The 72,089-nt window shown below is 39.6% G+C and overlaps 1 protein-coding gene across 3 annotated transcripts; it reads left to right on the top strand.

Moving 5' to 3' along the window:
• Positions 12,128-67,695, top strand: GPCPD1 (glycerophosphocholine phosphodiesterase 1). Of its 3 annotated transcripts, none has more exons than XM_021078049.1 (20): positions 12,128-12,327; positions 18,112-18,188; positions 21,545-21,641; positions 24,730-24,814; positions 30,975-31,050; positions 32,817-32,858; positions 34,352-34,475; positions 38,441-38,672; positions 41,575-41,737; positions 42,007-42,139; positions 42,735-42,789; positions 47,233-47,325; positions 48,427-48,504; positions 49,183-49,222; positions 51,754-51,815; positions 54,304-54,369; positions 55,981-56,117; positions 56,768-56,903; positions 57,312-57,472; positions 64,300-67,695. In XM_021078049.1, the coding sequence occupies exons 2-20, from the start codon at positions 18,140-18,142 to the stop codon at positions 64,487-64,489; spliced, it is 2,019 nt and encodes a 672-aa protein (XP_020933708.1). In that variant the 5' UTR covers positions 12,128-12,327; positions 18,112-18,139; the 3' UTR covers positions 64,490-67,695. The 3 variants fall into 3 exon arrangements, 2 of the variants coding, with proteins under 2 accessions (XP_020933708.1, XP_020933709.1); XM_021078050.1 differs by having other exon boundaries at positions 12,144-12,327; positions 18,115-18,188; positions 64,300-67,677; XR_002340071.1 differs by lacking the exon at positions 30,975-31,050 and having other exon boundaries at positions 12,143-12,327; positions 18,115-18,188; positions 48,427-49,222.

The raw sequence follows: 72,089 nt of genomic DNA, 5'->3' as shown, positions 1-72,089 counted from the left end.
AAATCCAACTAGGAACCATGAGGTTGTGGGTGCGATCCCTGGCCTTGCTCAGTGGGTTAAGGCCTTGCTCAGTGGCCTTGCCGTGAGCTGTGGTGCAGGTTGCAGACTCGGCTCGGATCCCGTGTTTCTGTGGCTCTGGTGTAGGCCAGCGGCTACAGCTCCGATTCGACCCCTAGCCTGGGAACCTCCATATGCTGCGGGAACGGCCCTAGAAAAGGCAAAAAGACAAAAATAAATAAATAAATAAATAAAATTAAAAAAAAAAAAAACAAAAAACCTCTGGTACCAAAGTAGACATACCAATCAGTGGAACAGAATAGAGAACCTAGAAATAAACCCAGACACCTATGGTCAATTAATCTTTGCCAAAGGAGGCAAGAATATAAAATGGAGGAGTTCCCGTCATGGCGCAGTGGTTAACGAATCTGACTAGGAACCATGAGGTTGTGGGTTCGGTCCCTGCCCTTGCTCAGTGGGTTAACGATCCGGCGTTGCCATGAGCTGTGGTGTAGGTTGCAGATGCGGCTCGGATCGCGAGTTGCTGTGGCTGTGGCGTAGGCTGGTGGCTACAGCTCCGATTCGACCCCTAGCCTGGGAACCTCCATATGCCGCAGAAGCGGCCCAAAGAAATAGCAAAAAAATAAATAAATAAAATAAAATAAAAAAATAAATAAATAAATAAAAGAATATAAAATGGGAAAAAGACAGTCTTTCCCGTAAGTATTCCTGGGAAACCTGGACAGCTGCATGCAAGTCAATGAAACTAGAACACACCCTCACACCATGCATGAAAATAAACTCAAAATGGCTTAAATAGAAGACAAGACAACTTCAAACTCCTGGAAGAGAACATAGGCAAAACGTTCTCTGACATCAACCTTACAAATGTTTTCTCAGGTCAGTCTCCCAAAGCAACAGAAATAAAAGCAAAAATAAACCAATGGGACCTAATCAAACTGACAACTTTTGCACAGCAAAGGCAACCAAAAAGACAACTTACAGAAAGGGAGAAAATAATTTCAAATGATACAACTGACAAGGGTCTAATCTCTAAAATATACAAACAACTTATACCACTCAACAGCAAAAAAAGCCAACAATCCAATTGAAAAAATGGGCAAAAGACCTGAATAGACATTTCTCCAAAGGAGAAATGAAGCACATGAAAAAAAAATGCTAAATATCACCAATTATTAGAGAAATGCAAATCAAAACTACCATGAGATACCACCTCACACCAGTCAGAATGGCCATCATTAATAAGTCCACAAATAACAAATGCTGGAGGGGGTGTGGAGAAAAGGGAACCCTTTTGCATGTTGGTGTGAATTTAAGTTGGTACAACCACTATGGAAAACAGTATGGAGGTACCTTAGGAAATTAAATATAGAACTACCATATGACCCAGCAATCCCCCTCTTGGGCATATATCTGGACAAAACTTTCCTTTAAAAAAACACATGTACCCACATGTTCATTGCAACACTATCCACAATAGCCAAGACATGGAAACAACCTAAATGTCCATTGACAGATGATTGGATTAGGAAGATGTGGTATATATACACAATGGAATACTACTCAGCCATAAAAAAGAACAAAATAATGCCATTTACAGCAACATGGATGGAACTAGAGACTCATACTAAGTGAAGTTAGTCAGAAAGAGAAAGAAAAATACCATATGATATTGCTTATATCTGCAACCTAATATATAGCACAAGTGAACCTTTCTTCCACAGAAAAGAAAACCATGGACTTGGAGAATAGACTCATGGTTGCTTGGTTGCTGCGTGGGGGTATGGAGCTTGGTATTAATAGATGCAGACTATTGTCTTTGGAATGGATAAGCAATGATATCTTGCTGTGCAGCACTGGGAACTATATCTAGTCACTTATGATGGAGCATGATAATGTAAGAAAAAAGAATCTATACATGTATGTGTAACTGGATCACCATGCTGTACAGTAGAAAATTGACAGAACACTGTAAACCAGCTATAGTGGAAAAAAATAAAAATCATTATATTAAAAAAAAAATCACTCTGGGGAGTTCCCCTTGTTGCTCAGCAGGTTAAAAACCCAACATTGGAGTTCCCGCTGTGGCACAACAGGGTTGGCAGCATCTTGGGAACACTGGGATGAGGGTTCAATCCCTGGTCTAGTATGGTGGATTAAGAATCTAGCGGCATTGCTGAAGCTGCATCTTAGGTTGCCACCACAGCCCGGATCTGATCCCTAGGCCAGGAAATCCATATGCCACAGGTCAGCCAAAAAAGAAAAAAAAAAAGACCTGACATTTTTTTTGTGAGGATTTGTATTTGATTCCTGGCTTTCCTCAGTGGGTTAAGAATCAGGTGTTGCCATGGCTATGGAGCAGGCCACAGCTGCAGCTCCAATTCCACCTCTGACCCATGAACTTTCATATACTGCAGATGTGGCCATAAAAAAACCCCTAAAATCCTGGTGGCCTAATGGGTCAAGGATCTGGCATTGTCACCGCAACAGCTCAGTTCACTGTTGTGGCTTGGGGTTGATCCCTGGCCACAGGAACTTCCACATACCAAGGGTGTGGCTACCAAAAAAAAAAAAAATTATTATTATTTTTTTGCTTTTTAGGGCCGCACCCACAGCATATAGAAGTTCCCAGGCTAGGGGTTGGATCAGAGCTACAGCTGCTGGCCATAGCCTCAGCCACAGCAATGTGGGATCTGAGCCGTGTCTGTAACTTACTCCATAGCTCACAGCAATGCCGGATTCCTGACCCCACTGAGTGAGGCCAAGGATTGAACCTGATCCTCATAGATAACAGTCAGATTAGTTTCCACCGCGCCACAACAGGAAGTCCCAATTTTTTTTTAAATAAATAAATGATTTTCACTGTGTAGGCCATATAGTCACAGCTGTGGGTCAGGTATGTCATATGAATGATGTCATTGTTGGTAACCAGCCAGGTGATATTGGTGCAAGGGGAGGCCATGCCATGTCACTCACAGAAATGAGTCCCTGTTTCTCCAATGGGTACATGTGCTATTGCTTATTTAATAATAACAATGACATCTGCAGCAGCAGATTACTTAATTTTTTTTCCTTGAACTTTTCAGTGATTTTTTTTAAGTTGTGTAATGATCATAACAATTCAATTTCACAGGATTTCCATCCCATAACCCAAGCACATCCCCCTGCCACCCTCAGTGATTTTTATAAGCATGTTTGCACCTGCTTTGGGTCAGGCACTATGCTGGGATCAGTAATACATAGTCGTTGCCCTTGAAGGTCTGCTTATAGGAAGGCAAAACAGAGACATGACAGATAAAAGCAATGAAGTGTTCATTCTCACTGTTGTTTAGTTTTATAGGTGAAATAACAAAGGTATGGTGTGAGCCGACAAGCCAAGAGTAGAGCAGAGAGCAGAATCTTTGCCTCTAATCTCCTCATCTAAATCATTCATATAATAAATGCACCAGCAGTGCCAAGAACCTCTGCCTTCCTGACTTCAGTTCCAGCATTCTTTGGCATGGTGCCAGCCTGAGTGAGCAGCTGGGTCTTTGAGCCTGGTGTGTGGTAGCAGTGTTCTTAGTCTTCTTACATTCAGAGTAAGGCTATGCCCTGAAAACAGCAGCTTATTCAGCTGACAGTAATCAATATTTTCACTAAAATGGTAAAATGATAACCAGTCAATTGTGGAACAATTTGAGCAGTAAAGGGAATTCTTTTGTGGAATCCATTTTAATGTAGAATGCACAAGACTGAGAGAAATTTGGAAAGACAAAAAGCAGTAATAAGTGGAAAAGGCTAAAAACAAAATGCTCAGTGTTTTCTAATAGAACTTTTTTGGAATTTAAAAAAAAAAAAAGAGGCACAGAGCGTTAAGGATCTGGCTTTGTCACCAAAGCATCTCAGATCACTGCTGTGGCATGAGTTCAGTCCCTGGCCCATAAATTTTCACATATCAGAAGTGCAGTAGGAAAGAAAGAAAGAAAAGAAAGAAAGAAAGAAAGAAAGAAAGAAAGAAAGAAAGAAAGAAAGAAAGAAAGAAAGAAAGAAAGGAAAAAGGGGAGTTGCCGTCAAGGCGCAGTGGTTAACGAATCCGACTAGGAACCATGAGGTTGCGGGTTCGGTCCCTGCCCTTGCTCAGTGGGTTAAGGATCCGGCGTTGCCATGGGCCGTGATGTCGGTCTCGGACACAGCTTGGATCTGGCATTGCTGTGGCTGTAGTGTAGGCCGGTGGCTACAGCTCCGATTGGACCCCTAGCCGGGGAACCTCCATATGCTGTGGGAGCGGCCCAAGAAATAGCAACAACAACAACAACAAAAGACAAAAGACAAAAAAAAAAAAAAAACTGCAGCCTCATGGTTCTTAGTCAGATTCATTTCCTCTGTGCCATGATGAGAACTCCTTCAAAGCTTTTTCGTTGGATAGAGTCCTGTCTGTTTATTTTGTCTTTCGTTTCCCTTGCCTTGGGAGAGAGACCCAAAAAATATTGCTAAGACATATGTAAAGAGGAACTGCCCAACTTTTCTTCTAGGACTTTTATGGTTACTTAGTTTTACAAGATATATTAACTCTTGAAGAATCATAGGATTGAGGATTTCCAGAGTAGCAATTATGTAAATTATGTTACACATGGTAATATTTCTTAGAGACTGCTTCACCATATCCAGTTTTACCAATATGCTGGTCATTCACCAACAGTATCTCACTACTTAGAAGTTGTGTGTTTTTTTTTTTTTTTTTCTCTCTCTCTCTTTAGGGCTGCACCCTCAGCATGGAGGTTCCCAGGCTAGGGGTCCAATCAGAGCTACAGCTGCAGGACTACACCACAGCCACAGCAACTCCAGATCACAGTCTCCTCTGCAACCTATATCAGAGCTCATGGCAACACCAGATCCTTAACCCACTAAGAAAGGCCAGGGACCGAACCCCCAACCTCATGGTTCTTAGTTGGATTTGTTTCCGTCACACCATGACAGAAACTCCTAGAAGGTTTATTTGTTTGTTTTAGAATGTTACACTAGCTAATCATGAAAAGTCACTTTTTGTTTTATTTGTTTTGTTTTTTGCTTTTTAGGGCTGCACCTGTGGCATATGCAGGTTCCCAGGCTAGGGGTCCAATTGGAGCTACAGCTGCCAGCCTACACCACAGCCACAGCAACAGAGGATCTGAGCCGCATCTGTGCCCTACACCACAGCTCATGAGCAAGGCCAGGGATCGAACCTACAATCTCATGGTTCCTAATTGGATTCACTTCCGCTGTGCCATTATGGGTACTCCTAGATGTGAAAATTTGAACTAATCCTTGAATGGAGCTGGTGTTGCAGAATCCTGGCCTCTGTACCCAAGCACCAAATTGAATCTCAGTGACAGAGTTTGGGGTGAAGCAGAAAAAAAAATAGCTTTATTGCTTTGCCAGTCAGGGCAATGCCCTCAAGACTGTGCGTCCTGCCCTGGAGAGGGTAGTAAGGAGTCTCACAGCGATGGTTCAAGGAGTGGGGTGTAGGACTTTCTTCTGATTGGTTGGTGATGAGGTAATAGAGTGGTGCTCTGCTGGAAGTTACCATCCCCCAGCTTGGTCGGGGTCTTAGTTCATCAGAAGAACTCAAAGATATTGTTTATGTATATTCTTTAAGGAGGAACCAGGACCCTGCCCCAAGCCTACACTATTGTTTCTTCTTCTTCTTCTTTTTTTTTTTTTTTTTGTCTTTTGAGGACCACACCCATGGCATATAGAGGTTCCCAGTCTAGGAGGCAAATAGGAGTTGTAGCCACTGGCCTACACCACAGTCACAGCAACGTGGGATCCAAGCCGTGTCTGAGACCTACACCACAGCTTTCCAAAGGAAGGCCAGATCCTTAACCCACTGAGCAAAGCCAGGGATTGAACACACATCCTCATAGATACTAGTCAGATTTGTTTCCACTGAGCCACAATGGGAACTCCATGCACTATTGTTTCTTGATTATTCTTCCCTGGTCTCTGCATCTCCTCCCTTCCCTAATTAGAAACTGTTTGAAAAGTTCCTGTTGTGGCGCAGCAGAAATGAATCTGACTAGGAACCAAGAGGTTTCGGTTAGATCCCTGGCCTCGCTCAGTGGGTTAAGGATCAGGCGTTGCTGTGAGCTGTGGTGTCGATTGAAGACGAGGCTCCGATCCTGAGTTGCTGTGGCTGTGGCGCAGGCCGGTGGCTGCAGCTCCGATTGAACCCCTAGCCTGGGAATTTCCATATGCCCTGGGTGCGGCCCTGAAAAAACAAAAACCCCAAAAAACCCCCCAAACCTGAAACCCACTGCACCACAATGGCATGACAGTCTTGTCATGCCCTCGACACACTTGAATATAGTTGTTTTTCCTGAAGACAATTTGAAGATGGAATAGGCGTCTAGGCTATTATCTGTAGACCCTGCTTGTTAACTTCTTTTAGGATCAAAAATAGCTATGGCATCAAAATGTGCCCAGTGGGTTTCAGTGGCTGGGATCCTGGGTATAATATTTGAGCATTTAAAAAAAAAATTTTCTGCATCACTAATTTTATTGGATAAAATAGTTAAGAAATGACAGTTTAGAAAATAAGGGCATTACAATATTATTTATGGCTAACTATATATATTTTTTAGTTCTTTTTCTTTTTTTTTCTTTTTTGTTTTTTTAATTTTTTCCTTTTTTTATAGTTAACTATAAATGTGAAGAAATTTGAAAAATACCCACACTATTTATTTCATTTATATTTTCCTTTTCATCTGCATATGCACAAGAACGATATATAATAAAATTTTTGGGAGTTCCCGTCGTGGCGCAGTGGTTAACGAATCTGACTAGGAACCATGAGGTTGCAGGTTCGGTCCCTGCGCTTGCTCAGTGGGTTAACGATCCGGCGTTGCCGTGAGCTGTGGTGTAGGTTGCAGACGCGGCTCGGATCCCGCGTTGCTGTGGCCCTGGCGGAGGCCGGTGGCTACAGCTCCGATTCAACCCCTAGCCTGGGAACCTCCATATGCCACGGGAGCGGCCCAAGAAATAGCAAAAAGACAAAAAAAAAAAAAAAAAAAAATTTTTGGAAATTCTCTGGTGGCCTATTGGATTAAGGAGCCAGCGTTTTTACTGCTGTGGATAGAGTTGCTGTTGTGGTGCAGGTTTGAGCCCTGGCCTAGGAACTTCTGCCTGCTGTGGCTGCAGACAAAACAAATAAACAAAAAAAGCATGTCTAAATATGTGTAAAAGAACACTTTTAGTAAATAAAATGAAAAAAAATCTAAAATATAATAAATTATCATGGCACAGTTTAAAGAGCAGCATTCTTTGATTCTTGGTATTGTCTGAAAATAACTTCTTAAGTTTGATGAAAACTGGTTGTTCCTTCATAGACCTGAGGTAAAAAGGTCTAAAAAGGGCCTGGGCATTAGGGAGCAGAACTGTGTCAGGTGCTGGGTGTCCTCAAAAACTTCATTTGAAATAACCTATGGTTTATTATTTTTTTTATTTTATTTTTTGCTTTTTATGGCTGCCCTTGTGGCATACAGAGGTTCCCAGGCTAGGGGTCGAATCAGAACTGCTGCTGCCAGCCTACACCACAGCCACAGTGATGCTAGATCTGAGTCCCGGCTTTGATTTACACCACAGTTCACGGCAATGCTGGATCCTTAACCGACTGAGCAAGACCAGGGATCAAACCTGCATCCTCACTGACACTAGTAGGATTATTTCCACTGCACCACAGTGGGAACTCCCAACCTATGGTATTCAAATTCTGACTTTACCGAGGAAGAAACAGGTCAAAGAAGACATTTTGAGCTTATCACTTGAATCTTTTCTGCTCCAGACATTTTTTTTTTTTTTTTTTTTTTGGCTTTTTGCCTTTTCTAGGGCCGCTCCTGCGGCATATGGAGGTTCCCAGGCTAGGGGTCCAGTCAGAGCTGTAGCCACCAGCCTACACTAGAGCCAAGCAACGTGGGATCTGAGCTGCGTCTGCAACCTACAACACAGCTCACGGCAATGCGGGATCCTTAACCCACTGAGCAAGACCAGGGATTGAACCCACAACCTCATGGTTCCTAGTCAGATTTGTTAACCACGGTGCTACCACGGGAACTCCTGCTCCGGACATTTTAATCCGATGTTACATTTGAGAGTTTGGAAAGCATACAACACAAAAGCTACAGCCAATTTGAAATTGCTTTAATAGTACACATTTGCTTCACCTAAACTGCTTGGAAATCAGCAATTTCCTTGGTTTCCTCCATACAGGATTGGTCTTCATGGTAAAGAAAAATTAACATCAAAATTAACCATAAAATTATGTCACTTCTATGAGGAATAAGTAGTGCCTCCATAACTTGGGAATTGCTCATGGACTCATGAAGAGGGAGTGAAAAGCATCGACCATAACCCTTTGAGGAACAGGACCACCAATGCGGTGAATGAAACACAAAAAATTGATAGCCTTTTGCATCTGTAAAAGTTGGTTTTTCTGTTTGTTTGTTTTTAGTTTTTTTTTTTTTTGTCTCTTTAGGGCCGCACCCTTGGCATATGGAAGTTCCCAGATTAGGGAATTTACACCGAAGTTTGCAGCAATGCCAGATCTTTTAACCTACTGAGCAAGGCCAGAGATCAAACCTGCATCTTCCTGCATACAGGTCAGGTTCATTACCACTGAGCCACAACAGGAACTTCAAAGCATTTTTAAAAAATTTTTTTTTGTCTTTTTGCTTTTTCTAGGGCCGCTCCCGCAGTATATGGAAGTTCCCAGGCTAGGGGTCTAATCAGAGCTGTAGCCGCCATTCTATGCCAGAGCCACAGCAACTCGGGATCCAAGCCACGTCGGCGACCTACATCACAGCTCACAGCAACGCCGGATCCTTAACCCACTAAGTAAGGCCAGGGATCAAACCCGAAACCTCATGGTTCCTAGTTGGATTCATTAACAACTGTGCCACGATGGGAAGTCCCTTCAAAGCATTTTTAAACAAGGCTATGTAAAGGTGGTAGCTCAGTCTCTTCTTCCACTGTGTGGGTCCGGTTTGCACTGTTCTCATTTTTTCAGTTATTCAACGTTGCTAGCTTGTTTTTTATCTTCTAGAAATTCTTCAACTTCTGGCCTACTGATGACAAATTTCAAATATATGTGATTATTCTGTTATTTCAATAGGTTTTGGGAAGTTGCAAGGATAAGATCCATCAACTTCAACTATAAACATTAGGTAAATAATAACGTGATTAAATGGTGATTACAGGAAAAATAAAGATTTACTCTATAAACATCTAAAAGAAGCAAACGCATAGGAAAGAAATTCATTGCCCAAGTATGACTAACAGCAGAGGAATGAAATCAATTCCAAGCTATTAGAAAATGTACAACAGTAGACTTTAGCAGATAATGATATATAATTAGAAAGAAATTTTGGAGTTCCTGTCAGTGGCTCAGTGGTTAACGAATCCAACTAGGAACCATGAGGATGCAGGTTCGATCCCTGGCCTTCCTCAGTGGGTTAAGTATCCAGCATTGCTGTGGGCTGTAGTGTAGGTCACAGACGCGGCTCTGATCCCGAGTTGCTATAGCTCTGTCGAAGGCCGGCTGCTATAGCTCTGATTAGACCCCTAGCCTGGGAACCTCCATGTGCCGCAGGAAGCAGCCCTAGAAAAGGCAAAAAGACAAAAAGAAAAAAAAGAAATTTTAATTCTTTAAGAAATTTGGGATTAAATGGAGTGGCCATCAAGAAACCACTGTATTCTGTGCACAAAGCAGGCACTTAGAAGTTATTTAGTAACTGAATGTATAATAGTCAGAAATGCCCTGGGATCTAATCCAAGAGTAAATATCAAATTTAGTCATGAAAAAACAAGTTTTAAAGCTAGAAGCTGTCTAAAAGCTAGAGCTCAGAGTTCCTGCTGTGGCCCACTGGATTAAGGGTCAGCATTGGCGCGGCTGTGGAGTAGGTCACAGCTGCAGCTCAGATTCCATCCCTGGCTTGGGAACTTCAATAGTCCTATTCCAACCAAAGCGCAGCTTGAGCTATCTCTTAAGTCCTTTAACATCTCCTAAAAATGTGGTTCCTCTCCACCCCCACACCTGCCCCCTGCAACGTGTAAGTTCTGGGGCCAGGATTGGGCTCTGCTCCACTTCAGCTGCTGCAGTGACAATGCTGGATCCTTTACTTGCTGCACCATAAGGGAACTCCCAAAATGTGGTTCCATTTATAGATACATATACATATATATATATACATGCACACACATATATACACACACACACACACACACATATATATATTTTGTTTTTTTGGTTTTTTTTAGGGCCGCACCTGTGGCACATGGAGGTTCCTAGGCTAGGGGTCTAATTGGAGCTGTAGCTGCCGGCCTACACCAGAGCAACACCAGATCCCAGCCATGTCTGCGACCTGCACCACAGCTTACCACAATGCCAGACCCTTAACCCACTGAGCAAGGCCAGGGATTGAACCTGCAACCTCATGGTTCCTAGTTGGATTAGTTTCTGCTGTGCTATGATGGGAGCTCCTATTTATTTATATTTTTATTAATTTCATTTATTTATTTTTTTTTGGTCTTTTTTGCCTTTTCTGGGGCCGCTCCCGCAGTATATGGAGGTTCCCAGGCTAGGGGTCTAATCGGAGCTGTAGCCACCGGCCTAGGCCAGAGCCACAGCAACTCGGGATCCGAGCCGCGTCTGCAACCTACACCACAGCTCACGGCAACGCCAGATCCTTAACCCACTGAGCAAGGCAAGGGACTGAACCTGCAACCTCATGGTTCCTAGTCGGATTTTTTAACCACTGCACCACAACAGGAACTCCAATTTTATTATTATTGTTTTGTTTTTTGGGTTTTTTTTTTTTTTGCTTCCCTGCAGCACATGGAGTTCCCCAGCCAGGGATCAGATCCGTGCCATAGTTGTGACTTAAGCTGCAGCTCAGCAATGCCGTATCCTTAACCCACTGTGTCCAACTAGGGGTCAAATCCACACCCCAGCACTCCCCAAATCCCTGATCCCCTTATGCCACAGTGGGAACTCCAAGACGGTTCTTTGTAAATTTTCGGTATCACACTTGATTTAAATGATTAAATAAAACCTGATAAAATTTTCTTTCAGGAATTAATCAGTGGTTAACCTTGATGCTGGAAAATGTTAAGTTGGGTGAGTGGCAAATGCTGATTAACTCATTTTTCTGGGACCATCAAAAGAGAAAAAAAAACTTCACTTTTTTTTCTTGTCTTTTTAGGGCCCCACGCCTGGCACATGGAAGTTCCCATGCTAGGGGTCTAATCAGAGCTACAGCTGCTGGCCTTACCAGAGCAATAGCAACCCCCAGATTCCAGCCCCGTCTGCAACCTACACCACAGCTCAGGGCAACCCGGTTCCTTAACCCACTGAGCGAGGCCAGGGTTGGAACCCGAAACCTCATGGTTCCTAGTCGGATTCGTTTCCGCTGTGCCACTATGGGAACTCCTCGCTTTTTTTTTTTTTTTTCTTAATATAGCTCATTTTTTCCCCCAGAAATTAAACTACAATTTTTTGCTACTTTTTCCAGCTTCCATAAAATTTCCTTCAAACTTTAATTTACATACAAATAATCTGGGGATCTTGTTAAACGCAATTCGAATAGGCAGAGGATCCCAATAGAGCAATTCTGATCGCTCCCAGGTGATACTGCTGGCTTGGAATATCAAGCTTTCGCAGCGAATGTTGTAAACGCTCAACCATCTTAGGTCACTTAATTCTCCTTCTTAACCCTAAAGATCTGACCCAAGTGTGCTTGTTAATTTGGAACGGAGGAAAAGTTCCTGAGGTCAGGCCTGCTCATTTCTCTCGCTTTCCGATGAGGAAAAATGCAATTTATAATTGCAGCTCCACGTCCTAGTCTAGGTTGTCTTAATACTTAAGAGTTCCAAGATAGGCATCTATGAACCCAAGCCAGGCCTGCTCGGCGCCGCCACCCGCGGCGGATTCCAGCCAACGGAAAAGGCAGACGCCGGGGACCCCGGGGATGCCCGGCCACCACCGATTGACGATGCGGGCCCTTTCCAGGAACTCGCGCGGCCCGCCCCTCACGCGCGGGCGCCTATTGGTTCGGACGGCGCCGGGCGTGACGTCAGGCCCCGCCCGCCAGCCCTCCAGCCCCGCCCCGCGGGATGGCCTGGCGGTTTGGTCTGGAGCAGCTGAAACCGGTTTGAGCGGAGCCGCTTCCTGCCGCTGGGCGCCGCAGCGGTCCGACTCGGAGAGAGCTGGCGAGGTGCGCACGGCGGGTACCCGGCACCTCGGCCCGCGGCACTGCTGTCTGGCGCTGCGGTGGAGGCGCGGACCAGTGGACGGGGCAGGTGAGGCGGGAGGCCGGGCGCTCGACGCGGGGGCCACGGCTGCTGCTCACGTGGCAGCCGAGCTGTCAGGGCGACCCGGCGAGGGGACGCGGTGGGGCGAGGCGTGGGGAGGGTCCCCCAGCCCGAACGGGATCTGCCCGCCGTGGAGACCGCGGCCTGGACGTTGGCTCTCGTAGGTCTGTGGGTAACGCATATTTACTGTATTTATCGTTTGTTGTCACGATTCCGCGGAGCTGCCGGGTGCTTAGTTACCCTCCAAAAATTTTGTAGTGTTTTCAAAATACCAGAATGCATAGACCATAGGACTACCACAACCACGAGTGTTCCAAAAAGCAAGTTAAGGAACGAAGGAACATAAATGCAGCTGAAGTCGTCTGTGTACCCCTAGCAGCATACCCTTCGCCCACCACCACTCTCAGGTTTTATCGCTAAGTAATTCATAGTGTTTTGACAACTGCTTATTTTCTGAAATTGCTTAGTCTTGGGCATGCTTGTGTAATTCAGTCATTCCAAGAAACCGAAATGCCTTACTCTCTTAGGAAAAGGTTCCAGGAATAGACATCAGTGCCCTTGAAATAATTTTAAGACAGCTGCCCCTTCTCCTAAAGCTCTACTTTTTCCAAAGCTCTTTAAATGACCCTGATGACTTCTGGAAAAAAGCCTCCAACGTTTCGATGCTTCATCAGCCCCCTTTTACCCAACTGTTCGTTTCCAAAGGAAATCGGTCATGAATTTAGTCTCGAATTGTAAAGAAATCTTTCACCTTGAGCCAGCTGTCTAGTCTGATGTAACACTTAGAGGAACTGATAGAACCAAGCAGGATGTTTGGACTTGATGTTTTTTTCATACTCTTTTTCAGCCCTTCCTATTTCTGTGCAGTTCCTATTCATTAACCTTTCACCTTACTCCTTCTTGTTACATTTCTGACAGTTAAGACTTAGCTAAGAAACAAATACAAGCTATCAGTCCTTTTCCAACTGGTAACATTCTAGATACAAATAACACAAGATAAACAGGTAAAACTGCAAATGGCTCAGATGGTTCTGGGCTTAACCAGGGAGAACCAATGTTCTAGACCAGTAAGACTTAGAAAAGTTGGACTCAGAAATGACCACAAAAGAAATCTCAGTAGCAGAGTAAGTAAAATTTGATATGTTCAAAACGTAAGCTGATGAGTCAAAACTTTGTGTATAACTTAACCAGGAAAAGCATGTGAAATACATAAGAAAGTAATATCAAGATAAAATGAAAAGGAAAAAAAATGGGCTAAGTTTTATGGTATTGTTTACGAAAGTGATCAAAGAATTAAACTGGCTTAATGAAATCTCTAGAACTGCTTTCTTAATAAAAATCCATTCTCATGTATGCATGCATTTGACTAAAAGATTAGCCCAACGTATACTGGGGTCAGAATAGTCAGATCATAATGAGCATCCAACCAGGATGCACAGAAACTAACTCAGGAAAATGTAAGCATTTCATGTATTTTTCTATAGCCAGTTATGAGAATCAGAACTGTTGGAGCCTAGGAAAGCACAAGGGGAACTGGAAGCAACTTTTTCCTTTTAAAAAAAATATGAAGGAAAACAAATGTGGGGGATTTTGACCAGAAGAAAAAAAAAAAAAAACACGTTTTAGATCAAAATATCTGTGACTTCAGTTTAACTCTGAACTAACCATGTACCTTTGTTGCTTAAATCTCCTTCTTGTTCCCCAGGCCAGCAAACCAGTGAAGGAATGTGTCAGGATGGTTTATTTGACAAAAAGAATAGAGTGAAACTTATTTTGTCGGGTAGTGTAAACCCTGAAATATTTTAAAAATGTGAATTAACATTGTCATTTTGCCAGTTACTCGAGTCTTTTAGAAAAGTGTTAAAGTAGTATTAAATGCTACTCAAAGTCTCAGGTATGAGTGTTGTTGAAAGATTACCTTGAAAAAGTACAAAATGGAGGTTATGTTTAAAAACAAATCCAGGAGTTGCTGTCAAGGCTCAGCGGTAGTCAGCAGCTAACCAACCTGACTAGCATCCAGGAGGACGCAGGTTTGATCCCTGGCCTTGCTCAGTGGGTTAAGGATCTGTTGTGGCGGGTGCGGCCCTAAATGACAAAAAGAGACCCAAAACCCCCCCCACAAAAACCTGTCTCAGGAAGCATAGTTTACATGTGAGGTTAGAGGTGAATGGTTAAATTACATATGTAGACAGCTTATGTCTGTAAAAATGGCTAGCATTTTTCGTCTTATTTCTTGTTTATGTGTATATAGAAGACTCCCCCCCTCCGCCGCCCCTTCCCCCCCCCCGCCCCCGTCCAAGTTGAGATTTTTTTTTTTTTTTTTTTTTTTTTTTTTTGCTGGTTTGGAAGAAGAAGAAGTGGTGGTGGTGGTTGTGTAAATTTTTCATTCCACACCAGAACAGTATTTTACTTTGATGGTACTAGGGTGCCAAAATTGTACGCTTCAGTCTTGCACCAGAATCTTGGCCTCTGTCCACGATCAAGTAAACTGCTGTAGGAGCAGCTCTACAGGCTCTTTTCTGACAGAGCAATAAGTTTGGGCTGGAGGGGAAGGAATGGAAATTAAACAGATTATATAACTTTTGGCAATCCAAGTGGAAGATGATTCTTTGTTAACTTCTGAGGGTTTTTTTTGGGGGGGGAGTAGTTTAGTGCTTGTGCGTGTAGCTTTGTATAGGACATATAACTACAGCTGTTTCCAGCCAAGTTCCTATACCTACTCTTACAAGCAACGTTAAAAATGAGAGGCTCAAGTTTCCTCTTGTAGTGCAGCAGAATCTGACTGGTATCCATGAGGACAGTGTTCAATCCCCAGCCTCACTCAGTGGGTCAGGGAACCAGCGTTGCTGTGAGCTGTGATGTAGGTTGCAGACCAGCTCGGATCCTGTGTTGCTGTAGCTGTGGTGTAGGCTGGCAGCTGCAGCTCTGATTCAACCCCTAGTCTGGAAACTTCTGTTTCAGGTACAACCTGAATGAGAAAAAGAAAATTAAAAAAGTGAGAGGTTCAAATTTAATCAATTGATTTCCCCTTCAGTAAATGAATGTTTTTCATTTAACACTGTAGATATTTAGAGAAATAATTACATCTGATTTCCTTAAAATTGGTTAAAATAGCTACTTAAAGTTGACTAGTAAGTACCAGCTTTGTAATTATGTAGTTGAGATTGTCCTTAGTTAACTGGCAGTAAACACTAGGTGAAAGTACAAGTTATACATTGAGATTGAGGTTGGTTATTTAGCAGTTTGCTGGATGATGGAGTTTTTTGATATGTCTCAAAATTAATTGAGTAACTTAAGCCAAGCTTTTTTGCTAGCCTTAAAGTTTCTTGATGTGAGATAGATAAATGGAGATTGCAGTGCTTCATTGAATCATCTATTAGAAAAGGAAATATTCCTACTCATAGAGTTACGGTCAGATTTGTATCAGATGTCATGTTAAAAGACAACTATTAAGATATTTAGATCGTGATAGGTTAATGGGGCAGTAATAGTCTAGAGCTAATTTTAGACTTAGAACATTCTTCAGCAGTGCTAGAACTGGATGTATATGCTTTAAATAGATCATGTTTACTCTTAGACACTGAAAGTAAATTAAGGTATCTATTTTGATCGAGGACAGGTTTTTCTGCAGTGTGAAGTCTTGCTTTTTTTTTTCTTTTTTCCTTTTTATAGCCACCCTTGCAGCACATGGAAGTTTCTGGGCCAGGGATTGAATTGGAGCTGCAGCTGCTGGCCTGCCCCACAGCCAATGCAACACTGGATCTGAGCTGCAGTTGCCTGATGTTTAACCCACTGAGTGAGGCCAGGGGTTGAACCCACATCCTCAGAGACAAACCACTGAGCCACAATAGGACCTCCTTGGAGTCTTGGGTTTTCTAACTGAATTGGTAGAGTTGCCAAATAGGGAATTCTTTATCCAAGTGACATGAAACCACATTGGCTGGTGGTCTTGGTTAGTAAATATATTTATAGATCTACATTTCATAATTGGTCTAGGTGGGGTGATACATAGTTTGAACCTAACATTGGTTTTGGACTCTTTTTGCTTTTGCTTTTTAGGGCCGAACCCATGACTTACGGAAGTTCCCAGGTTAGGGGTCGAATTGGAGCTACAGTTGCCAGCCTACACCACAGCCACATCAACACAGGATCCGAAACATGTCTGCCACCGACACCATAGCTCATGGCAATGCTGGATCTTTAACACACTGAGCAAGGCCAGGGATCAAACCCACATCCTCTTGGATACAAGTCCGGTTCGTTACCACTGAGCCACATTGGGAACTCCAGGAATATGAGGAATATTCTAATTGACATAAAATGTATTGTTGGGAGGCAATTGAGAAACCAAAATATAAGCAGGAAACATTTTTACTGAATGTTAAACTTAGACACGTATGTAAGATCTTGGTAATAGATTGCAGAGTTGAGAACTCTAAATTCAACTCTGCAGAACTAGAATAATAATGATCCTATGATTAATGAAAAAAACACTTGAAAAGGTTTTGCTTTTTGTTTTTGTTTCAAGCAGTCAGGTCACTTAGAAGCTGATTCTCAAACTTGTTGTAGAATGTAACTAGTTTGTTATGAAAGTTTTTTTTTTTTTTTTAAACACATACTTTTTTTTTTTTTTTTTCCTTTTTAGGGCTGCACCTGTGGCATACGGAGGTTCCCAGGCTAGGGGGTCCAATCAGAGCTATAGCTCTGGCCTACACCACAGCTACAGCAATGTGGGATCCGAGCCATGTCTGTGACCTACACCACAGCTCATGGCAACACCAGATCCTTAACCCACTGATCCAAGCCAGGGATTGAACCTGCAACCTCATGGTTCCTAGTCGGATTCGTTTCCGCTGTGCCATAACGGGAACTCCTACATACACATTCTTTTTCCTTATCCTCCATCATGCCCCATCGCAAGTGACTAGATAAAGTTCCCAATGCTATACAGCAGGATCTCATTACTTATCCTTTCCAAATGCAAAAGTTTTGCATTTATTAACCCCAGATTCCTAGTCCATCTCACTCTTCCCCCATGTTACTTAAGTTCTTTGATTGTTTCCTTGTTATTAAAATTGGGAACTTCTTAACATAGAAATCATGGAGTTCCCGTTGTGGCACAGCAGAAACAAATCCGACTAGTAACCATGAGGTTGAGTGTTCGATCCCTGGCCTTGTTCAATGGCGTAAGGGTCCTGCATTGCAGTGAGCTGTGGTGTAGGTAGCAAACAAGGCTGGGATCCTGTGTTGCTGTGGCTGTGCCATAGGGCTGGCAGCTGCAGCTCCAATCTGACCCCTAGCCTGGAAACCTCCATATGCCACGGGTGCAGCCCTAAAAAGCAAAATAAATACATAAATAAATAATAAAATAGAAATTCTTTCTTGAGGCAAGCTTTCTGTCTGTAGTTGTTTTTTAGTTTTGTTTTCTCTTTACTATAAACATGAGCCTGGTCAGGAATGATAATAAGCAGAACAGCTGCTTATTAGAAAATAAAGTATGTGACAAGATAATACTGAGTACTTAAATAAGTTAGGACACATCTGTTTTGCAGTTTTTCTGGTCTGTACACTCTGTAGGTTTGTAACACTAGGCCCTAAAACTTTCTAGGTACTTCCTAAATAATTTAGTCTGTGTAAGTTAGGCTCTGAAGTTTTTCGGTCACACTTGAGATTCAGTTTTGTTTTTGTGCTTTTTAACTTGTTTCTTGGTGGTAGCCATCTAGAGCTGATATTCTCAGATACTAATAAATGACATCTTCTTTTTCTTCCTAGCAGGACATCCTAAAATAAAACCATCAGAATGACACCTTCTCAGGTTACCTTTGAAATAAGAGGAACTCTTTTACCAGGTATTGTAAAGCTTTACTTTAAATCTTTTTTAAAATTAAATGAGCATTTTAATTATCTGGAGTATCTTAAATATGGAGTTGTTACCAGAGTGGGCATAATTTTTAGTTGAAACGTCTTTAGGGCATACCTGTTTTTGGAGCATAATAAACTCAAGAAAAAAAACTACCTTCCCAATAGTAATTGTCTTATTCTTACATTTTCCAGCTGTTCATTTAATTTTGCACAGGACAAAGATAATTCAGCTATGATTTTTAAGTAGCATGAAAATGAGGAGAATTTTTCTAGTGTGAGATATTGATGAAATATTTGGCTAAATTTGTTCCCTATTTGTAAATATATATATTTTACACTTCATTGTATTTGTTGCTGTTTACTAAAGCATGTGAAATAATTTTAGTGTAAGATAGCATGTCAAAACAATGTCATACCTGGGTTGTATACTTCCTTGTTTCATATACTTGGCTATATTGGCCAGTTCCTCAAATCTGTTGCATTCGTCTCTTCCTTTGGGACTCTCAAATCATTTCCGTTGCCTAGGTGTGTGTCCTGCCCCCTTACTCCTTACCCCAGCGGCCCACATTCAACTAGGTTAAGGCCCTTGTGAAATTAAAGGTTCCAGGAATTTTTTTACGGTACCTCTTACTGATTTTATGAAATTACTTGAGTAATTTTGCTTGTGGACAGATTGTAAGCTCTATGACTTTGTCTTCTTCAGTGCCTAGCTCAAAGCAGGGGTAAAAATGTGTTCAGAGAATGAATGAGTGATGCATTCTATATATCTAGCATCTTTGATCAAACAGCCATCACATCACTTTGTTGGTGTGTGTTTGTCCAAGTTGAGATTCTTAGCCAAGATGATCTCGTATAGCTCTACCTCTGGATAAGATTCTACAAGTTGAAGATTGTTGGTCATTTGCTGGAGTAGGCTCTCTTGGGTCAAGTACGGACTTCTTATCCAGTGTGTAGCCATCTCTGTGGAGAGAAAACTGCAGACCTATATTGTACTTTTTGTACGGAGGCAATTTGTTTTTTGTTTTTTATTTTTGGCTATACCCGTAGCATGTGGAGGTTCTTGGGCCAGGGATTAAAACTGAACCACAACAGTGACAATGCCAGATCCTTTATCTACTGAGCCACCAGGGAACTCCTATGTATAGGTACTTTAAGCTAGAAGGAGCTGGCCATGTCAGGCAAATGAACTGACCATAGAATTAGTCACAGAAGGGTCAGCTTGACAAAGTGAATGAAACCCCTCAAAGAATAGAATGAAGGTAGTGATGGAGGTAAATGTAACTGAAACTATAGGTGGGAAGGAAAGGAGATGGGGGTGAATGTGAAGTGGGGTGTTGGGGGTAGACTCCCCTCCCCCAAATCTCATCACCTTAATTTCCTCATCGAAGTAAGAAGGAAGTGTTCCCTACTGAAAGTGGAGAGTGCAGAGATGAGTGGAGTTAGAGGAAACAAGTAAAATGAGTATATGAGTGTGTTGTTTGCAAATTCTTTTAGTTAGCATTCAAGTCTTTGTAATCTTTATAAATGAAAGTCAGTTGGGAGTCACTGGTTGGCCTTGTCACTGCTATGGCAAAGGTTCAGTCCCTGGCCTGTGGACATGGCCAAAAAAGAGAAGCCAGTTAAAGAGGTATGTTTGTTCTAGTAAAAAAGTTTCCTTTTTTTTTTCTCTCACAGAGAGACATTAACATTGCAGAAGGAAATTGGTAAAATGCAGGAGCACTTACAGGAGGAAAGTAACCATTGATTGTCCAGGTTTCACTTTTTCCATGTAGGTAGGATATGTATATATATATTCTTTCCAGAGCAGAGAGTAGCTGTTGTTTTGTGGGGGATAAGAAGTAACTGACTCCATAAAAAGTTTAATGAGACTCTCCTTCATAGAGGAAGTACAACAGTGATTTTATAATAATCTGTACTTTGAGCTAGGAGCCATTGCATATGCAGTACATGTGCACAGCAGCATATATGATCTTGGTAATAAATATTTGTGCCCTGTATTTACCAACAGTGCTTATCTTTTCTTTTTTCTTTTTTAATCAGAAAAGGTAGCAACAACCTAAGTTAATTGCGGGAAACATCTAGTTACTTTAAAGGATTGGTGAAAATGAAATCTTCGTACATAACCGCCATTAGCTTTTACAGACATGCATTTAACTCCTTGCAAGTTCCTGAGTAACTACCACACTTGTGATTGTAGTTAAGTGTTAGACAGTCTGGGCATAGAAAATGCTCATGCAGGTGGCTAAAACCAACTGTAAGTCTCCTTTTACTAGAATAGTGCCTAAAGCTTTGAAGTCGAGCTACTCTTAGAGTGTGGAGGAGTGCTTGTCTTGAATTCTGTTCATTTGGGTTCAATTCAGTGTCTTTTTCTTTATCAATTTTAATTGTAGCAATTCGGGATGTGTTTATATATAAATTAAAAACTACATACTTATATTCAAGAAGTTATAGACTGCTAAATATATGAAATTTATTTTTATTTTTTTGTCTATTTAAGGCAACATCCTGCAGCATATGGAGCTTCCCAAGCTCGGGGTCCAGTCAGCTGTAGCTGTCGGCCTACACCAGAGCCACAGAAATGTGGGATTCAGGCCATGTCTGTGACCTACACCACAGCTCACGGCAGCACCAGATCTTTAACCCACTGAGCAAGGCCAGGGATCGAACCTGCGTCCTCATGGATGCCAGTCAGGTTCGTTAACTGCTGAGCCACGATGGGGACTCCTAATATATGAAATTTAGTCAATATAAGTGATAGCTGTATGTTGGTTTTCTGTTGAATAGAAGTCATAAGTGAAGTATGGATAGTCTTTAGTAAGGAATATTATGTTTTTCACTGCATAAATCTTTGTTTTGAAGATTTTTGTTGTCATTACATTGCTCCTGTTCCATAGATAATTTTCTTCATCTTTAGTTTGTTAATACTTACTATTTAGGGCTTCCTAGAAAATATCAATTACTGTTTCTCTAGTATACTTAACATGCATTTACTGTTTATCCCTTTATATTGGAAGCTGTCTCAGTGGCAGGACTGTGTTTTGATCACTTTGTCTTCTTGGTGCTCTTTGTTGGCTCACTAGGTAGTTGTACAATAAGAAGAGTCTGTCCCTGTTCATCCTTCCTTTCCTCTGCCTTTGGTTCTATACAGGTGGGTCAAGTAAATTACATAAGTGCTCATGTGGTAGCTGAGTCCACATGCATTTCTAGAATGAGGCTCTTCCATCTCTGCTACCCTGGGACTCTGCATCTGGTTGAACTAGTGCAACCGAGTGCTCTTTCATTCCTGAAACTAAAATTTGAGACATTCTTATTTAGTGCACTTTAACTGGTTGTGTTTCATTAGGAGAGGTTTTTGCAATATGCGGAAGCTGTGATGCTTTGGGAAATTGGAATCCTCAAAATGCTGTGGCTCTTCTTCCAGAGAATGAGACAGGTGAAAGGTAAGCATGGACATGTAAGATTACAGAATGATTGTGACATTCAGATTATAAACCTGGGGGTTTCTGAGATACTTGGGTATTTTTCTTTAATTTTTATTAGAGTTATCACACATGCATAATTGAAGAGTGAAATCGTTTTACAAAGTTTGCTGTGAAAAAAAAAAAATTCCTGTTTTTCAATTTCCAACTTTCAAATAGTCATTTTCACCTCTTGGCTATCAGCTGGTTATTTTGGTACTTACTACCATATTTCTAAATGTTGGTGTTTCTTATTTTAAAAAACTTTTTAAGGCATCTTTTGACTTCTCATTGCTTATCCCATTGAGCAGGGCCAGGGATCAAACCTGCCTGCTCCTGGAAACTAATTGGGTTTGTTATCACTGAACCATAATGGGAACTCCTCAGTGCATGTTCTTGATAAAAGATCTAATTTTTGCTTTAGCTTATGAAATAGTATTCTAGAGACATATATAATATTAAAAGTAGCAGAGAGTGGAACCCATACTTAGATATCTTAGCTAATATATTGAAATGAGCTCACTGACATTAAATACAGCACTGAAACTAGCTTGGATGTCTTAGTGCCTTGAAGTGGGGAAAGGATCATCTGAATCCCAGTTTCAGTTCTGCATTTAACTGATCTTTGACCTATCCCTAGCCACTAGGTAAAGGGGTTAGGATTTAATCAGTGATGTCAAGGAAGCGGTGGTTCTTACAACCTTTTTGAAGTCTTATGGTCTAGATGATAAAGGAGAGATGAGATTCTAAATAGTATACAAATACATTCCATGCTGCCAGGGAGAAATAGGAGATTAGGTGATTTTAGATAGTTTAATCCATGAGTTCCTATTTGGTTCAGGGGTAACAAACCCAACAAATATCCCTGAGGGTGCAGATTCCACTGATCAGTGGGTTAAAGTTCCGGCATAGCTGTGAGCTGTGGTATAGGCTGGCAGCTATAGGTCAGATTTGACCCTTAGCGTCGGAGCTTTTATATGCCGCAGGTGTGGCCCTAAAAAGCAAACACATCTGCCACCTACATGTCTGCTCATGGCAATGCTGACTCCTTAAGCCACTGAATGAAGCCAGGGATCAAATCTGCATCCTCATGGATACTAGTCAGGTTCATTAACCACTGAGCCATGACGGAAACTCCCCGACACCTTTTTTAAAGCTTCCCAATAATTCTACTGTGCACTTCTGGGGCTAGTTTCACATATTCTGGCAGATTGTTTTATGGATGAAATCATACTGGAAATTTGCCGTTTTTTGAAGCAGAGATGAGAAATAAATTTCACCTCAGAGTTGGTAGGCTCTGCTTGGAGCTTTGTGTTGATAAATGATCCCAAGGCTTATCAGGGTCAAGAAGTCGGGGCTCATGTGCCAAGCATTAGGCTATCCTTGCTTTACAGCAGTGCTTCTCAACCAAGCATATGTGCCCAGAGTTTATCAAGCTCCACATGACCAGGCTCCACCCCAGACTGGTGAAACCAGAGTCTCCCAAGGGTGGAGCCATGGCATATGTATTTTATTACTACCAGGTTAATCTTATTGTTGAGGCTAGGACCAGAGGTGACAGCTGGTTGTGGATATTTTGTTAGGAACCAGGATTGAGTCAGAGTGATAATAATGCCCTAAAGTCTGTCTTGGCAGAGCCAGGTGGGGAGCAGAGCTAGCCATCTGGTACCACGGAAGAACATTTGGAGTTGCTGTTTAGTCACTGAGCTCTTCATACTGAATTAATGTTTGGATAATGATCTGTGACATAGGCTCTCAAACTGAAGTGTTCATCATCAGTCACCTGGAGGCTTTAACAGTTATAGATTACTTGGGCCCTCCCCCAGAGTTTTTAATTCCATAGATCTAGTTGTGGTCTGAGAATTTGCATTTCTATCAAGCTCCCTGGTGATACTTGTGGTCCTGGGACCACACTTTGAACACCATTGGCCTATAATTTGAAGCTAAAAATAGGTTACGATCATGAATTACAGTGAATTCTTTCACTGTTGAGTCCAGGCTCTAAACCACTTAGCATTAGAATGTCTCAAAATTACATAGTTCAGAAGAAGACATACAGTTGAAACAAGTAAGATACAGATACCAATTGCTTGGCTAGGGGAATAGCCAGAATAAGGGACAGTTGGGAACATGGATTTAACTAAGTGGCCTTGGTGTCAAAGCTTCTCAGCAGCCCTGTAGCTTCCTAGCTAAGTGGGAATGAGAGGCGACAGAGATTTGCACTGCTGGCCTTTTGTTTGGAATGCCTCTAAGTCTCCCCCCAACTTTTTTTTGGGGGGAGTCTTTTTAGGGCTGCTCCTGCAGCATACGGAGGTTCCCAGGCTAGGGTTCTAATTGGAGCTACAGCTGCTGTCCTACGCCAGAGCCATAGCAATGCCAGATCCGAGCCACGTCTGTGACCTACACCACAGATCATGACAAAGCCGGATCCTTAACCCACTGATTGAGGCCAGGAATCGAACCCACAACCTCATGGTTCCTAGTTGGATTCATTTCTGCCACGCCAAAATAGGAACTCCCTTCCCCCTTTATTTTAGAGCCGCACTCTCAGCACACAGAAGTTCTTGGCTAGGGGTTGAATTGGAGCAGTAGCTGCCGGCCTATACCACGGCTCATGGCAATGCCAGATTCCCCACCCACTGAGCGAGGCCAGAGATAGAACCCGCATCCTCATGGATACTAGTCAGATTCGTTTCTGCTTCACCAGAATGGGAATTCCACTTCTGGCACTTTGTGTGAATAGTTCATCATTTAAGTTTCAGCTCAGATAGCCCTTCCTTTTTGGGGCCTACCTCTAAAACTTGTTGTCACCTCAGGAAGGTCAGCTCGCCCTTCCTATCCATGCTTTTTGCTTGTTTGTCTACCCACATAAGCAAGTGATCTCCCTGAAGACGGGGCTTTTCTATCACTGGGTTCCCTGTGCCTGCTTAGGCCTGGAGTAAGATTTTATGTAGAAGTCAGTAAATAGTATTGGTGACAGACCTCACTGGAGGGATTTTGTGAATTCTGAAGTCTTTATGCTTTTTAGTTTGATACTGATGTGCTGCTTTAATTCTTTGTTTTCTTACAGCATGTTATGGAAAGCAACCATTGTACTCAGTAGAGGAGTATCAGTTCAGTATCGCTACTTCAAAGGGTGCTTTTTAGAACCAAAGGTATGTTTTCTTTATCTCATTTCCAGTTTCTTTAGAAGACTTTTAACTTCTTCAAAAGCAACTAACATAAATTTGGAAATTTTAAAAGTAAAATGAGTTTGTTTTGATCAAATAAAGAACTCTAGATTAATAACATTTTAGTACCAAAAAGCAAGAAAATAGCCACTTCAGAGGCAGACAATGTCTGCAGTGGAATTTTTAAAAGACTAATAGTAAGTATGTTTGTTCTGCAATATTCTTATCATGAAGTTGGTTTTAATGACAAATGTTCTTGATAGGTATACATTTTATGTAACTTTTGTAAACTAGTTAGTAACCAGTAGTAAGGGTTTTTCTTTCTGTTTCATTTTAAAATTCTTCTGTGGTATAAATACATTTAAAGGAGTATATAGCCAGCTTTAAGCGAGTAGTTATTCTAAAAATTATTTCATAGCCACCATCTCTTAGTGGCTGCATTGTAATAGCTATCAAAACTGAAGTCATTCCTTTTAGATTTTTCAATGGTAGTGTTGATAGACCAGGATCTTTTCTGAAGGCCTTTGGAGTATCTATTATATAAATCTAAATCTGCTTGCTCACAATGATTTTATTATTTTGGGACTGTTTTCATATTTAGAAAAGAAAGTAAGTTGATTCTTTCTTATTTTAAAGATACTTATTTGCTGAAAGGATTCTTTTCCTTCAGATTTTACCATTGAGCACACTTTGGGCTGCATGTGAACAAGGGTTAGGCAGGAGTCTAAGAAACAAAACATGGATTAGATCTTTTTAAAAATTATTATTTCTCTTTGGGATCCTTGAATACTTGTTACTTGTAAAAAAAAAAAAAAAATGCAAGCAGCCACTATTATCTCAGTCTCTTAGCCACCGTTATAAAAAAGGAAAAAACTGACAAACCCAGTTCAGCTGTCTTTTGCACCTATTACGTTTCTTATTCCAAGAATATATTGTCAATACTCAGTAATTAAAATTAAATTACATTATGGTTAATCATTGTGTTGGCTTATCTTGACAATAGTCTCACTTCAGTGACTTAAGATCATTTATTTGGCACAGGGGTTGTGCATTATGAATAGTGTATACAGTGAATAATTATGCATAAATATGTACAGCATAGCACTCATGGCTTTGAAAGTATATTTGAGGATCTTGGTATGTGAAATTTGCAACATGAAATTAACTAAATTTTACTTAAGGGGGCATTGAGACAAAAAAAAAGTCATAATTGATCCTTTGGGCATAGTTTCCTAAAGTAAGACTATTGTCAACACAGGTCAAATTAAGCCAACCTATAGTATTTTCTCTCTTCATTGAAAATGTAACCAAAAGCAGCAAATCAGTCCAAAATGCCTTTTTCAAAAAATTGGCAAGAAGTCTGCTTACAGTAAAAAACAAGTTTTTCCCCTTGTAATACTTGCAAAAGTTTACAGTATATGTTGGTGAGTGTGTTTCTTTAAGTAGGTGCTCTGTATCGTGTACACATGTACCGTGTGATGCAGGGGCTGCCATGGTAAGTATGTTTTTCATGGAATAGAGTGAATAGCCACATAAAATCCCATGCATATGGCTAGAGGGTTTTTTCCCCCCACATGCCAGCTTAAAGTGAAAGTTGGTGGCGCTTTTAAAATGAAACATAGATTTCAGTAGAAATAATTAGAAACTGTCTCACCTATGCACTATCAAATGATAGCCCCAAGGGAGCTTGAATCATGAAATAATGTAAATTATTGGAGTATGTATTTTATGAATACAAAGAATGGTTGGAAAGCAAAACAATTATGAAAGCATTGAAAAACGGAAATAAATAATAAGATTAGTTTTACTGGGTCAAATATTTTACGTAGTCTTCTAAGCAGGTGTGGAACCTAAGCTGAAAATCTTGTGATCTGGTCACTTGACCTTCAACATTCAGCTTTCTCATCTATAAAATGAAGAATTTGAAATACAGATTTCTTAGGTCCCTTCCATCTAGTCATATTTTTTTCTTGTATAATCTGCTCTTTCTGGGATTTTCCTTTTAATATAGAAGTTCAGAGTCTTGTCATTTTTCTCAATTATTCACAGGTATATATCCTCACACTTTGTAGGGTTAGAATAAGTATATGTTGAATTAAGTGACAATAGAATATGTTGAATTGTGACAAATATTATCTTATTTAAACATAGCAAACAAAGGTAGTAGATATTCCTGAAATGAAAACATTACTGTGACTCTGCAGATAACCCATTAATTTCACATCTTCACCAATGATAATTTTTGAATTAACATGTAATTTAAACACCCCTTTTTATTTGTGGCTGGAGTTAGGAGTTGTTGAGATGTTAGCCAATTTTTAATTATGTCATCTTTGAAATTTTTTCCTTCATTTCAGTGAAGTAGCTCTTTATTTTTCAGTAACATCTGCTTTTAATTTTTATAGATGTTAACGTTCACCCATAGATTCATTACAAACTCTTCCTTTGTTCTTAATCTCCCTTGGTTTTTGTTTAAATCCTTTAACAAAAGAATCAGTCATCTGTGATAGGCAAACAGTTGTTTATTTTCAAAATAGCCTGGCTTGTCATTTTTGTATAATGGCTTCTTATTATAATAAAATTCTTCTGTATGCTGAATACCCTTAGCTTCGAATTTGAACTGTCTTAGAGATGTATGTTGGCCTGTTCTTCTTTGACTTACTCATTCCTAGGTGACCTTTTTCTTACTAGTCTTATTAAATAGTGATTTTTTTTTGCTTTTTAGGGCTGCACCTGCAGCATATGGAGGTTTCCAGGCTAGGGGTCGAACTGGAGCTGTAGCTGCTGGCTTACACCACAGCCACAGCAATGCCAGATCCAAGCCATGTCTGCAACCTACACCACAGCTCATGGCAACACCGGATCCCTAACCCACTGAGTGAAAGCCAGGGATCGAACCCACAACATCATGATTCCTAGTCAGATTCATTTCCGCTGTGCCACGACAGGAACTCCCTAAAAATAGTGATTTTTTTAAAAATAAATGTGGGTCTGACTGTTGCCATCAAAGATACAAATTCTTCAGAACCCCTTTCACATGCATTTTTTTTTCACTTTTTCAAATTTGTATAAAAAAGCAGTGAACATTTTAAGGTTTTTATTTACAGTTTTTATGATATTTGAAAGCAGTGATACTACAAGAGAAATAATTTTGATTGGTAGTTTATTAAAAATGAAAACCCCAGTCTACACTTTATACCATCTTATTTCTTTCTCTCAGTGCTGGATGTAACTGAGTGATGTCAATAACTGTTTAAGAAAGCTGTCATTATGACCTTCAAGTAGTCATAACAATTTTGGAAATTCATTGTATTTAAAATTTGGGTTCATTTGTCAGTATTATAATTTTTTGTGTACCAACCATGGATTTTTAGTGTAAATGCTAGTAGACACAGCTATGTATCATTTGTTGTGTTGACTCTTTGGACTGCTCCTCAAGATTCCATTTTGTTCAAACCTAATTAGTTTTATGCCATGATTAGTGGATTTGTTACTAAAACAGATAGGGGTGGAGTTTTAAAAATTACTACTAAAATATGTTGCCTCTAAATGTGTAATCCGCAGGGCTATTCTTACATGATTAAGTGTAGATAATACAGTCAACACTTTGTGAAATTCCTGACACATGAATTAAAAACAAAAAGTCTCTCCTACCCACTTTTAATCCCCACTGTTAGAGTTCCCTGGTGGCTCAACAGGTTAAGGATCCAGCAATGTTGTTGCAGTGGCTTGGGTCACTTGTGGTGGTACAGGTTTGATTCCTGGTCTCCTGGGAGCTTCTGCATGCTGCTGGTGGGGCCAAAAAAAATTTACTGTTGCGTTCATTGCACCCTTTTAGATAACTTTTGATTAGTAATTTTTTAAGACTGTGGATCTACACCTTTTTGTAGCAAAGAGGATTTCTTTTTTTTTCTTCTTTTTTTCTTTTTTGAGGCAGCTGCAGGGGACATGGGAGGGGCGGAAGAAGGGAATAGGTTATTTCTGGCTGCCCATTATGGCAGCCAGAATGCTTAAAGTCAAACAGTGTCTGGAAGATGTAGGATCAGACATTCCTTGTTTTTCAGTGTAATTCACCATATTTTGTTATAAGCAGTGTCACATTTTTAAAAACATTCTCACAATTTATTAGTCAACCCTTATAAAAAGGAGGTATTCAGCTAGAGAAAATGAGTATTTCCTGTATTATCTCAGGATTAAGGAATTGAATATCTAATGTAATTTTAGTTTTCGAACTTCAAATTTTGCAAGTTTTAAAAAAGATTTTAATATCTGGTTAAGTGGCTGAATTATCTCTTGTGTCTTAATTGCTTAATATGCTTAATTGGTTATATACTTAGCATTTGGCACATTATAAATAAAATCAATATTGAAATTCTATAAAATGTTAAAGATATTTACTACCATTTAAAGATGTAATATAGAGAGAAGCTTGTTATATTGTAGAGGTTTTTTTTTGTTTTTGTTTTTTTGTTTTGTTTTTTTTTTTTTTTGCTCTTTTAGGGTTGCGCCTGAGGCATATGGAAGTTCCCAGGCTAGGGGTCTAATCGGAGCTACAGCTGTCAGCCTATGACACAGCAATGCGGGATCTGAGCCGTGTCTGCAACCTATACCACAGCTCATGGCAACGCAGGATCCTTAACCCACTGAGAGAGTCCAGGGATCAAACCCGAATCCTTATGGATCCTGGTCGGGTTCGTTAACCGCTGAGCCACGAAGGGAACTCCTGTTGTAGACTTTTAAGAGTAAATATGCCTAGAAAAGGGTTTGAAGATTGTATGTGAAAATATTGACTGTAATTATCCCTAAGTAATATGATAATAGGTGATTTTTCTTTTTGCTCCTCTTTATTTTTTTTTTACTAAATTTCTTCAGAACACATTTAGAGAAGAAAAAAAGTAAAATATGTTGTCAGGTTATAGTTTGAAAATTTTTTTTTTGTCTTTTCTGGGGCCGCACCTGCAGCATATGGAGGTTCCCAGGCTAGGGGTCTAAATTGGAGCTACAGCTGCCAGCCTATGCCATAGCAACTCGGGATCTGAGCCGTGTCTGCAACCTACACCACAGCTCATGGCAACGCTGGATCCTTAACCCACTGAGCAAGGCCAGGGATCGAACCCAAAACCTCATGGTTCCTAGTTGGATTCGTTAACCACTGAGCCACAATGGGAACTCTTTGAAATTTTGTTTTTAAAATTGTATTTAGAGACTGAGTTTTGGCGCATAAGTTAAATTAGTCAATTTTTTTTGTTGTTGTTCCACTAATTAAAGAAAAATTAAGCATTTCATCCTGCAGTCCTTTCAGAATACACAGGGAATCTTTGTGGTAGTTTTTTCTTGCTTTTGAATCACTGCAGACATGATCAACAATACATAAAGTTTTATTTTCTTTTTTAGTAAGAGAACTTGATCACAGATGACAGTATTAGGTATTGTCACACTGTATGAATTGATAAATTTTAAGGTGTTAAAGAGTAAAACTGGATGTTCATTGCCCTTTAATCAGATTTGTTCTTGAGATTTGTCCATGCATGTGTCCTTAGGGCTTCCTGTGCTCTTTAGTAACACTAGTTACTATGATATGAGAAGCTGATATTCTTCCTGATTCCTACTTACAAGTTAAATATATGTAATGAAGTGCTTTATTATGCCTGCTTGTTCCTTGAGTAACTTATGATAATTGATCTTGAAGTATTTGTTCCTGCTATTTGTACTATCAGAGTTTAGGCTTTTTCTGAGCATTTGGATTCTTACTTAAGATGAGATAGTTTATCCAGTAATATCTCATTGACTGCCAGCATACCAAGCATAAAGTATATTTGGTGGTAACTTTAATTTAGGACAGAATACCAGTTAAAGATTAAGAAGGAGTATTGCAGGAAGATTTAAGAATGAATTTAAGATGGTTTTATGTACCAGTTCATCTCATTTTTCTTTGTTGACTGCCTCACCCTCATTTTCTTCCAGCACTCATTATGTTTTGTGACCTGGTACATTCCTGATTATTAGCATATAATATTGATATTTACAAGATGAATCTCTTGGTTTCATACTTAGTTTAAGACTTAGGCCACAGACATCTAATGGCATCATGGGTAGAAAATAAGATATAAGAAATTATTGCAGACGTTTAACTTTTAAATTGCAGACTATCGGTGGTCCATGTCAAGTCATAGTTCACAAGTGGGAGACTCATCTACAACCACGATCAATAACCCCTTTAGGTATGGGCATTAACTGCATCTGTTTGAGGCATATGCATAAAGTTACTAATATGCTGCAAAATGGCTTAGTGGGATTTAATATTTATTCTAAAGTTAAGGTCAATGCATAGTAGTACAAGTTTCACTTAGTGTACAGTTCTTAATTACCTTTCTTTATAAACTATTAGAAATGCTTGCCTTCTTATTTTTAATTTCTTGGGTTAGAGTTTATTGTGGAGTATATATTTCCATTTGGAGTAGTTACAAAATTTCAAAAAACAGCATTCTTCTTGACTGAGCATTTGTGGTGCTATTTGATTACTTGCTCAGAGAATGTAGAGAACATTTGAGGAAAGAATTAATCCAAAACAAAGATTCTTGCATTTTTAAACTTTGAATAATAATAGAATAAGTTATTTATGGGTTTTTTGAAACTAGTAAATACTTGAATAAAGCTGTATGAATGAATTCGAATTTCTTGGTTGTAGCAGACATTTTCCCCCTAATACTCTACTGACTCTATTAAAGTTGCTATTCAGATAGGTTTTTGTTTGTTTAAACTTTGTTTTCTTGTGCCTAAAAATGGCATTCTCTTCATACAAGTATTTTTGAATTTCGTTTTCCGTACTGAGATTAAAATTTGAAGTTCATTTCACATGCATTAAATTAACCACTTGGTTTCATCTATAAATTGACTTTTAGTTTCTAGAGAAAATTAGAGTTTAAAGATAATAAATGGCTTGCTAGTTACCAGCTTAGATTAGAATGTAATGAGAGATTCTGCTTTACCCTGTAGCTAGGACAAATCTCATTTAAACAGATATCTCATTCCATCCTCTTTATTGGATTTTCTTTTTATATATTTTAATACATTTTTTATAGTATATTTAAATTTTTTATGGTAGCATACTTTAGAATTGTAAGAGTCCCATACTGAGGCTGGAAATATTAGGAATTGAGTATTTTAAAAAAGTTGCATTTTGAATCATCTTGCAGTTAAGTAGGTTTTCTCATTTTGAGAAGTTGATTTTGCCTCTGGACTTTTTAATACATTTATTTTATACTTTCGGAAAAATATAATTTCTGAACTTGAGTTGTATGAAATCTACCAATCTTTATTGGGAAGTATTACACTTATTTTGACAAATATTTCAGACTTATGTTTACAGTAAACTGGGAAAGGAAGTGGCAGGGACGATAATTAGTATTTTACTCAGAGGGTGGGGCTTAACAGCTTTTCTTATTTAGTTGAAATTTCTGTTAGAAAGGAATGTGCCAGCACTTATTCTTTGGTAGTTCCTCACAGCTCTGTATATACAGGTAAGTTCATGCTGTTTGAAAAGCTTTTCGCTGGCTATAGAGAATAGTTGGGATTTGAGGAGCATTATATTTTAGATAAGTTCAGAATATGCACTATGTAAGAATAAGCATTTTAATTGTGCCAAGACATTTGGTTTGAAAAATCAACCAGGAGATATCCAGCAACCTGTCAGTCTCATGCATTGGTTGGTATAACGTTTGTCCCGGTGCCTCTCCGAGGAGTTTTTTTTCTTTTCCTTATAACATTGTGAATAATCACCATGAATGTAAGAACCGTTACTGTTTGATAGCCACCTTAAAAGGGATTTCTTTATTGAGGGCTACAATAAATATGCTTATTCATGTTGGGCTGCTTTTATATTTTAAATTAATTTCTAAAAAAGCCCTTAAGATGAGTGATTTCTCAATTGTTCATTCTGTATACATCATGGATTTTAACTAGGTTTTCTATTTTCCTTCAATTCTAGAAAATGAAATTATTATTGATGATGGACAATTTGGAATCCACAGTAAGTGAGATTGAGTTTTGAAAGACTTCATTTATATGGCTTAGATATTGCCTCACATTTCATTAGAAACAGCACAAGGAAAATACAACAGTATCAAAAATAGAGACTAGTTCTAAGAATGCTTTAAAATTTATCCTGTCAGGGAGTTCCCGTGGCCAGATGAAATGAATCTGACTGGGAGCCATGAGTTTGCGGTTTCAATACCTGGCCTCGCTCAGTGGGTTAAGGATCTGGCATTGCCATGAGCTGTGGTGTAGGCTGCAGATGCGGCTCAGATCTGGTGTTGCTGTGGTTCTGGTGTAGGCTGGCAGCAACAGTTCTGATTAGACCCCTAACCTGGTAACCTCCATATGCTCTGAGTGTGGCCCTAAAAAGACTAAATAAATAAGTAAATAAGTAAATAAATAAATACAATTTGTCCTATCAGGAGTTCTCTCTGTGGCAGAGTGGGTTAAGGATCTGGTGTTGTCACAGTTGTGGTGCTGGTTGCAGCTGGGGCTTGGATTCAGGCCCTGGCCCAGAAACTCCATGTGCCACAGATGTTGCAAAAATCAATCAATCAATCAATCAATCAATCAATTAATCCTTTTGGCTTTTATTTGGCTAGTGACTTCAGGTATATGAATTAATGTAATTTAAAAGTATTATATTTAATTAGTCTTAACTAGTATGTTTGAGAATGATATTAATGTTTCTAAAGATTTTTTTTAAGTCCTCTTGACAAGGAATTTAAATCATATGATTTATCTATGGCAGAATATAAATGGAGAGTATATTTATATACTCACAGTTTGGTTCTTAGCTCCTCATATCTCCACTCCCAGTGATAGTGGTATAGTTTTAGCTGAATATCTCATGTGAAGCTTTGGAAGTGTAATAGTGATCTGTAGTGCAACAGCTGCTAAGTTAGAAGCTGTCTTAGACTATGTGTTCTTTCTGAAATAGATTTGCAGTACTTCAATAGTGTATTCAATCAGAATGTTTTAGTTTACTTTAATTGTTAAAGTTTGGCTAATCGTTAACATTTATTCAGCTCCCTCCCATATAAAGTTTCCTTTTCTTTTTTTGGCTTTTTAGGGGCATACCTGTGGCACATGGAAGTTCCTAGGCTAGGTGTCAAATGGGTGCTGGAGCTGCCTGCCTATACCTCAGCCACAGCAACTTGGGATCTGAGCTGAGTCTGCAACCTACACCATAGCTCATGGCAACACCATATCCTTAACCCACTGAATGAGGCCAGGGATTGAACCTGCATCCTCATGGATGCTAGTCAAGTTTGTTATCACTGAGCCACAATGGGAACTCCAAAGGTTCCTTTTCAATGACAAATTTAAGACTGCTTGTATATTTACTTTGGAGAGAAATACCAGTGATAAATAACCTGAGTGTATTAAGATGTTAATGTGAACTAGAATTGTCAGTATATATTATACTTACTGGATTATTTTTTAAATGTGTATAATAATTACTGTTCTTCATATTTGCTCTGCCAGATGGTGTTGAGACTCTGGATTCTGGATGGCTGACGTGTCAGACTGAAATCAGATTACGTTTGCATTATTCTGAAAAACCTCCTGTTTCAATAACCAAGAAAAAATTTAAAAAATCTAGATTTAGGTATGACCATGTGTATTTCTTACTTAGGGCCATTTATTTTCACTAATGCTGTAAATTTATGATCATCTGGTTTTAGCCTTTAATAAGAAAATAACACACTTGTGGATAATGTCACATTTTCTAATAAGTACAGGATCTTATGAGAGTGACTTGCTTCCCTGCCTCACAATTGCTACAGTTAAATTACTTACGTTAGTCTTAATCTCCAAATTTAAAACCAGAAAATTGTTTTTTACTTAGATCAGTGATTTCCAAGCTTATGTATCTTTGTAGTTTCTACCATTTAATTTCTTATTTAAGCAACAAGTAGTTTGTTTAAAAATTGATATTACAGAAATTATTTTGTGCTAAATGAGATGAGGATAGTACCAACAGGGGAAAATGACTGTTGGAAATATCCTTCAGTGTCCTAAATTTGCCTATAGCTTGAAAACAAAAAACCTTTCCTTAACCATAGCAGTTTCAGATTGGTTTCATTTTAATCTTATATTAATTTAAGACATAAGTGTCAAGCTTTGTACAGATAGCTAAATAGTAAGTAATTTAATTTTTCTGTAATGTCATTTTGCTTATCTTTGAACTGATTTCTCAATGATCCAGGCAACCCTATCATTTTTTGTAACTTTCGGCTGAGAGCTCTTAAGTCTTATATGTAATGCAGCTTTTCCTGACAATGTCAGAGTTGAGTTGAAAGGGCCATTTTTAGTAACTGAAGTAATATACTCATTATCTTTATAATAAAATTCATAAATGATATTACAGTTTGTAAATACGTAAATGTTTTAACTGCCAAAATAGTATAGAATTTATTTATCACAATACGTAGGGAAAGGTTGGATAACAATTCACAGCCCTTTGCATTGGCTGTTCTAAGAGTGAATGAAGGAGTTTGGGTGTACTTTGTCTCTGCATTAGCTTTTCTAGGCCTCTGGTTTATTTTTGAAAAACAGAGGTAATTGAACCACATGATTGATCTACAAGATCAATTTGAACACAAAGATTCTCTAATCAGTTAATCATAAATAACTGAGTTATTTATATGTTAAGCAAATAAATTGTTCTCTCATGGGTCAGTGGGTTAAGGTTCTTGATTGTCACTGCAGCAGCTTGGGTTGCTGCTGTGGCATGGGTTTGAACCTGGCCCAGGATGGTATGGCCAAAAAAATAAATAAATAAATAAATAACATTGTTTAAAAAAATATCACTGTATCATATTAGCATAAGACCTTGAAATGAAGATAACAGTAGAATATAAAGCCTTGGATTGTTGGGCTTATTAGATTTTTTTTCCTTGACTATAATTAAGAAATTAATAGAAGATTAATGGTTGGGGTTCTGATTGGATTGCAAATGCATACTGAGTCCTATACTGTTGTTTATGTAGAAAGAGTGTATGCATTATTACGCTGCTTAGGCTTAAATTGGAATATTTTTGTATAACCATGCTTGGATGAGCTCTACAAATTAACTGCTTCCTATTGAAATGATTATATATAGCTAGAAATTCATGTTTTTTGACCATCTTTTTTTCCCCAAAATTCATATCAGTGATGGATTACACCTATAACATAAGTTATCTATAAGGATTATCAGGACTTTTAAACTTAGCAACAGTGTACTAATAAACAGCAATTAATTTGAATTTTCTTTAAGAAATGTTTTTTGTTGATTTACAGTGTTGTATTAGTTTCAGTGTACAGCAAAATTAGCTATATATATGTGTGTGTGTGTATATATATACACACACACACACACACACACATATATCCTATTTTGTTCAGATTATTTTCCCAAGTTGTTACTAAATATCAATATAGTTCCCTGGGCTATACAGTAAGTCACTGTTGTTTATCTATTTTATATATAGTAGTATGTTTATGTTAATTTCACACTCCTAATTTATCCCCCTCCCCCTTCCCCTTTGGTAACCATAAATTTGTTTTCTGTGACTGTGGGTCTATTTCTATTTTGTATATAAGTTCATTTGTATCTTTTAAAGATTCCACATAGCAATATCATATAATTTGTTTTTATTATTTCATTCTTTTTTATGTCTGAGTAATACTCCATTGTATAAATATGCCACATCTTTATCCATTCTTCTGTTGATGGACATTTATTTTAGGTTGCTTTCATGTCTGGGCTGTTGTAAATAGTTAGCGGTTTGCATTTTATTTTATTTCACTTATTTTTTAGTTTTTTAATTTTTTAATCGCCTCACCCAGGGCATGTGCAAGTTCCCAGGCCAGGGAACTTCCCATATTGTAGCTGCAGCAATGCGCAATCTTTTAACCTACTAAGCTGGATCTGGGATTGAACCCATGCCTCTGCAGTGAACTGAGCAGCTTCGTCAGATTCTTTTTTGTTTGTTTGTTTGCTTTTTTCTTTTTGCGGCCATGCCTGTGGCATATGGAAGTTCCCAGGCAGCTGCTAGCCTACGCCACAGCCACTGCAGTGTAGAATCCAAGCCACATCTGTGACCTACCCCCTGCTGCCGTCAGCGCTGGATTCTTAACCCACTGAACAAGGCGAGGGATCGAACCCACATCCTCATGGATACTAGTCGAGTTCTAAACCCACTGAGGCACAGCAGGAACTCCAAATCTGTTTACATTTCAACTGGTGCAAGAAGTATTCTAGAATTTAGTTGACTTTTTGTTTTTGCTTTTTTGCTTTTTAGGGCCACACCCATGGCATATGGAGGTTCCCAGGCTAGGGATCTAATCAGCACTTCAGCTGCTGGCCTACGCCACAGCCACAGTGATGTGGAATCCGAGCTGCGTCTGTAACCTACACCACAGCTCATGGCAACACCAGATCCTTAACTCACTGAGCAAGGCCAGGGATCAAACCCACAACCTCATGGTTCATAGGATTCGTTTCCGCTGCACCAGGACGGGAACTCCTTAGTTGACTTTTGGGCATTACAAATACTCTGTGCAACTAACTGCTTCTCATTGTGAGTAAACTAGTCTTTGTGACCCAATGGCTTGGGTAGCTCATCTTTTGTTTTCATTGCTGTAGGGTCTGTAAGAGCTTTAGACTCTCGGTCTATTTTTTTTGTTCATTTGTTTCATTAAGAAAGGTGCATACAGGAGTTCTCATTGTTGCTCAGTGGTAACGAACTTGATTAGTATCCATGAAGACATGGGTTTGATCCCTGCCCTCACTCAGTGCATTAAAGATCTGGCATTGCTATGGCGGTGGAGTAGGCTGGCAGCTGCAGCTTTGATTGCCCCTAGCCTGGGGACGTCCATCTACCTTGGATCCTTGTATGTGGAGCTTAAAAGACCAAAAAAAAAAAAAAAAAAGGTACATACAGGAACTTCCTTGTGGCACAGTGGGTTAAGGATCTGGCATTGCTACAGCTGTGGTGTAGGTTGCAACTGGACGACGGGTTCGATCCCTGGCCTGGGAACTTCAGTATATCTTGAGGCCAATAAAAAGGATTCATACATATAAATACACACACACACACACACACACACACACACCAGGCATACATATATGTATATATTTAATACAGTAGTTTTCTTTAGTAATTAAACTTAAAAATTTACACCTCCAACTCTAGCAGCCTTTTTTTAATGCACACTAACAGTATGTTTCAATTTTGTAATATATGTGTAAGAAATTTCTAACAAGAAATTGAGATAGCCAGTTATAAGTAGGATAATAGTAAATACCTCTTTAGATTCTTTAGATGTTAAAAAACCCAAAGAAATAATGAAAATAACCTTAGGCATAATGAGCGTTTAATACTTTGAAGTAATATGTGTAGATTAAAAACATTACTATTTTGTAAAATATAACTAATGCCTTAGCCTGTGGTATGTGCACTCTTTGTATAATGTTTTTGTTATTTGAAGATTTAACATATTCAGGGAAGCCTTTTTAACATTTAGGTAACATTTGTGTAAATTTTGCTCTTCCACGTTTTGCAGTTCATTATTTTTTCCATTCAGGGTAAAGCTGACACTCGAGGGTCTGGAGGAAGATGATGATGATAGAGTATCTCCCACTGTCCTTCACAAAATGTCCAACAGCCTGGAGATATCTTTAATAAGTGACAATGAGTTCAAGTGCAGGCATTCCCAGCCAGAGTGTGGGTATGGCTTACAGCCTGATCGTTGGACAGAATATAGTATACAGACAATGGAACCAGATAACCTGGAACTAATATTTGATTTTTTTGAGGTAAGTACATTTCCCTGAGGGGGGGGGAGAAAGAATGCAGGCTTGAGCTTGTTTTTACATATGTTTTGATTTTTGTTGTGGTCTAATTTGTGTAAATCCATGAGTCATATAAGTTTTTAGATATTTACTCTTCTCTGTACATTTTAGCAGATTTTAAAAACTTGGAGTTGACAGACCCAAGTACTACTAAATATAATTGAGAACTTCAGAACCGATGTTTCAAATATGACTGTATGTCTTGATGTCTGTGTCTGCTCTGAGTATAAATGACTTTTATCCAAAGTAACCTCCAGGTATGGGAGAAGGGCGGGCTGTGTGACCCTTGTGGGCAAACTGATGTTACTAAGTAGCATGATTGAGTCTCTTCACCATTGCAGTATGATTTATTGAAGGATTTTATTACAGGAGTTATAACTGGATTCTTTTTTGGATCTTTATTGATATTATAAATATGTAAGGAAAAATAGTTGGTATGACAGTTGTGCCTGGTTGTTCAGAATCTCTGCTGCCAACTTTCCAGAGCTACTTGGCACTGTCTAGCTTACTGGCCCAGTGATTCAGACGCTCCTCACAAATAATACTGGGTCCACCCCTAAGGTCCTTGCTCCATTGTGCCTGGCTGTTTGGTACTTCCGCTCCCATTTCCGCCAGATTAGAGTTTAAATCTTTGAGGGTAGGGAATATTCCCTGCCCAACAGTAGCATCTAGCTACTATTCCTTTAAACAGCAGACTTCAGGATCTGTTAGCACTCATTAAGTAATGCTTGTTACACGTAGTTATTGTAACAATCCTTTAATTGTTTAATCTGATAATGCCTTTTGACATAGCCTCTGTGAGTGGCTTTTTGGCTACCTTGCATTATACAGAATTTAAAGTATTTCCATTCAAAAAACTACATTTAAAAAAAACAGGGAGTGCCTGTTGTGGCTCAGCAGTAACGAACCTGACTAGTATCCATGAAGAAGCAGGTTCCTTCCTTGGTCCTGCTCAGTGGGTTAAGGATCTGGCGTTGCCCTGAGCAGTGGTATAGGTTGCAGACACAGCTCAATTTCAAATTGCTGTGGCTGTGTTGTAGGTTGGAAGCTGCAGCTCTGATTTGACCCCTCGCCTGAGAATTTCCATATGCCGCAGGTTCACCCTAAAAGTAAAAAAAAAGAAAAGAAAAAACCCTTAGAAGTTCCCTGGTGGCCTGGTGATTAAGGACTCCCAAGTTGTCACTTCTGTGGCTCAGGTCCAATCCCTGGTCTGCAAACCTCTGCATGACATGGGTACGGCAAAAACAAAGAAAAGAAAAACCCTATAATTATATGTCACTTGAGACTTTTTTTATAAAAAAAAGGCAGTTTTGGTTGAACATTTCCTTTTTTTTAATATCTACCTTGTAATAATCTCTTGAATAGTTTAACTTCCCTTTTATTTGGTTAGCAGTTTTGTTTATTATTTTATTTATTTATTTGTCTTTTTAGGGCCACACCTGTGGCATATGGAGGTTCCCAAGCTAGGGGTCAAATCAGAGCTACAGCTGCCAACCTACACCACAGCTCACAGCAATGCTGGATCTTTAACCCACTGAGCAAGGCCAGGGATCGAACCTACATCCTCATGGATACTAGTGGGGTTTGTTAACTGCTGAGCCATGACGGGAACACATGGTTAGCAGAATTACTAATGTATTCATAGACTAGACTGAAAGAAACACCCTGTGTAATCTCAAAGTGAATCTTTGGTGTCCTAGGGAGTTAATATCCCTCTGTCATTGTGTAGGTGCATTTTTAAAGGATAAAATGTACATTTAAAGTCACTACAGGTATATTTAAGACTTTGAATATAGAAGTACTTAGAAACTTTCAGTCAGTGCTTAAAATTTGCCAGTACATGTTAGAGGATCAGAAGTGCAAATCATCAGTTATGATTAATAAAGTAATACATAAACTCTTAAATATAGTATACATGAAATTTTTTTTTTTTTTTTTTTTTTTTTTTTTTTGTCTTTTTGCCTTTTCTAGGGCCGCACCCGTGGCATATGGAGGTTCCCAGGCAACGCGGGATCCAAGCTGCGTCTGCGACCTACACCACAGCTCACGGCAACGCCGGATCCTTAACCCACTGACCGAGGCCAGGGGTTGAACCTGCAGCCTCATGGTTCCTAGTTGGATTTGTTTCCGCTGAGCCATGATGGGAACTCCAAAATATTTTTGTATACCAAAGAAGATGTATATTACAACCAAGCTATCTAACGTACCTGAATATAAGTTTGATTGGATTTCTTATTGATCTTCCTCCCTATATTCTGAGTTATGTAAAGGTTGTCTTTTGATCTTTAAATGGAAAAAAAATTGTGTGTGTGTATATATACACGTGTGTGTGTGTGTGTGTGTGTGTGTGTGTGTGTGTGTATATGTATGCATGCTTTTTCGTGCTACACCTGCGACATATGGAGGTTCCAGGGTAAGGGTTGAATCAGAGCTACAGCTGCGGGCCTATGCTACAGCATTGTGGGATCCAAGCCACGTCTGTGACCTCCACCACAGTTCATGGCAATGCCGTATCCCCAACCCACTGAGCGAGGTCAGGGATTGAACTCAACATTCTCATGGATACGGACTGAATTCGTTTCCATGACACCATGAGGGAAACTCATATTTTTTCCTTTTTTGGCTGTTCCTGGGCCAAGGATCAGATCTGATCCACATTTGGAACCTACACAGCAGTTAATGGCAACACCAGATCCTTAACCCACTGTGCCAGGCCTGGGATCAAACCTGCATATCAGTGCTCCAGAGATGCTGCCAGTGCTCTTGTGCCACAGTGGAAACTCCTAAATGGAAAATATAAGAAAGTATAAGAATATATAAGTCTACAAGCGTAAGAATTTGAGTTATTCTTAACCTCATTTTCCAGGAAGATCTCAGTGAGCATGTCGTTCAGGGTGATGCTCTTCCTGGGCATGTGGGTACAGCATGCCTCTTATCATCCACTATTGCGGAGAGCGGGAAAAGTGCTGGAATCCTTACCCTTCCCATCATGAGCAGAAATTCTAGAAAAACAATAGGCAAAGTGAGAGGTAAGCCTGGCGAAGTGGGGTGGCCCTTTGCAAATAAACAAAGGTTAAGTTAGGATTTTAATTAGTTTCAGATTGAGCTTTTGAGAATGGTAAAAATAAGTTTTAGAATATTGACTAATACATTGAAGACATATCTAAGCTTTAAGTCTTGACTTGTTTTTTTTCTATTTGATAGATTAAGTTAGAGTGGCATTTAAGTGTAGTTGAGTTTATTGTGACCTTTTTAATGGTTTTCATTTCTTTCCCTTTTCATTTTTTTCTTGTAAAAGTTGACTATATAATTATTAAGCCATTACCAGGATATGGTTGTGACATGAAATCCTCATTTTCCAAGTATTGGAAGCCAAGAACACCATTGGATGTTGGACATCGAGGTGCAGGGAATTCTACAACAACTGCTCAGTAGGTTGAATATTTGTGTAATATTAATATTTGGTAGTGCATCCTTGATAAGTTTTTTTTTTTGTCTTTTTGCCTTTTCTAGGGCCGCTCCCGCAGCATATGGAGGTTCTCAGGCTAGGGGTCTGGTTGGAGCTGCAGCCATCAGCCTATGCCAGGGCCACAGCAGCTCAGGATCCTAGCGGCGTCTGCAACCTACACCACAGCTCACGGCAACGCTGGATCCTTAACCCACTGAGCAAGGCCAGGGATCAAACCCGCAACCTCATGGTTCCTAGTCGGATTCATTAACCACTGAGCCACAGCAGGAACTCCTGTTTTTTTCTTAGTTGATCACCTCACTTGGGGATGTCTGTCTTGGTATAGGATATGTCTGTATTCAATGTGTAAATACCTGTAGTCGTTAGAGCTTGAGTTATGGAATAAATGCCACACCAACCATGTTTGATGATCACAATCTTATATTGGGGTTTGGCAAAATTAACCTCAAAATAAAGAATAAGTAATGGATCCATGGTCAAAAATATAGGTGACTTCTTTATATTTTTTTATTTTCCTATGGTAATGAAAGGTATATTTCTGTATATTTCTGTTTCAGGCTTGCTAAAGTTCAGGAAAATACTATTGCTTCTTTAAGAAATGCTGCTAGTCACGTAAGTGGACGTTTTTTCTTTAAACAACTTTGGGCTATTGGTCCAAAGGTGGAAGAGTAAAGAGATTGTGGGTCTGGGAAGCTTTCTCCAGTATGCATTAATAGGGCAAAAGGGAGAATATGCTTCTTCTAAATATCTAAGTGAAGTATTTTTAGGCATTTGTATTTAAATTCATGGCGAAGATTAGGATTAAAACAAAGGAATCCTAAGCATCATTTTAAAATTAATTAGTTAGAGGTATAATTGATATATAATACATTAATTACATGTGTACAATATACTGATGCACAATTTTTAAATGTTATACTCAGTTTATAGCTGTTATAAAATATTGGATGTATTTCTTGTGCTGTAAAATATATCCTAGTAGATTATTTTGTTTAGATATAATTGCACATTTATTTATTATTTTTTTTTTGTCTTTTTGTCTTTTTAGGGCCGCAGCCATGGCATATGGAAGTTCCCAGGCTAGGGGTCGAATCAGAGCTGTATTTGCCAGCCTATACCGCAGCCACAGCCACGGGAGATCCAAGCTGTGTCTGTGACCTATGCCACAGCTCCCACTAAAGCCGGATTTTCAACTCACTGAGCGAGACCAGGGATTGAACCTGCCTCCTCATGGGTACTAGTCAGATTCATTTCCACTGAGCCACAACAGGAACTCCAGTATGTTTATTTTTATAGCATCACATTCCACAGGATTTGAGACAGCACGAAATTGAATCAGGATCTCTTTCACTTAAAGATGAAATTTGGCATGAGATATATGTATGTATATTTAACTGGGGAAAGCTACGCCCTCTAATAATTTGTGATAAGACATGATAGCTTTGGAGCTCCCTTGTGGCTCAGCAGTTAACCAGCCAAGTATCCATGAGGACATGGGTTTGATCCGTGGGTTAAGGATCTATCTAGTGTTGCTGTAAGCTGTGGTATAGGTTTCAGATATGGCTCAGATCTGGCGTTGCTGTGGCTGTGGTGTAGGCCGGTAGCTGTAGCTCCAATTCTACCCCTAGCCTGGGAACCTCCCTGTGCTGTGGGTTTGGCCCTAAAAACACACACACATGCACACAAAAGACATGATAACTTAGTGGGAATATCTGTTGTAAGAAACTTCCAAGGGAATAATGCTATAGACCTTTTATTAATGGCTGTCCTCAAGAAATTTTTGGTTAAGAACGTCTCTCTTTTTTTTTTTTTTTTTTTTTTTTGGTCTTTTGTCTTATTCGGGCTACACCTGGAACATATGGAAGTTCCCAGACTGGGAGTGGAATTGGCGCTACAGCTGCCAACCTACTCCACAGCTTACAGCAATGCTAGATCCTTAACCCATGAGTGAGGCCAGGGATCCAATCCTCATCCTCAGATTTGTTAACCACTGAGCCACCATGGGAACTCCCAAGAATGTCATTTTTTTCTTTTCCTGTTTAACAAGGGCTTGTCCTTTTTCACTCTTAAAATCCCATTCCTCCTGGTTTGCTGTGACCCAAATAGAGGAGCCCAAAACAGGGATCTGGAAGTTATGCTGCCTTTTTTTCTTTATTTTTTTAGGGCCACACCCGTGGCATATGGAGGTTCCCAGGCTAGGGGTCTAATTGGAGCTGTAGCAGCTGGCCTACACCACAGCCGCAGCAATGCCAGATCCGAGCTGCTACTGCAACCTACACTGCAGCTCACGGCAATGCCAGATCCTTAACCCACTGAGTGAGGCCAGGGATCGAAACTGAAACCTCATGGTTCCCAGTCGGATTCATTTCCACTGTGCCACAACAGGAACTCCTGAAATTATGCTGCTTTTAATGCACTTTTTATATTTATTTTTTCAATTTTGCTTTTTTCTTGTAGTTGATTTACAGTGTTCTCTCAATTTTTGCTGTACAGTAACATGACTCAGTTATACATACGTATACATTCTTTTTCTCACATTATCCTCTATTCTGTTCCTTCACAAGTGATGAGATGTAGTTCCTTGTGCTATATAGCAGGATCTCATGACTTATCCACTTACTTATTTTATGCATAGTAATTTATACCTTTTAATCCCCTACTGCTATATGGCCCCTTTCCTCTTCCCTCTTCTCACTGGTAACCACTAGTTTGTTCTCTGTATCTGTCTGTGAATCTATATCTTTTTTGTCTTATTCACTAATTTATATATATATATATTTTTAGTGCCATGCATACAGCATATGAAAGTTAGAGGTCTAATAGGAGCTGCAGCTGCCAGCCTATATATATTTTTAGTGCCATGCATACAGCATATGAAAGTTAGAGGTCTAATAGGAGCTGCAGCTGCCAGCCTACGCCACAGCCACAGCAATGCCAGATAGTTAACCCCCTGAGTGAGGCCAGGGATCTTACCTGCAACCTCATGAACACTTGTCAGGTTTTGTTACTGCTGAGCCACAACGGAAATTCAATTTTTATATTCTTTAGATTCCACAGACAAGTGTTATCGCACAGTATTTGTCTTTCTCTGACAAATTTGACTTATTTCACTTAGCACATTATCCTCCAAGTCCATCCATGTTACAGATGGCAAAATTTCATTCTTTTTTATGGCTGAGTAGTAGTCCATTGTGTGTATATACACGTATACACACCACATCTTTACCCATTCATCTGTTGATGGACACTTAGGTCGCTTCCATATATCTTAGCTATTATAAATAATATACTGCTGTGGACATTGGGGTACATTTATCTTTTCAAGTTAGTCTTTTTTTTTTTTTTTTCTTTTTTCCCAGTTATATACCTAGGAATGAAATTGCTAGGATACATGGTAGTTTCAATTTAGTTTTTTGTTTGTTTTTTTGTTTGTCTTTTTGCCTTTTCTAGGGCCATGCCCATGGCACATGGAGGTTCCCAGGCTAGGGGTTGAATTGGAGCTGTTGCTGCCAGCCTAAGCCAGAGCGACAGCAACTCGGGATCCGAGCCACGTTTGCACCCTATACTGAAGCTCATGGCAACACTGGATCCTTAACCCACTGAGCAAGGCCAGGGATCGAACCTGCAAACTCATGGTTCCTAGTCGGATTCGTTAACCACTGCACCACGATGGGAACTCCCCATTTTCGTTTTTTTGAGAAACCTTCACATTGTTTTCCACAGTGACTATACCAGTTTACATTCCTGCCACAGTGTAGGAGGGTTCCCTTTCTCCACATTTGTTATTTGTGTTCTTTTGGTGATAGCCATTCTGACAAGTGTCAGGTGGTATCTCTTTGTGGTTTTGATTAGTATTTCCCTGATGATTGGTGATGTAGAGCATCCTTTCATGTTACTTGACCATCTGCATTTTCTCTTTGCAAAAATGTCTCTTCAGTTCTGCCCATTTACTGATTTTTTTTTTTTCTTCTTTTTTGGCCACCCTGTGGCCTGTGGAGTTCCTGGGCCAGGAAATAGCTCTTGCTGCAGCAGTCGCATCGGTTGCAACTGTGGCTCAGATACAGTCCCTGGCCCGAGAACCATATGCCATGGGGCAGCCCAAAAAGGAAACAAAACCATACAAAACTTTAAGTATATTTGTGTTCACCTTCTGTTTCAGCTTCTGTTGGCAAATTTGGCATGTGCTTCATTCTCCTTGCCCATTTCTGCTTTCTCTATCTTTTCAGGAGAAGTTAGTTTCTTTCCTTATCTGATTGAGGTTTTATTTTTTTAAAAAAAAGCTATAAAGTGTGCCACACAAGTGCAGCAAGGAGCAGAGTAGAGACTGCAGTTTAATCTTGTTCCCACCTCACCTTTGAAGTTTTGCTGTCCAGTTACAGTGTGCAGGGGTAGCAAGAGGCAAAGTAACAAGCCATGCTCCAGGCTCCTCTTAGGCTCTATTTCTGCTAGTAGTAGCAGAAGAAGAGGTGACACTTGTGGAATTCGTAACTGCCCCAGAGGGAACCCGGGGTGTATTCCAGTGGGATCAGTGCCTATTTTTTTTGCCAGGAAAAAATATCTGTGCTCTTGCAAAACAAATTACAATTGTTTTATGAGAAGAAATTACTTTTAGAAAAAAAACATGAAGTATAACCTTAAAGAATTCATGAAGTTTTTTTTTTTTTTTTTTTGGACAGGTCAATAATTTTATAGCAAATAGCAAATTTCTCATGTCCTCCTCATTTTATTTATTTATTTATTTATTTTTGCTTTTTTTGGGCTGCACTCTCGTTATATGAGGTCCCCAGGCTAGGGGTCTAATTGGAACTACAGCTGCGGGCCTATGCTACAGCCACAGCAATGCCAAATCCGAGCCCAAGTCTACAAACTACACCACAGCTCATGGCAATGCCGGATCCTTAACCCACTGAGCAAGGCCAGGGATGGAACCCGAAACCTCATGGTTCCTAGTCGGATTTGTTTCCACTGCACCATGATGGGAACTCCTTGTCCTTCTGGTTTTAGATATATTGTTGGCCAGATAATATTTTTCAAGTACTTGTTTATTTTTTTCAGGGTGCAGCCTTTGTAGAATTTGATGTTCATCTGTCAAAAGATTTTGTGCCTGTGGTATATCATGATCTCACCTGTTGTTTGACTATGAAAAAGGTATGTTGAAATTCTTTTATTTTAACCTCTAATGCAGGTGGATAAAAGGTTTAACAACAAGGAAGATATATATACACATACTGTGTACCATTTTATATAAGGCATTGAGCATCTGTGGATTTTAGTATTTTGTGAGGGGTCCTATAATCGATCCTCTGCAGATACTCATAGATGACTGTACGTTTATTTATTAAATAGAGTTGGTTAGTTCATTTTCTTCATGAATCCAATTCTTTCTTCTCTCAGACTCCTACAACATCAAGAGAGAGAAAAAGGAGACAGGAATATTAATTTTCTAGAGTAGGGTCTCTGTCTTGCTGAATTTGCCAAGGACATTCCAGGTGGTTTCTGTATCGTCAGCCATTGACCCTGTATTGAGGTGGGACAGGAAGCTGTCAAGAGTGTTCTCTAGGCTCCCTTGTAGTTCTGTATCCAGCTCTTTCTCAAGTTAATAGGCTTATATGATTTCGCTTAAGTGGAAAGAGCCGTGGTAAAAAATAAAGTTGAAGAAGTACTTTGGAGCCTAGATAGTGGAGGGCTTCAGGGGTTTGGACTTAGGAACAATGGAAATAAAGGCTTTTGAGCCAGGTAGGGAATCATTCGGAACTAAACTTCCAGTTGAATATTTTGAAACCTGATGTATGGGTGTAAGAGCAACTTGAGACTAGAGGCAAGGGGAGTGGTAACCCGGGCCAAAGGTTACAATAAGCCTAAACTAGAATAGAGACAATGAGAAGGAAGAAGAGGGCATGATGGAGGAGAAAGTCTAGAAAGAGATTTGAAAATACATGTAATTTATTAAAATTGTAATGGCTGTTGTGCAAACATAATTGTTATATAGTGTTTGGACTTCTTTATACAAATTAATTAGCTGATTTCTCAGGGAGGCTTCATTTGGCATTTTCTTTAAAACTGCGTTGCGTATCATTTCCATTGAGTTAATCTAAAGTTAAGGCTGATGCTGAGAAAACTAGACAGCTTACATGTAAAAGACTGAAATTAGAACATTACCCAGTACCAGATACAAAAATAAGGCCTGTCTTGAATAAACAGTAATAATTTGGGGCCAACTTTTCTCTCCCTTTCTCTCTCTTTTAACAGAAATTTGATGCTGATCCAGTTGAATTATTTGAAATTCCAGTAAAGGAATTAACATTTGACCAACTACAGTTGTTGAAGGTAGTAATAATAGCATAAAATATAAATTATCTTTTAGTAAAATATAAATTACCTGTTTGTACTTGTCTTTGTATCGTGATGTCTTTGCACATTTGGATGACTACACACACACACACACACACCACACACACACACACACACACACACACACAGCATGCGTAGAGTTTATGTTTTGGTTTTCTGTTCTATTATGCAGAACGGGTATCAGCTAATCCACCTTCCCTTCTTTAACAATTTCCGTGGACCCCATTGGTTTTTGCTTTTGTGAAGGAGCTGGGTTATAAGTCTTTATAGGCCATAGGGGCTAGCCATAATCTTAGATTGTCTCTGGTCTGTTTTAGCGTTTTATAATTTTACACTTGGCCTTTTATGTTATTGTTGGTTTTTATACCTATGCTATTATCTAAGATCCTTGTGTATTTTTCCATAATGTTACATGATCCCTCTTCCTATTCTCGTTAGATACCTAAATCCCTACTTGGGTATTTGATCATGATCTTATATGTATGTATAATATTAAATATATACATCAGTAAGTGTTTATTATTAAAGTTATTATTATTAAATAATTCTGTATTTTATAATTTTCTCTAAATAGCTTTTCAAGTTATAATTCTGTTAACCATATCTCCATAAACTAACACCTTTTTTTCTGATTGCATTTTGGGCATTTTCTAGCTCACTCATGTGACTGCACTGAAATCTAAGGATCTGAAAGGTATGTACCAATATGAAAACACTGTTTTCATTTCATAGTTAGCGTGTATAGAGTATTTCCTTATCCATTTTTAACTTACTTTTGGTGACCTTAATATAACACTGAGTTATATAAATGTAATTTTGTCATGAAGTGTTTATGTATTGAAATGCGCCTATGACATGTGTATATAGTAAGCATGTTTCTTTACTTTTATGGATTTGATGATTAAAATTCTTTATCATTTTCTACCTGTCAATCTTTCCAGACATCCTTAAGCATTACAAAGTACAGAATATATCAGGTAGAGAATGGCTCCAGAACCAGGAGTTTGAATCTCAAGCAGGTTACTTTATTTAACCACTCTGTGCCTCAGTTTCCTCACAGCTTGTCCCTTTTTTTTGCTTTGTAGGGCTGCACCCATGATATATGGAAGTTCCAAAGCTAGGGGATGAATCAGAGCTACAGCTGCTGGCTTACGCCACAGCCATAGCAACACAGGTTTCAAGCCGTGTCTGCAGTCTAAACCACAGCTCACAGCAACACCAGATCCTTAACCCACTGAGCAAGGCCAGGAATCAAACCCACAACCTCATGGTTACTAGTCAGATTTATTTCTGCTGAGCCACAGCGGGAACTGCCTCAAAGTCTGTCCTGTCTTAAAAATCCCTTGTATGGAGTTCCTATTGTGGCACAGTAGAAACAAATCTGTTTAGTAACCGTGAGGTTATGGGTTTGATCCCTGGCCTCACTCAGTGGGTTATGGATCCGGTGTTGCTGTGAGTTATGGTGTAGCTCACAGACACAGCTTGGATCTGGTGTTGCTGTGGATGTGGCATAGCCTGAGCAGTGGTAGCTCTGATTCGACCCCTAGCTTGGGAACCTCCATATGCCTCGGGTGCAGCCCTAAAAAGACAAAAAAAAAAAAAAAAAAAAAATCCCTTTGTAATTCCACTTTACTTTCTACGCCCATAGAACTTAATGATTGTCTGTCTGTTTTGGCCGCATTCTGGTGCATGTGGAAGTTCCTGGCCCAGTGATTGAACTTCTGCTATAGCAGAGGCCCAAAGTGCTATAGCAACACCACCACATCCTTAATCCTCTGTGCCACAAGAAGGCACAGTGTGTCATTTTTTTTTAACCCTTTATATTTGTGTAATGTTCTGTCTCTTCCACTAGAAAGTTAGGGGAAATGGTTTTATATTCCCTAAGACATTTATAATACTCTGCATAGAGTAGGTACTCATTACATGTTTATCTGTAGTTACCACAACAGGATAGTTACAGTGCCTTTATGAAGAAATTGTAAGGTACCAAAGACTCCAAAGAGTATCCCCAGAGCATAAATATGGCTTTACAAGCTAGTAGATATAGTTCATAACTCTTTAGAGTAAAATCAATTTTACCTTTATTTCTCTAGAAAATTTTACACTATTTAGTTTTTGAATTATAATGCAAAGGGTTGGTTTTTGACTGTTTTGGTTTTTGGTTTTGGGGTTTGTTTTTTTTGTTTGTTTGTTTGTTTTGTTTTGTTTTTGTCTTTTTAGGACTGCACCCGAGGCCTATGGAGGTTCCTAGGCTAGGGTTAAGTCAGAGCTGTAGCCGCTGGCCTACACCATATAGCCACAGCAACTCGGGATCCGAGCCACATCTGCAACCTATACCACGGCTCATGGCAACTCTGGATCCTTAACCCACTGAGAGGGGCCAGTGATCAAACCCGAGTCCTCATGGATAGTAGTTGGGTGTATTAACCACTGAGCCATGACGGGAACTCCTGGGGAGGTATTTTTTAAAAAGTAATGATGCTAAATTTTTTTTTCTCTTTTGGAAAAAATTCTTATGTGCCTTGCCATAATTGATTCTTGGATTAAATGGTGATGTTAACAAAGACAGAGTAGTACCTGTATACTCTCTTAATTTCTAACTTCTGAGCTGATTTTGCTATTTCAAATAGATTTTTATTTTATTTTATTTGGTCTTTTTGCCATTTCTAGGGCCACTCCCACGGCATATGGAAGTTCCCAGGCTAGGGGTCTAATCAGAGCTGTAGCCGCCAGCCTACGCCACAGCCACAGCAACTTGGGATCCGAGCCGCGTCTGTGATCTACACCACAGCTCACGGCAACACCGGATCCTTAACCCACTGAGCAAGGCCAGGGATCGAACCTGCAACCTCATGGTTCCTAGTCGGATTCGTTAACCACTGAGCCACAATGGGAACTCCTTCAAATAGATTTTTAAGTAGAAGTCGCAGTCTTTAATTGAGGAATTAAGGACCGTTCGTGACTTTTTTTGGAAAGTATATTACACGTTTTATAAGAAAATAACCACTGTTGAGGTCATAAACTATGGTGACCTATTAATTTTGTAAAGTAGTCTAAATAAAGGTTGCCTGCTTTGAAAATGGGGGTTTTGGAGGTTAAAATTAGTAAGTACAAGAAAGAATCTCATGACTATTTCAGCATTTTTTGTCCTCTAAAAATTTAGGGAAAGGTGTTAAGCAATAAAATGGCATTTTATCTACTGAGTTTTTGTGATTTAAATTTCAGAATCTGTGGTTGAGGAAGAAAATTCTCTTTCTGAAAATCAGCCATTTCCTTCTCTTAAGATGGTAAGTTCCTTAAGAAAACTAGAGCAAGGTTATCATTAATTCTGCTATAGCTTAATAATTTATTTTGGTTTCTTAAATGGACACCTAAAAAGGCCAATTTGTATAGTGTAAAAGACAACATTAATGTAAACTTACCATACTTGTTGCTTTTTATTTTTTTGGTCTTTTTTTCCCATTTCTTGGGCCGCTCCTATGGCATATGGAGGTTCCCAGGCTAGGGGTCAAATCGAAGCTGTAGCCACCGGCCTGCACCACAACCACAGCAACGTGGGACCCGAGCCGCATCTGTGATCTACACCGCAGCTCACAGCAACGCTGGATCCTTAACCCACTGAGTAAGGCCAGGGATCGAACCTGAAACCTCATGGTTCCTAGTCGGATTTGTTAACCACCAAGCCACGATGGGAACTCCACTTGTTGCTTTTTAAAGAAGATACATTCTTTTATCTTTTTTCTTTTTCGGGCTCACCTATGGCATATGAAGTTCCCAGACTAGTGGTCAAATCAAAGCTGCAGATGCCAGCCTATACCACAGCCACAACCACCAGCCTACACCACAGCTCACTGCAACGCTGGATCCTTGACCCACGGAGCTTGGCCAGGGATGGAACCGTCATGCTTATGGATACTAATTGGGTTTGTTACTGCTGAACCACAATGGGAACTCCTGCTTTGTTTATTTTTTAAGCATAAAAGTCAGACAGATATTTAAGCGTGGTCAAGGCAAAATGAATTTGAATAGCTGATGCTTTAACTTCAATTATTTCTAAAGTTTAAAAATCACTTAACATATTTTTATAATAGGAAATTAAAAAACAGTGTGGTGTAGGTCACATACGTGGCTCGGATCCTGAGTTGCTGTTGTGGCATAGGCTGGCAGCTACGGCTCTGATTTGACCCCTAGCCTGGGAACTTCCATATGCTGCACTCGGGATCCTAAAAAGAAGCAAGAAAATAAAAAATAAACTAAACAAATCGGGGGTTCCCATTGTGGATCAGCCAGTAACGAACCTGACTAGTATCCCTGAGGATGCGGGTTTGATCCCTGGCCTTGGTCAGTGGATTAAAGGATCCAGAATTGCCATGAGCTGTGGTGTAGGTCACAGACGAAGACCAGATCCCACATTTTTGTGACTGTGGCATAGGCCCACGGCTACAGCTCCTATTCAACCCCTGGCCTGGGAACTTCCATATGCTGTGGATATGTCCCTAAAAGATAAAACTAGAAAATAAAGTGGAAAAAAAAAAAAAAAAAAACTAAACAAATCAGTGGTTTGTATGTTAATAGCCAAGCTTTATGTTTTAGATTGCATTTTCTAGTTTTGCTGCCCAGATGGTCTTATTGCAAACCAAATAACTTAGTTTAGACATCTTTTTTTTTGTCTTTTTGCCTTTTCTAGGGCCACTTCCGAGGCATATGGAGATTCCCAGGCTAGGGGTCTAATCGGAGCAGCAGCCACCGGCCTACGCCACAACCACAGCAACTCGGGATCCGAGCCGTGTCTACAACCTACACCACAGCTCATGGCAACGCCAGATCCTTAACCCACTGAGCAAGGCCAGGGATCGAACCTGCAACCTCATGACTCTTAGCCGGATTCGTTAACCACTGTGCCACGACGGGAACTCCTAGACACCATATTATTTGTTCATTTTTGTCAGTATAGCCTTATTTATGAGCCCCTTTAATTTGGAAATAAAATCTTTCCAGTGTGTTATCGCCATAGTATTAGCATACCACTTCAGAAGAGCACGCTAGAAATCATGGTTTTTCATATAACCATATTTTATTTATTTATTTATTTATTTATTTGCCTTTTCTAGGGCCACTCCTGTGGCATATGGAGGTTCCCAGGCTAGGGGTCTAATTGGAGCTGTAGCCACAGCCACAGCAACGCCAGATCTGAGCCACATCTGCGAACCACACCACAGCTCACAGCAACGCCGGATCCTTAACCCAGGATCCTTAACCCACTGAGCGAGGCCAGGGATTGAACCCACAACCTCATGGTTCCTAGTCGGATTTGTTAACCACTGTGCCACGATGGGAACTCCTCATACAACCATATTTTAGTAGATTGAAATACCTGAATGCAAATCAGAAAAACATAACAAATGTCTTTTTCAATTCATGTGGTTGCTTATCTTATTACTGCTCACTTTAGATGTTTAGTAGTATTATGAAAAGGTTTTGGGGTTAAGGTTCATTCTTTGTGGTTATTATTGATCAGTTACTACAGATACTGCTATAGACTAATGCTTTTGACTTTCTTAACTAATTCATCAACCAGGTTGTTTGTCATTTTGAGTATAAGAAAAGATAATAATTTATGCTGAATATCTAAATAAAACATTTTATACTTACAAGTGATCTATTTTTCTTAGACTGTTTTTTATAATAGATCTGTTTTTCTTTTTTCCTTCTTTCTTTACCATTCATCTCACCAAAAAATGAAACAAAATTTTCCACCAACAAACAAAACTCTAGGTTTTAGAGTCTCTGCCAGAAGATGTAGGGTTTAACATAGAAATAAAATGGATCTGCCAACAAAGGGTAAGTCATTCTCTGTGTTACGGCTTCTTCTTCGTTCCTGTTCTTTCTTTAAATGCATTCATTACTATCTCTTTGTTTTAATGGAATAAGTGAAAGAGAAATCTTACTGTGTCTTTTTCCAGCAAGTACAGTGCTTATTGCACCTTTTAGACAAAGCACATCTTACATGAGTACTTAAAAGTAGTAATGGTGTAATAGACCTTCCAGTTTACACGTCTCTTGTTTACATTAATATGGATGGTGTCTGGGCCTACTTACAAAGTGAGCAGTGAGAACTCCAGGAACTTTATGACACTAATGAAATACTTTTCTTATCCCCCATCTCAATATGTACCTTAAATAATTTCCTAAGCAGTTTTCTTTTAAGTGACAGTAGCTAATAATAACTAGGACAAGAAATTTCTGCAGACCTGGTTTTAAATCACTCTGAAGTTTAGTCATCCTTTTGTTCAAGAGTTATTTATTGAAAAGCTGCTAAGGGCCGGTCAGTTTTATTGTGCTGTGGTTAAGTAGTGAAGAAAATAGAATAAAGCCTTGCCTTTCTGAAACTTAACAGTCATCTAGTTGAGGAAAAGAACTAATTATTGGACGTTATCAGATGAGGAAGTGCGTAAATGGATAGGATGCATGGTAAGAGGATTGGTTGGGTAGGGGGTATAGGAAGTAGTTAATTCAGAAACCATGATTTAGGTAGTGGGAGCAGTAGCCTGGTGTTTGGATCAGAATAATCCATAACTGCTCTTAAATCATGTCTTCCAAGTAGCTGTTTATGATAAGCTGGTCCTGCCTAACAAATAGCATGTAAGTGCCAGCCTACACCACAGCCACAGCAGTGTCAGATCTGACCTGTGTCTGTGATCTACACCACAGCTCATGGCAACGCTGGATCTGTAACCCACTGAGTGAGGCCACGGATCAAACCCATGTCCTTCTGGATACTCATTTTACTTCTGAGCCACAAAAGGAACTTTTAAGAATAAATTTTTTTAACTGGTAATTCTTAATCACCAGGATTTTTTGAGTATTGAGTTAGCAAATGAAGTGGAGTCCTTGTAACCTCTCATAATATATGAAGATTGTGTAAAAATATTTTAGTCATAGTAGATTTCCTTTTTTTTTTTTTTTTTTTTTTTTTTTTTTTTTTTTTTTAGGGCTGCATCCACGGCATATGGAAGTTGCCAGGCTAGGGGTCAAATCACAACTACAGCTGCTGGCCTATGCCACAGCAACTCAGGAGCGTCAGCAGCTAAGCTGTGTTTGCAACCTGCACTGCAGCTCACGACAACTCCAGATCCTTAACCCACTGAGCGAGGCCATGGATCGAACCCGCATCCTCATGGATACTAGTTGTGTTCCTTTGCACTGCGCCACAACAGGAACCGGATTTCCAATTTCTAGGGTTTTAACTTTTATTTTTTTAACCTTATTAAAGCAAAGGTCTATTAATAATTGCTTTGGATATGTCTCCGTATCTAATTATGATAATAATTCACATAGGCCTTTGCTTTCTTCATCTTTTACGTAAGAGTTTACATAAGGTGTTCTCAAGATTTTTTTCTAACATTGTGATTCTAGAGTATTTAATGACTTTTGTTTTCCTGTTCCATTTAGGATGGAATGTGGGATGGTAACTTATCAACATATTTTGACATGAATATGTTTTTGGATATAATTTTAAAAACTGTCTTGGAAAATTCTGGAAAAAGGAGGATAGTGTTTTCTTCATTTGATGCAGATATTTGCACAATGTGAGTAATTATTTTCTCCTATACTCTTAGTCTTTAACTAGGACTTAGGTTACAGAGGTTGTAGCTGGGAGTGGGGAAGTTGCCCAGACTTCACCCTTGATTTGTCTTCTCGGTCCCATTATGTATACTCGTTACAGGCACATCCTCTGCACCCACTGGGTCATGCACCTCCTGCCTTGTGTTTCATTTTACAGGCACATAACATTCTTAGTGAATTGTAAGGCTTTCTTCTTGCCCATTTCTGAGAATATTTTAACTCCTACATAAAGTAATTTTTTTGACTTAAAGGCAATATATATTTAATTACCTCTCAGTAATGCGTATTCTTTTAAAAAATTTTGTATGTTTATATTTTTGGTAATTTTCTAAAATTTTAAAATGATAAATTATATCTCCTAAATGAAACTTTTTTTGTTTTGTTTTGTCTTTTCTAGGGCCGCTCCTGTGGCATATGCAGGTTCCCAGGCTAGGGGTCTAATCAGAGCTGTAGCTGCCAGCCTACACCAGAGCCACAGCAACGCAGGATCCTGAACCCACTGAGCCAGGCCAGGGATCGAACCTGCAACCTCATGGTTCCTAGTCAGATTCGTTAACCACTGAGCCATGGCAGGAACTCCAATGAAAAGTATTTTTTAAATTGTCTTCCATAGGGTTCGGCAAAAGCAGAACAAATATCCGATATTATTTTTGACTCAAGGGAAATCTGATATTTACCCTGAACTCATGGACCTTAGATCTCGGACAACCCCCATTGCAATGAGCTTTGCACAGTTTGAAAATCTATTGGTAAGCTATGTTTGCATTTTTTAATATGCATTTGTTTAAAAAAATGTTTTGGAGCACTAGCAAATACAGTTATATGTTAATTTACACATCTAAAAGGTTAGTTTTTGACCTGTGTATAATGAGAAGATAGCTCCACTTAAAATAAGGATGTTCAATCTCAGAATGAAAAGCAGTTAAATGACCAACAACAAAAAATTTCTTATAGGCCTAAGCCATTAAGTTCTGTAGTTTAGTTTTCTGAGTGGATTTTATGAATCATCTAAAATGGTTAGATTGTAAACTTGTTTGATGAAATTTTCTTTCCCTGTCCATTTTGCTTTGGAGAACACTGATCCTAGTGTATGACCATTTAAGCATTTGCAGTTAATAAGCTACTTTTTCTCAAGTAACTTATTTTTCTTCTTTTAGGGGATTAATGCACATACTGAAGACTTACTCAGAAACCCATCCTATATTCAGGAGGCAAAAGCTAAGGGACTGGTCATATTCTGCTGGGGTGATGATACCAACGATCCTGAAAACAGAAAGAAATTAAAGGAACTGGGAGTTAATGGTCTAATTTATGATAGGTATTTGTTTTTCATGAAAAATTTTCCTGGATTGTTTGAAAAAAAAGTAAAATTATAGTTCAGCCTGAGGTTTATCTTAACATTGATTTGTCAGTGGAACTTAAGAGTATACCACAGCCACTTCAAAAGCTTGTTAAAATTTCATGTGACTGGACGCCAACCCCAGTGTACTGATTCAGCTTGAGGGTAGAGGTGGCTGTCTGCCCTCGACCTCTTCTCTGTCTATACCAACTCTCTTGGTGATCTCGCCCAGTTCGGTGGGTTTTCATCCTTTTTATATATTCCCAAATATTTATCTCTGGCTCAGGCCTTTCCCCTAACTGCTGAACTTTTATATCCTGCTGTCAACACCTATTCTTCCTATATGCTTTTTGATTTAAATATAAATGACAACTGTCCAATTTCTCAACCCTGAGTCTTGCCATGACTTTTTTTTTTTTTTTTTTTTTTTTTTGCTTTTTAGGCCACACTCTCAGCATATGGAAGTTCCAAGGCTAGGGGCCGAATCAGAGCTGCAGCTGCTGGCCTACACCACAGCCACAGCAACGGGGATCCAAGCCACATCTGCAACCTACACCATAGCTCATGGCAGTGCCAGATCCTTTAACCCACTGGGCAAAGCCAAGGATTGAACCTGCATCCTTGTGGATAGTCTGGCTCGTTACTGCTGAGCCACAGAGGGAACTCCCTTGCATGACTCTTTTTTTTATCTCATACCCCAAATCTAGTCAGACAAAAAATATATTCTGAATCCTCCCCTCTTTTTCTCCACCACGCTGCATCATTTCTTTTTTTTTTTTTTTTTTTTTTTTTTTTTTTGTCTTTTCTAGGGCCGAACCTGTGGCATATGGAGATTCCCAGGCTAGGGGTCTAATCGGAGCTGCAGCCGCCAGCGTACACCACAGGCACAGCAACGCCAGATCCTTAACCCACTGAGCGAGGCCAGGGATCGAACCCGCAGCCTCATGGTTCCTAGTCAGATTCGTTAACCACTGAGCCACGATGGGAACTCCTGCATCATTTCTTATATGGATTATGGGAGTAACTTCCTCGCTGGTGATGGTCTGTACCCCTACTGTCCTTTGTCTATTATTAGAAAACAAGAGACTGAAAACTGAAGTTGGGTCATGTTACTGGTTAAAATTCTTTCATGGCTTTCCATCTCCAGGTATAAAAATCCCAGATCCTTACAAGGCCCTATGTGAACAGATTTCCTTACTCCTAATTGGCCTCTTGCTGTTTCTTTTCTGAGAAAGACTAAAATGTCACCTTCTCATTAAGACCTTCCTCTTTTTTTTTTTTTTTAAACTGTGACTGCACCATGTATGTTACCAGACCAGGGACCAAACACAAGCCTCAGTGGTGACCATGAGCTACATCAGTGACAGTGCTGAACTTTTAACCACTAAGTCACCAGGGAATTCCTTGAACATCCTAAATTAAATTAAAACATCTTCTCATAGCACAACTTTCCGACTTTTCTCTCCGTAGTATTTACCGCCATCTGGCATACCTATATATACATATTATATTTTACTTGTTTTCTCCCCAACCTCCTAACCCAGGTACACCCTCACAAGCATAAGCTCCGTGAGTGCAAGGCTTTGCCTGTTTTGTTCACTACTGTGAATCTCCAGAGATGAGAAGAATGATACAGTGTAGAATCTCAGATATTTATTGAACTGATCTTTTTTTTTTTTTTTTCTTTTTTAAATAAGCGTGCTGTCTGTTTAGGATGAGAAGGTGAGAGCTCAAAGATGATAAACTTGGTTAGTGTAAAGAAATTGTGGATGAGAAGGGATGTTGTTTACTCTCTTGAGGGCATTAGTTGGATTGCTAATACTTAAGCAGCATCATACAAAGGGATAACTTTTTATCAGGTCTACTTTAAAAAATACCCTGCTCTTGGATTCATTAGGTCACATTACTGTTTGTCCTTTAAAGTTATTTCACTTTCTTAATAAAGCTTTCCCTATTCTTCCCACTGTTTTGTCTGAATTAGTCTGATTTTAAAACTGCATCCCAGATAATGTCTGCCTTTTAAAAGTGTTTGGTTAATATTTCTTGGGCCGCTCCCGCGGCATATGGAGGTTCCCAGGCTAGGGGTCGAATCGGAGCTGTAGCCACTGGCCTACGCCAGAGCCACAGCAACGCGGGATCCGAGCCGCGTCTGCAACCTACACCACAGCTCACGGCAACGCCGGATCCTTAACCCACAAGCAAGGCCAGGGACCGAACCCGCAACCTCATGGTTCCTAGTCGGATTCGTTAACCACTGCGCCACGACGGGAACTCCCTGATTCATAGCTTTTTAAAAAAACAAACAAACAAAAAAAAGAATTGTTGATTTACAGTATTGTGCTTTGTAGCTCTTTTTAATAGACATTTTCAACTAATTAAAGGAGAAATAAAAATTTAAACTTAGAGTTTGATGGAAGTGCTGGCTTTACCAAAATCTTGATGGATGTTTCTTGGAGGAGGAGGAGGGTATGATTGCACATATTTTCAGGCAAGAAAAGTATATTATGAGGTTATATGTGTACCATGTATGACCTTGTAGGGATGTATAAATTTTAGTCAACTCCTTCATCTAAAGAGATTGCTTGGTTGTAGCCTAATACTGACAATACAGTGGAAAACAGCAAGATAGGATGTGATATTAGAAGCTGAAAAGAAAGTGAGTTTTTCCTGGCCCAGGGTCAACAAGAATTTAAAGGGGAAGCGTTGAGATGGATATGAGCAAGAGTGGTGCTTAAATTTCCCCTGACAGGAGATTTTGGTGAGGGCGGGCACCAGGGCAGGAGGGTGTGGAAGGTGATGCTGAGCTGGCCTGGCCCTGGGCCCCTTCCTGCTAGGGTTTGATGAGAGGTGGAAGGTTAGATTTGGTGTTTACTACCTGTGGAAGGTTTTTTTTTCTTTTGTTTTAATCAGAGAAGCTCCTATGTATATCTAGTGTGTGTGTGTGTGTGTGTGTGTGTGTACATGTATGCTTGTATGTACACACTTCAAATAGTTCTACAAGACTAACAATTAAAAAGTCCCTTACACCTGTCCCTTTCGTTGTCTCTACCTGAGTTCCTGTACCCTAATTTTTTTTAACTGTTTCATGTGGTACTTAGGTGCTTATGCTATTTTTTCTTTACCAAATTTAGACGTTATATAGAAAGTTTGAATGATTCAAAGTGTTCATTTTACATGAGGCAGGATTTTGATGTGTTTTAGTTTATGAGAAGCCAAATTGTTTTCTTTTACAAAGGCATTAACACAGATTTTACATTTTAATCATGGTTTTGTAATGTCTCACATAAGCTGCTGTGCTAGTTGCCAGTATTTGGGATTTTTGCATTTGTAGTTGAGTAAGATGGCCTTTAATTTACCTTTATCAAATGATTGTTTAATTTCGGCATGAGGATAATACTTGCTTCATAGAGTAAATTGGGCAGGGTTCCCTCTATCAAAAATGACTCTACTGAAATTATTTTAAAAATTCAGTAACAGAGACCGAGATTTAAAGAACATTATCTTAGATTTGAACCTCCTTGTATGCCCCTCTCTAATTCCATTACCTTACCTCCTCGCTCAGGTGTAACGACTGATTAGCAAATTATTACTCTTTTTTTTTTTGGTCTTTTTGTTTTTAGGGCCACACCTACAGCATATAGAGGTTCCTAGGCTAGGGGTCTAATCAGAGCTATAGCCACCAGCCTTCACCACAGCCACAGCAGTGCCAGATCTGAGCTGCGTCTGTGATCTACACCACAGCTCACGGCAACGCCAGATCCTTAACCCACTGAGCGAGGCCAGGGATTGAACCTGCAACCTCATGGCTCCTAGTCAGATTCGTTTCTGCTGCACCTCGACAGGAATTCCAAATTGTTACTCTCTTTACAAATTTTTTAAAAATTGTCTGTCACTAAACAATATAATTAGTTCTTCATGGCTTTAAGCCTTATTTGTACTCTTTTTCTACTTGTTACCTTCTTAAAATCAATCCAGTTACTACATATAGCTGTGATTTATTCATTTTCATGGCTGTATGACTCTACCACAATTTATTCTACTACTGGAGAATATTGAGGTGGTTGCCAAATTTTCGCTGTTACAGTGTTTGCTTTAAACATCATTGACCTGGTCTCCTACTGTACATGTATAAGTTTCTTTAAGGGCAGTGACTTTAAACCTTTTGACCCCATCCACTAGAAATAAAATGAAATTCATTCATTTTACATTGCAACCCGGTGCAGACACAGGTATGTAAAGTGAGTACCTGAAACTAAATTTAAAAGCTAATGCCCTTTGAATATTTTCTGCTTGTGTGTGTTCTTTTAAATGATGATTCATTGGCCTGCCCTTTTCTTAATGCTGGTCTTAATTTTCTGAACTGATTTTTGGGACCCACAAGGTCCAGCTCAGCATGCTAAGGCATCTGCCTTTGGGTCAACCATTTGAAGTACCGCAGGAGTATGGTCATCTGCAGTGGGCTGTTCGGTGCTCTCATGGGAGCCTTCTACTAGTCTAAGGAGTAGGAACCTGTCAGTAGAAACCGAATCATCACATAGTTACTGGTTCGGGGCATTCTATCCATAGGTTACAAGGATGGTAGAATGAATGGCAGGGGTCCTCTTGGAGTGATAGCTCTTAGCATGCCTTCCATTCAGTGCATGCTGTTCTGCTACAGATTACTTGACTTCTTTGGGCTTAGCGCCCATCCTGAGTGACATTTTTTTGTGTGTCAGAGCTCCTTTTTTGTGGATTCAAAATCTCCTTTAAAACTGTCATCTTCAGTATCCTCTTGAGAAAGGAAAATGGGAAGTAAATGTTTTTGAATTCTTGCATGTCTGGAAGTGTTGTGGCCTGGCGTAAAATTCCATGTTAGAAATCATATTCCTTTAGAATTTTCTATTCCTTTAGAAGATAGAGCTTTTCTCTATCTTCATTGTGCTTTCGAAGAGTGGGACACCATGTTGATTCCTGCTCCCCACATGTTATTTCTTTGATTCTTCTCTGGAAATTTGGAGTGTCCAATCTTCTGAACTTTCATATAGATGGATCTTGTGGGTCTGGATTCACTCATTGTGCCAGTAGCCCTTTTAGTCTGTTGGTACATGTCCTTGAAGCTGTGGGAAATTGATGATTGGGCGTTCCTGTCCTAGTTAACGAATCCAACTAGGAACCATGAGGTTGCAGGTTCGTTCCCTGGCCTGGCTCAGTGGGTCAAGGATCTGGCATTGCTGTGGTGTAGGTTGCAGGTGCGGCTCAGATATGGGGTTGCTGTGGCTGTGGTTAGGGCAGCAGCTGTAGCTTGGACTTGACCCCTAGCCTGGGAACATCCAATGTGCCACGAATGTGGCTCCAAAAAAATTTTTTTTTTCTTTTGCTGTCTTGCATGTTAGAAGCTCTCCTCAGATGTATGCGAATCCTTGGCTGCCTCTCGTGATAAGGTGTCTAAAAGCTTGTTGGAATCACTGAATGTGTGAATGGGGCTTAGGGAATTTCACCATAGGATGATCCAGATGGACTTGTCATAGATCTGTCAGTAGATTAAAAACTTTGTTTTCTGTCTGGTCAGATTCGTCTTACATATATTCTACCTAGGGGATCTAGATCTGGCTGTCTGGTGTCTGGGAGTCAAGTGAGGGAGGCGAGATGGAGGAAGAAGGCACATCTCTGTATTTGTTATATTTGTACCATCTCTCATTTCCCTAATGCTGGTGGCCATTTTATAAAATGCCCACACTCTCCTCCATGCCAGGTGATTTCCTATTTAATTCTAGAAATAAACTTCAAAAAGCTTGGGAGGTGGTGCGCCACAGTAGGGAGTAAAGGAAGGGGACCACTTGCTGCTCAGGCCTTCACCCCATCCTCCCTGTTTGACACCCCCCCTTCGTTTTCTCCCAGTTCTAGAGGAATTCAGGGCTGCTTTTTAACTCACCCTTTTAGTTTTTTCAACTGCTGGCTTGTTGTTTGGACTTTCTGCTAACTAAAACACATTATTAGTACTTATCCATCTGTTTTCTAGCTTCCAGAATTTGTTGCTGTGTCTTTTTGGTTTTTCTCATTCAGTGAATTTTTTAATCCCTTTGTTTTATTTTCTTAACAGGATATAAGGAGTGAATTTAGATGCTTCTGTTCAGTGTGATAGCTTGATCCTTAGGTCACTTTTCTTTCTCTTAGGTTATTTTTAATTGCCAGGAGGTGTCTGTCTCTCTATACACACATACACATACACACAATACATACTTTTCCAGTATGGCTTATCGCAGAATTTTGAGTTTGGTTCCCTGTGCTATATGGTAGGAGCCTGTTTATTTATCCTATATATAATAATTTGCCTCTGCTTATCCCAAACCATCACACAGGGGTTTTTCTGGGCTTTCAACTCTAGGTACATCTGCTAGTACTACATGGCTTTAGGGTGATTCTCTCACCCTTTTTCTCTTAATCTTTGAAGTCAGAGCTGGGTATGTATCCTGGCCGTACCTTTTAACTTCCCAGCTGTCAAATAAGGCATTGCTGGAGAGAAGATACTTGAAGAATCAGTAGTATGTTCCAGATTTCATTTTCTGATTTCATTTATAATCGGCTCTTTTGCTTTAGGGGTACAAAAGGCAGTACTTCTATTCTGGATTATTGGAAGACTGAGAGAAGAGGAATATTTTTAACTAGAACTGATGCTTATCTCTTAAAGAAAAAATTAAATTAAAGGACTCTGTAGTATAGATGTTCCAGGCATTCTGTAAACGGTTTCTCTTAAGAAAAGTTGTCAGACAGGTCTTAAAGTAAACTACAAAATTATACTATTTTGTTTTCTGTTTGTCTTATTATAGGATATATGATTGGATGCCTGAACAGCCAAATATATTCCAAGTGGAGCAGTTAGAACGCCTGAAGCAAGAACTGCCAGAGCTTAAGAGCTGTTTGTGCCCCACTGTTAGTCGCTTTGTTCCCTCGTCCTTGTGTGGGGAGCCTGACATCCATGTGGATGCCAACAGCATTGACAATGTGGACAGTGCTTAGTATTTGCTGGGCAGGGACCATTTAGGGCATGCACCGCTGTTCTGGGTATTCACTTTTCATCACTGAGCATTGTTTATGCCTTTTAAGTTTTCAGTCCAATGAAGCAATAATGAAGTATTTTACTATTTCACTACAACTCTTGCTAGAATTTCAAGTATGCTATTTGAACCACTTGGCCAGGTATAATTACCAGTTAGTCTCTCTACATTGAGAAAATGTATTGGTAAATATTTTAAACTCAATATGTAAGTGTATAATGTTAAACAAATGTTTGTTAAAAATGTAGCACCTTGAAATTAACTATAAAAGTATCTCATATTTCTACTTATTACAGATTTTCATTTGATCAGGTCTGAAATATTTAGCACTTGAGGAACACGACTATGCATAATTATACCTGACCATAGGAAAAATAAGTACCTCAAATGCATGCATTTGCACTGGTGATTCCAACTGCACAGATCTTTGTGCCATCTGTATATATATGTATTTTTTACATGGATTGACATGCACACCTATACCATTTTCATTCAGTGTGAACCTTGAGGCTGCTGCCGTTCTCCCACTTAAACAAACCAATGCCTGTGTGAACAGCCTCGAGGTGATCCTCAAAAACTTGTTTTATAAATCTTTCAAAAGTTGTTTTGCATAAATATTAAGATTTCAAAATGCTGCAGGGTAATTTAATGTATAAACTAACTAGAACAAGTGTGGATTGAATACTTAGTACAATAGATCATAATGTATAAATTCTATTCAATGCATGCTGTAGGTTCCAAGCATGGGATTGTATACGTTTACTATAAGTCCTTGCATCTGTGGTGCTAGGTGAGTGTGAGAAGGTGTCAAGGACTGAAAAATATTTTGTTGCCTAAAAAAAAAGAAAAGAAAGGAAAAAGAAAAAAAGCCTGTTTTTAGGCATTTTAAATATGCTTAATTGTCTCTCACTACCTATTACACACTGTTGCTTTGTGGTTTGTTTCGTGTGTGTATGTGTTGTACAGTAGTTAAATATCAATGCAGAAAAATAAATGTCCTGAATTCTCATATTGGTATTTTTTATTGGTTAATGTATATCATGCATGTAATTTATTTAGAAATGTAGCATATTCTACTAAATGTATATGCATGTTTGGATTATACACAATTTTCTTTCATAAGAAGCAGATTGTTTTGGCATAACTGTAACTTAAGAGTGAATGTTAAATAAAATAGATTTATTTTCTTCATTATAAGATGAAATTTCAAGAAGGTGTTACTTTTGTATAATTGGTTCTATTATTATTGTTGTTATTATTATGAGAAATTGGAATTTAGTGTTAACCCTGAAGGGATAGCTTATTTGCATCTACTTTTTACTGTGTGTTCCTCCCTAGGCAGCTTATTCATGTATTGACATATTTTGGTAATAGCTGAGAACCTAAAACTGGGATTATATGTTGTATTTTTTTATTTTTTTAAACCAGGCAGTGCAGTTTGGTTCAGATCTTAATTGTGTGAAGATAGGCTTTAAAATCTTAGGGTATTGTGTTTGTAACACTGATATTTAGTGGAATATACTTTAGGAGAGTCTGCTACAGGGGTTTTGTATGCTTTTTTCATGTCGAAAGAGATTTTCCAACACTTGGTGTGGAAATTCACTTGGTGAGAAATAGGCACTTCTAGAAAACTCCTGAAAAACAATTACTTTTCTTGATCTGCAGACCTGTGTACAGTACAGGTGCCATTACGTTATGGCAACTTGATTAGCCCTGTGTGTGCATTTCTAGCCCTATTCATTTGTTCCTCCCCTACGCCTTTCCATTTCCAGCTCCATTTTGTAGACTCGAAGTTCACGAAGGGAAAGAATGAGGAGGAAAGAAGTGACGTGAGCGTCAGTTTCCTAAACAGTATAGTTGGCTGAGAAGAGCAGCCCCTGCTTATGACAAGGACAGAAGCTCACTGCTCAACTTTCTTTCCCGTCTCTTCCTGACTATAAACACCAGGGTGAATAGATGATTAACAGTAAGCAGTGGCTTCCATATCACTAGCTCTTGTCCTATACACTCTGCTCCAACCAGACTGCCCTGTGCTGGGCCCCGGCCCTGCCACATTCCTTCACTGCTGCTTTCTGTAGCCAAGTGCCCTCTGCCTGGAAGCCTCCCTGACACTTCTCCCTGCCAGATGCACTTCTTCAAGGCCATTCATTGACCTCCATCTGCTGCACCCTTGCCAAAACTTTAAGAAGGGATGAATCCATTTTTTTTTTTTAAACTCCACAGCCACATGTTCATTCCTTGACCATGCTTTGCATTTTAGTACTTTCTAGGTAGGCATTATTGATAATTTGTCTCAGCAGGCTGCAGGCTCTTCAAGGGCAGGGACCTTGTCGTAAAATTTTTTCTTTCCACAGTGCATGGAACATAGTAGAAAATAAATGTTGGCATTATTGGGATAATGTAATTTGTATCAAATGAGATTTCGATTGTTTACTAAGTATGTAAACTTTGAATTGGTTTGCATTTTGGCATTTGGAACAATTTATTGATGTCAGTTTTAAATGTAGAGGTATAATGTTGTCTTATATTTTCTGGAAATTGAGTGAAATGTTTGATACAATGCTGCCATTGTTCTCTGGTATTTTCCACCCTCTGGAATTATGTACTGTAACCAACTGGATGTAAATGTGAGGAACACAGCTCATTCCTATGTCTGTGGTGCCTGAGGGCCACCACAGGCACCCGTTTACCTCACTCATCACTCCTTGTGACACTTGTCTTCTTCCTGCCTAGCCCACCGCTTAGGCTACCTCAGCACCGCTCCCTTGTCTTCCTTCTGCGTTCAGCTCAGGTGCCACCTCCTCCAAAAACCTTCCTCAGCTTTTGACCAGAACCATGATGCTAACCAGTGCAGACAGCCTCTAAATCTAACTAGTTTGCGGCTGGGGAAGTAAAAAACCCAGACAAGTTAACTGACTTACCAGGTTGGGACTAGATCTGGGCCCTGTGTTCTTAAACAACGCTGCCTTCTGAATTCTCATGGCATTTGTTAGCATATGCTTTCTTGTAGTCCCACCTTTCTTGTGCCTGTTATATTTCCCTAACAAGATTGTAAGCCCCTTAAGGGCAAGGACTTCTCTGCATTTCTAGCACTACCATAGTGTTCTAGACTTAGTTATGAACTAGATAAATAAATGGTGGTGGCTACAATCGCCGTTTCCTAACTCAGATTGTTTCACGGTATACATGTGTTTTTGTCTCGTGTGCTTGGCTGTGCTATCTGGCGTGTGTGTGTGTGCGCGTGTGTGTGTGTGCTTGCATGTGTGTTGTTTATTCATGGATTTCCACCCCAGTTGCTTAGAGACTGAGTTGGGCTACCACACTCAATTTTCTATTCAATTCTGAATGAGAACAGTCATGGGAGTAAGTGGCAAATGTGGTAGTTCCCCCCTCCCATGCCTTGTCCCTTCCTGGGGCAGTACATCTAAATCCTGCAGCCAGTGGCCTGGATGTGAAGCAGGTACTACCTTGAATAGGACTTGTGTGATCTGTGGACTGCTGTTTTCCTGAGGGACCATGGTCTGTGCCTTGACTCTGTTTACAGCCTGACTGCATTTCCCATTATTACTGGTTTCAAAGTCAGGGTTGACAGCAGAGTCTTCTTAATTTAGATTTGGATACAACTGATTTATTCCTTTGTGTTTCCGATTGGGATTGGGTATTTTTAGGGTGGAAAGCAAAGTATGCATATTAGAAATATCTCATTTGGTGTTGCTGAGTGAAAAGTAATTCAAATATCTTTCAGTGAGTTTTTATAGTTTGAGAAATGGGAAATGTTTAAAAAGTAAGAGCGTATGATTAAGATCTTGTGCGTATGTGCTGGGGGTAAGGAGGAGGGCTCACGGATTGGAACAAAGGCTTCATTGAGACCCAAGCCCTCACAGAGTCACAGGTCAGTGGCCATGAAGCCAGTCTGGGGCATGATGTTTATAAACTCAGGCCAGAGTAGTAGTGCATTCAGAGAGGACGAAGGAGCCATCCCAACAATAGGAAGGATTTTGGAAAGTCAGGGCTTTGCATCCTTGCAGGAGATAAAGTCAATTGATGATTTTCAAGGAAAATGAAATGTGTTTTCAAATGAAAGTAATATTAGTATAGGAATAATAAAAGTACAGAGATTAATTTGCCTAATCCTCTTCTCAATTGATCCAAACGTACCTCTACCTATTTCCTCAGATAGAAAATAAATGCAGATGGATTGAGGGAAACATACTTGAAAAGCCAAACTAACTTCACAGGCAGGAAACTAAGAGCCTAGTTAAAGTTGCAGCATCCCATGATTTCAGAGGTCTCTCTCTGCAGCGCAGCCCTCTCCTCTAGTCTCCAGATACACACATCCAGCTGTCGGTTTGCATCTCCACTTGGAGCTCTCATGGGCATCTCACAGGTTCTTACTCCCTTTTTTCACCAAACTTGCTCCCATCCCACTTACAGTGTTCAGTATCTCAATAGGTAGTTCCAGGAGGCTTCCATGATTTTCCTCTTCCTGAAACCTTGTGATTAGCATTAATTTTTCACATTTTTTTAACCATCTGTTCTTTTTAGAAAATAAACACTTTTTTTTAGTTTCTTTAATAACACTATCACCTTTTCAAGCCAGAAATGTCCCCTTGAGATTTTGAGCAGTGTTATATGGATTTTCTAGATTGTGTGAAGGATTAACTAATTTTTTGGCTGCATCTGGGCCAGGGATTGAACCTGCACCACAGCAGTGAACCAAGCCGCTCTTAGGGACAACACCAGATTCTTAACCTGCTGCACCACAAGAGAACTCCAGAATTAACATTTTAAAAATATGACATCTGGGGAGTTCCTCTTGTGGCTCAGTGGGTTACAAACCTGACTAGTATCTGTGAGGATGTGGGTTCGATCCCTGGCCTAGCTCAGTGGTTAAGGATCTGGTGTTTCCGTGAGCTGTGGTGTAGGTCGCAGATGCAGCTCTGATCCTGTGTTGCTGTGACTGCAGTGTAGGCCAGCAGCTGCAGCTCTAATTCAACCCCTAGCCTGGGAATTTCCCCATTTGCCTCAGGTGAGGCCCTAAATAAATAAAAAAATATAAAAAAAAAAAACCTGTTTAGAATACAGTATGTGTCTTCATTTATTCAGAATTTTTATGTCCTGTAAAATAAGTTTTTTTCATTTTAAAAACTGTGGATTGGATTTTGAAAAGTTCTTATTACATTTCCTTAAATATAGCTCTTTTTTTTTTTTTTTTTTTTTTTTTTTAGGTCTTTTTAAGGCCACACCTGCAGCATATGGAGATTCCCAGGCTAAGGGTCTTATTGGAGCTACAGCTGATGGCCTACGCCACAGACACAGCCATGCCAGATCCTTAACCCACTGAGCAAGGCCAGGGATTGAACCCGAAACCTCATGGTTCCTAGTCAGTTCATTTCCAATGCGCCATGACAGGAGCTCCTTAAATATGTTCTTCACTAATAATAAGCAGTTAGGAGTTCCTGTCATGGCTCATGGTTAACGAATCCACCTAGGAACCATGAGGTTGCAGGTTCGATCCCTGGCCTCAGTCAGTGGGTTAAGGATCCAGCATTGCCGTGAACTGTAGTGTAGGTCGTAGATGCGGCTTAGATCCAGAGTTGCTGTGGCTATGGCATACGTAGGCCAGCGGCTACAGCTCCAATTAGACCCCTAGCCTGGGAACCTCCATATGCCACGTGTGTGGCCCCAGAAAAGAAAAAATAATAATAATAATAATAAGCAGTTAGTTTTTGTTTATCTTACCTAGCTACTTTGCTCAATTCAATTTGTCAAAATAGTCTGGTATTAAGTCTCTGGGATTTTCTAAATAGTTGATCATTTTATCTGCAAATGCATCTTTCTAATTTAATCTTGTTTCATTAGCTAATGACAATTATAGACATCCTTGTTTTTTTCCCTATCATAGGAGGTAAGTATGATGGCTACTGAGTTTCTAGTAGGTGACATTTATCTAGTTAAAAATATTTCCTTTTCTTAGTTTGCTAAAGGATTTCTTTCTCTCCTTTGCCCCCAAAGGGATAGGTTTTGAATTTATCCAATGAATTTTTGAAGATTTAGAATATAATTCTAGTTTTTTTTTTTTCTTTTTTAGGGCCACACCCACAGCATATGGAGATTCCCAGGAGTATCTATAGATGGATAAGATAGATATCTTCATATATACCTTCTCTTCTTGAGTTGAATATACCTCAATATTATATACAATACTAGTTCTGTTAAAAATGGAGTAATAGAACTGACCTTAGTGAAATATTGTTTTAATGGAAGTGGAATAAGAGCTTTACTTTTAAAAAAAGAAAAATATATATATACTCCTAAAGGCTGATTTTTTTGTTGTTGTTTTTTTTTGTTTTTGTTTTTTGTTTTTTAGGGCCACACCCATGACATACAGAGGTTCCCAGGCAAACGGTTGAATCAGAGCTGCAGCTGCCGGCCTACCCCACAGCCACAGCAACTTGAGATCCAAGCCTTGTCTGCTACCTACACCGAAGCTCATGGCAATGCCAGATCCTTAACCCACTGAGCAAGGCAAGGGATCAAACCTGAGTCCTTGTGGTCACTAGTTGGGTTCATTACCACTGAGCCATAGTAGGACCTCCTGATGTTTCTTTTGTTTGTTTGTTTGTTTGTTTTTGCCATTTCTAGGGCCACTCCTATGGCATATGGAGGTTCCCAGGCTAGGGGTCGAATCGGAGCTATAGCCATTGGCCTATACCACAGCCACAGCAACTCGGGATCTGAGCCGCGTCTGCAACCTATACCACAGCTCATGGCAACGCCAGATCCTTAACCCACTGAGCAAGGCCAGGGATCGAACCCACAACCTCCTGGTTCCTAGTCGGATTCATTAACCACTGAGCCATGATGGGAACTCCAGGACCTCCTGATATGTTTATAATAATGGAAGAACACTATATAGAAAGTATAATTCTTATTTTTTAGTTTCTGGGTAATCTGATTGAATGGGATTTCCTTGTATTCATTAATCCATAACCAAAATAAAATATTTGTTGAGGACTTGGGTAGGAGAATGAAGTAACTTCTGTCTTCAACGTGCTCATTATTTAGTTGAATTAGGGTTTTCACCACTGCACAGTGGTAATGAGGCTGCTGCCACTGCAATGTCAGTGGAGACTCCATGGAGCCTAGACTTCATCCCCATCCTGCGGTGACAGTGGTGTCAGAGCAGATCTAGGGTGAAGCCTGAACTCCCAGGCCATCTATCCTCAGGTGTCAACAAGAACTTTCTTCGCAAACCTGGCAGTAACGAGACAGTGCAGTGGCAGAGGAGGACTGTTAACAGACAAGATTTAAATAAAATCTAGAGGCATTCCCATCGTGCCTCAGCACAAACGAATCTGACTAGTACTCATGAGGAGGCAGGTTCAATCCCTGGCCTCGCTCAGTGGGTTAAGGATGTGTAGCTTGGATCCCACATTGCTGTGGCTATGGCATCGGACAGTGGCTAGAGCTCCGATTCAACCCCTAGCCTGGTAACCTCCATATGCTGTGGGTGCGGTCCTAAAAAGACAAAAAAAAAATAATAATAATAATTTAAAATA

The sequence above is a fragment of the Sus scrofa genome, chromosome 17 (assembly GCF_000003025.6).
Source record: "Sus scrofa isolate TJ Tabasco breed Duroc chromosome 17, Sscrofa11.1, whole genome shotgun sequence".
In the NCBI taxonomy this organism is placed as follows: Eukaryota; Metazoa; Chordata; class Mammalia; order Artiodactyla; family Suidae; genus Sus; species Sus scrofa.
This window is presented reverse-complemented; position numbering and strand designations above follow the sequence as displayed.

What these genes read in the sequence shown, in the direction of transcription:
- GPCPD1 (XM_021078049.1), top strand. Translation starts at nt 18,140, where the DNA reads ATGACACCTTCTCAGGTTACCTTTGAAATAAGAGGAACTCTTTTACCA. An exon ending in ACCAACTACAGTTGTTGAAG is followed by an intron (nt 48,505 to 49,182) that starts GTAGTAATAATA and finishes GGCATTTTCTAG; the next exon opens with CTCACTCATGTGACTGCACT. An exon ending in GAAATCTAAGGATCTGAAAG is followed by an intron (nt 49,223 to 51,753) that starts GTATGTACCAAT and finishes TTTAAATTTCAG; the next exon opens with AATCTGTGGTTGAGGAAGAA.